Source organism: Sus scrofa, chromosome X (genome assembly GCF_000003025.6).
Source record: "Sus scrofa isolate TJ Tabasco breed Duroc chromosome X, Sscrofa11.1, whole genome shotgun sequence".
In the NCBI taxonomy this organism is placed as follows: domain Eukaryota; kingdom Metazoa; phylum Chordata; class Mammalia; order Artiodactyla; family Suidae; genus Sus; species Sus scrofa.
This window is the reverse complement of record NC_010461.5, coordinates 42,517,931-42,589,559: the sequence shown is the minus strand read 5'-3', so window position 1 is coordinate 42,589,559 and position 71,629 is coordinate 42,517,931. Positions and strand designations below refer to the sequence as shown.

Below are 71,629 nucleotides of genomic sequence, written 5' to 3'. Positions count from 1 at the left end.
CAGAGCTGAGAAGTTGCAACAGAGACCATAGGGCTCACAAAACCTAAGCTATTTATTATCTGGTCCCTTTCAGGAAAAAATTGCTGATCCTGATCTAGCAAAAGAGGAAATGAGATAGTCATTTTTTCTTTTTTTGTCTTTTTGCCTTTTCTAGGGCCGCTCCCGCGGCATATGGAGGTTCCCAGGCTAGGGGTCCAATCCGTGCTGTAGCCGCTGGCCTACACCACAGCCACAGCAATCAATGCAGGAGCCAAGCTGCGTCTGCGACCTACACCACGGCTCACGACAACACCAGATCCTTAACCCACTGAGCGAGGCCAGGGATCGAACCGACAACCTCAGGGTTCCTAGTTGGATTTGTTAACCACTGAGCCACGACGGGAACTCTGAGATAGTCATTTTTGATAAAGAAAATGAATGATGTGAGTGTGACACTGGGAGCGGGGAGGGGGCAGTCAGGGGAACTTCACTGAGGAGAGGACAAGGAGCTGGGTCCTTGATTGGCTAGAAAGAGCAAGTCCCATGGTTATTTCGACAACGTTCCAGGTAGAGGCAGCAGCAAGTGCAGAGGCCCTGAGGTGGGAGCAAGCATGGCAGGTGCAAGGAGGAACCAACCAGCCCTTTTGCTCTCCCGACAGCCAATTACATCACAGCCTTGCCAACGGCTTAAGTTATGAAACAGAAGTGTTCCCTCCTAATGGGTGAAAATTGCATTGCTGTTATAATTCCCGTGTATTTCTTTCCTTTCTATTCTTTTTTTTTTTGGCTCCATCCATGGCACGCAGAAGTTCCTAGGTGAGGGAACAAACCCTTGCCAGAGCAGCAACGATGCAGAATCCTTTGTTGGGCCACCAGGGAACCTGGATCTTTCTTTTTATACTTTCTCATTTTTTTTTTTAGGGCCGCACCTGCAGCATATGGAGGTGCTCAGGCTCTGGGTCAAATCAGAGCTGCAGCTGCTGACCTGCACCACAGCCACAGCAATGCCTGATGTGAGCTGCATCTGCAATCTACACCATAGCTTGCCGGATCCTTACCTCACTGAGTGATGATCAAACCCGCATCCTCATGGATATTACGTTGGGTTCTTAACCCGCTGAGCCACAATGAGAACTCCTCTTTTTTTTTACTTTTTTTTTTTTTTTTTTTTTTTTTTTTTGCTTTTTAGGGCTGCACCCATTGCCTATTGAAGTTCCCAGGCTAGGGGTCGAATCGGAGCTGCAGCTGCCAGCCTATGGCCTAGGCCACAGCCACAGCAACTCGGGATCCGAGCCTCGTCTGCGACTGACGCTACAGCTCATGGCAGCGTGGGATCCCTGATCCACTGATCGAGGCCAGGGATCGAACCCACATCCTTATGGATACTAGTCAATTTGTTTACGCTGCTCTACAACGGGGAACTCTGAGATCATCCTCTTACAGGGTCTCTTGTAGAGTGAAACTTAAACTTTAAGTCTAATTTATCTTTTAAAAAAATGGATCGTGCTTCTGGTGTCATGTTTAAGAACTCTTCACTGCCCAAGTTTAAAATTTTGCATTTAAATCTAGGATCCACTGTAATTAATTTTTGAATTAAGTATGAGGTTTAGGTCAGTGTGCCACTATTTCTGGGTTTTCTACTTTGTTCCATTGATCTATGTGTCTATTTTCTCCCCAATATCCCATTTTTTAAAAAATCACTTATTTATATAACAAGTACTGAAATTTGGTAGAGTGATTGCTCCCACTTTATTCTTTTTAGGTACAAATTCTACACAAAATTGTTTTAGGGACAAATTTTATACATGTTTATTAGATTTATACCTAAGTATTTAACGTTCTTTGCAGCAATTGTAAATGGTATTGTGTGTTTTTTTTCTTTTTTATTTAAAAATTTATTTTTTGTTTTTTATTTTTTGTCTTTTCAGGGCCTCACCTGCGGCATATGGAGGTTCCCAGGCTAGGGGTCTAATCGGAGCTGTAGCCGCCAGCCTACACCACAGCCACAGCAACACAGGATCCGAGCTGCGTCTGCGACCTACACCACAGCTCATGGCAATGCCAGATCCTTCACCCACTGAGCAAGGCCAGGGATCGAACCCACAACCTCATGGTTCCTAGTCAGATTCATTAACCACTGCGCCACGACGGGAACTCCTACTTATTGTGATTTCTAAACAAAATGCAAGTGGGATTTTCTTTGGACATATTGATTCTAAAGTTGGCCAGTGGAAAACCAAGTGGCAGCAGAATAAATATATGAGAATAGCCAATAATTATTTTCAGTTTTATGATTTACTTGAAATTTAGATAATTAGGAAACATTTGCAATTATCCTTTTGAGAAAGTACTCAGATGTACAAGTCTGAATTCTTCTTTAGTTGCTATGTAATTGGCATATAACATTACATTAGTTTCAGGTATACGATGCTTCTTCTTCTTTTTTTTTTTTTTTTTGCTTTTAGGGACCCTACCTGGGACATATGGAAGTTCCCAGGGTAGGAGTGGAATCAGAGCTGCAGCTGCCGGCCTGCACCACAGACACAGCAATGCCAGATCTGAGGCACATCTGTGACCTACACTACAGCTCACAGCAATGCTGGATCCTTAACCCACTGAGCGAGGCCAGGGATCGAACCTACATCCTCATGGTTCCTAGTCAGATTCATTAACCACTGAGCCACGACGGGAACTCCAATTTTATAACTAAGATCTTTTTTTTTTTTTTTTTTCGGCCTTTTCTAGGGCCACACCCACGGCATGTGGAGGTTCCCAGGCTAGGGGTCTAATCAGAGCCATAGCTGCCAGCCTACGCCAGAGCCACAGCAACGTGGGATCTGAGCCACGTCTGCGACCTACACCACAGCTCACGGCAACGCCAGATCCTTAACCTACTGAGCGAGGCCAGGGATCGAACCTGCAACCTCATGGTTCCTAGTCAGATTCGTTATCCACTGAGCCACAATGGGAACTCCCATAACTAAGATCTTTTTGAAAACTAAGGAACAGTGGGATGTTTTTGCCATAACAAATGCTGAGAGGTACTTTAAAATCAGCCAGGGGCCTGGGATACTGTGATAGGCAAAATAAGTGCCTCCACCTGCAATGGTGTCCATAGCCTTATCCCCAGAACCTGTGAAAATGTTTTTATATGTAAAGGGGAATTAAAATTGCATGTGGGGGAGTTCCTACCATGGCACAGCGGGTTAAGAACCTGACTGCAGTGGCTCGGGTCACTGTGGAGACGGGGGTTCAATCCCTAGCTTGGTACAGTGGGTTAAAGGATCTGGCATTGCTGCAGCTGTGGCATAGGTCACAGATGCCACTAGGATTCAAATCCCTGGCCCTGGAACTCCCCTATGCTGCAGTGTGGCCATAAAAAAAATGCAGGTGGGGAGTTCCCTGGTGGCTCAGCAGGTTAAAGATCCAGCATTATCAGTGCTGTGGCTCTGGTTACTGCTGTGGCATGGGTTCGATCCTCGGCCCAAGATGCATGCCTCAGGTGTGGCCAAAAAAATAAGAGAAAATTGCAGATGGATTTAAGGTTGCTAAACTTTGAAATCGATTATCCTCCATTGTCTGGGTGGGTCCAAGGCAATCACAAGGTCCTTTGTAAGTGGAAGATGGAAGCAAGAGTCAGAGAAAGAGATGCGATGACAGGAGCAGGGTTAGAGGGATGTTATCTGTTGGCTTTGAGGAGGAAGGAACATGAGCCATGAGCCAAGGACTGTGGGCAGCTTGTAGAAGCTGGAAAAGGCAAGAAAATGATGTCTCTTCTGGAGCCTCCATAAAGGAACACAGCCCTGGGAAAACCTTGATTATTTTATTTTATTTTATTTTTTTAGGGCTGCACCCACAGCATATGGAGGTTCCCAGGCTAGGGGTCCAATCGTAGCTATAGCCGCCAGCCTACGCCACAGCCATAGCAACTTGGGATCCAGGATCCGAGCCACGTCTGCGACCTACACCACAGCTCAAGGCAATGTGGGATCCTTACCCCACTGAGCGAGGCCAGGGATTGAACCTGCAACCTCATGGTTCCTAGTCAGATTCTTTAACCACTGAGCCATGACAGGAACTCCTATTTTTTTTTTTTTTTAAATCAGAGTTGCAACGTTTATTTCAGGTTCTCTCTCTCTCTTGTATTTTTTTTTCTTTTTTGCCACACAGGCAGTGTGTGGAAGTTTCTGGGCTAGGGATCAAACCTGCACCACACAGCAGCAACCAGAGCCGCAGCAGTGAGAACGCAGGACCCTCAATGGTTAGGCCATCAGAGAACTCATGGATCACCTTGATTTTAACCCAGTGAGACTCGTTTTGGATTTATGACCTACAGAGCTATAGGATAATAAATTTATGTTGTTTTAAGCCACTAAGTATGTGGTAATTTGTTATAACAACAGTAGAAATCTAATACACAGAGAAACAATTAGTAAAACAAAATAGATTAGAAACAAGCGGACCTATATATAAAACTTTGTCAGGCATTTCCAAACAGTGGGCAAAAGATAGATTGTATAGTAAAGGATTGTTTGACAAGCGTCCATCCATTTGGAAAAAATAAAGATTACATTATTACACTAAGGACATAAAATAATAAATTCAAGAAAAATTAGAGGTTTAAATGTGAACATTTGAAGTCATAAAGAGCTAGAAGAAAATTTAGGAATTTTTTTTCGTTTTTTTGGTTGCACCTGTTTATGGAAATTCCCGGGCCAGGAATCAAATCTGAGACGCAATGGTGACCTTTGCCACATCTGTGGCAACACTTGATCCTTAACTCACTGTGCCACAGAGGGAACTCTTAGGAAAATCTTGTAATAAATCTTGAGGTGGCATGGCATTTTTTTGTCATTGTCCCAAGGCTAAGAGTAAGAAAGCTAACATACTTAAGACATAAAAAGTAAAGCATCACCTAAGCCAAAAGACACCATAGATAACCACTTGAAAAGCAAATTTGAGGGGAAATGTTGAAATATATTATATTAGAGGAAAAAAATCATTGCCTTCTGCTATTCTAGTTTCTTAGCTGGGCCCCTGTAACAAAAGACAGATTCATAAGAGAAAAACAAATAGAAATTTATTGGAGTTCCCGTGGTGGCGCAGTGGTTAACGAATCCGACTAGGAACCATGAGGTTGTGGGTTCGGTCCCTGCCCTTGCTCAGTGGGTTAACGATCCGGCGTTGCCGTGAGCTGCGGTGTAGGTTGCAGACGCGGCTCGGATCCCGCGTTGCTGTGGCTTGGGCTACAGCTCCGATTCAACCCCTAGCCTGGGAACCTCCATATGCCGCGGGAGCGGCCCAAGAAATACCAAAAAGGATTAAAAAAAAAAAAAAGAAGAAGTTTATTAATATGTGTAAATCGTATACAGATGGGAGAGACTCAGGGATGAAGAACTCAAAGAGATAGATGGCTGGCGCTTGGGTTCATATAACAATTTGAGCTAAAACGAAGGAAAAAGGGGTTTGGGGCTTCCGGTCGCGGAGGCAAAGTATGGGAAGGTGACCAGGGCAAGTATGGTAAACACAGATAAGCTCTGTTATGCAGATGTAAGCCACTGCTTTCTCTGTTTCCTTCTTTTCTTAGGACGGAGAGGGTGACGTTCTTACAAATGGAGATTTCCTTTGTAAGTGTAAATTTCCCTCACTAAAGAATAACTTCCACTCTCTTTCTAGGACGTCTCCAGGGTCTTGCTGTTTCTCAAAACAATCAGCTTCCAGTAATCTTTATACCAAAGAGGACTATTTTGGGGTGGCACATTCTATTCTCCTACAATATGCAACAAATTAAAAGTAACTATTCTATTTTTTATTTCAAAATTTAATTTAATTTTTTTGGATTTCATTTCTTTCTTTTTTAATCACATCTGTAGTTGTATAATGATCATCACAACCCAATTTCACAGGATTTCCATCCCACAACCCAAGCACATCCCCCCACCTCCCCAAACTGTCTCCTCCGGAGACCATAAGTTTTTCAATGTCTGTGAGTAAAAGTAACTCTTCTTGATATATAGCAAAGCTTTTGCAAATCAACAAGAGAAACTGGAGCAAACCAATGGAAAACTGTGTCAAGGCAATGGCATTACTTCACAGTATAGGACAAAGGGATTAAGAAGTAGAAAGTAAGAAACGGAGTTCCCGTCATGGCGCGCGGAAACGACTCTTACTGGGAACCATGAGGTTGCGCGTTCGATCCCTGGCCTTGCTCAGTGGGTGAAGGAAGGATTCAGTGTCACTGTGAGTTGTGGTGCAGGTCGCAGACACGGCTCGGATCTGGCCTTGCTGTGGCTCTGGCTGTGGCTGGCAGCTACAACTCCGATTAGACCCCTAGCCTGGGAACTTCCATATGCCGTGGGTGCGGCCCTAAAAAGACAAAAAAAAAAAAAAAAAAAAAAAAAAAAAAAAGCACGGTCAGGCTGATTGGTAACTAGCCATCCCCACCCGAGCCCTCCTTCCACCTGCTGGGCTAGGTAATTACCACAAATAACACCCCACCCCTCCACCCCCTCTGCATATCCCCAGACACAATGAAATGTAAGATGGTGAAAGATAAACAAAACTTGTTTTTTTTTAAACTTTCAGAGAGAAAAAGTAGTTTACTTACAAAGAGAGCATAATTAAACTGACATCGGATCTCTCAAACACCACCATGGAGGCCAGGAGACCGTGGTGGGACAACTTCAAGTGTTGAAAGAAAGGAACTTTGATATAGGGTGGAATAAAAACATCTCAGGCACGCAGGGTCTCAGAAGGTTTAAGACAGTGAAGCACAAGCGTTAAAGACAGCACAGCATACAATTAACATGTGATGAAGGAGAATTTTTTGGTGTTTGCTTAAATAAAGCAAGACTCGGCTTTAACCATTCATCAATGGTATGATACATTTTTTTTCCTCCCCAAATGAGTATTATATTAAATTTATTTATTTATTTATTTATGTCTTTTTGCCATTTCTTGGGCTGCTCCCAAGGCATATGGAGGTACCCAGGCTACGGGTCCAATCGGAGCTGTAGCCACCAACCTACTACGCTAGAGCCACAGCAACACGGGATCCAAGCCACGTCTGCGACCTACACCACAGCTCACAGCAACTCCAGATCCTTCACCCACTGAGCAAGGCCAGGGATCGAACCTGCAACCTCATGGTTCCTAGTTGGATTCGTTAACCACTGAGCCACAACGGGAACTCCAAAATTTAAAAATTCGCTCTGTTGTATTTCTGATGATTGCTTTACTTTGCATCTTACTATGGATGTACTGGATATTTAGGCAGCTACAAATGACCCAGAGAAAGACAGAAATGGCAATGGGGATAATCCAAGAGAGGTAGTATAACTATTACAGAATAACCAAAGGAGAGAGTTGTTAGGGTAAGCAAACACAAAATTTAATTTTCCCTGTTGTCAAAAGGGAAAGGCACGTCTCCATTTTTCTCTAAGCATCTCCTTGAGACACCTAGGATTTGCGAATCGTTCATCAGCCCCTTTGATATGCATGTACATATTTTTAAAAGCTAAAGAAGCCTCTTGCCAGCCCCTAGCCCAGGAAAGTCTTTCTTGAGAGCCTTGGAGGCATCTCTTTGAAAAGTGGATGTCTAGGAAGATAAGCGCCGTCTCCCAGTCACCTGAGAGTTTAGCCTAGGCGCCTGGCTCCAGGCTGTAAGCACCTGCTAGTCATACAGATAGGAGTTTAATTTTCCCTCCGGATTAGGGCAATTAGCTAGCAGAGATGGCCACTCCAACAAATGGGTGAATTTAGGACTTGCCTGGGAGTATAGTTCTCATCCTTTTTTTTTTTTTTTTTTGTCTTTTTAGGGCCGCACCCACGGCATACGGAAGTTCCCAGGCTAGGGGTCAATTCTGAGCTGTAGCTGACCGCCTACACCACAACCATAGCAACGCCAGATCCTTAACCCACTGAGCGAGCCTAGGGATTGAACCTGTGTCTTCATGGATACTAGTTGGGTTTGTTACTGCTGAACCACGATGGGAACTGCTTAGTGCTCATCCTTGAATGCCACCATAAAGCCAGGCAAATGAGCTGCACACCTAGACTTTCTGGCTCCTCCCACCACTTTTGGATTGTATGAAACGCTACAGCTCAAAGTGTGGGATCTGGCTTCCCAAACAGCTGCCCAGGGGGGCAGATGATGCAAGTGTGTGTGGGGGGAGTTAATGTCTATGGAGTCCTTTTTTTTTTTTTTTTTCTTTTCTGCTTTTTAGGGCCTCATCTGCGGCATACAAAAGTTCCCTGGCTAGGGGTCGCATGAGAGCTGTAGCTGCCAGCCTACACCACAGCCACAATCATGCAGGATCTGAGCTGTGTCTGCGATCTACACCACAGCTGATAGCAATGCTAGATTCTTAACCCACTGAGCCAGGCCAGGGATCAAACCCGCATCCTCATGGACATGGACTTGGAACTCAGGGTTCATTACCTCTGAGCCACGACAAGAACTCCACATGGGGTACATTTTGATCTATAAGAAAAGATACTGGGAAGTTCCCGTCGTGGCTCAGTGGTTAATGAATCCGACTAGGAACCATGAGGTTGCGGGTTCGATCCATGGCCTCACTCGGTGGGTTAAGGATCCGGCGTTGCCGTGAGCTGTGGTGCAGGTTGCAGACGTGGCTCGGATCCCGCATTGCTGTGGCTCTAGCGTAGGCTGGTGGCTACAGCTCCGATTGGACCCCTAGCCTGGGAACCTCCATATGCCGCGGGTGCGGCCCTAAAATCAAAAGCCAAAAAAAAAAAAAAAAATTTGCCTCAATAGGAAAATGGACATTTTGACGATCAAGGATAGAGGAAAGCAATAGAAGAACCAGTAGTAGAATAGATTAAGGCTAATATTTTTGGACAACGAAGGCAGTTCAGGTGATTTTTGCAGTGAACTGCTTAGCTCTGTAAAATATATACTTCCTTCACTTCTATGAAATCTTCAATAAATTATCCTTTAAATAAATTATCCACAAAGATTGCCTTGGGGAACAACAAAAAAATTTTTTTTGAGAATGAAACAGATTGAGTCCTGCACCAAAATTGGTGCAAGGGAACCTGCAAAGCAGAGCCTAGGGAAGCAGCCAGGTTTCAGAAGCCCGCTACATGAAGAAGCCCAGGCTGGCCTGTTGGAGGATGAGACCTCAAGAAGCAAGGACTCATTCTAGCTGAGGCCTCAACCCACCTGCCAGCTGACTGTAGTTATACCAGTGATCCCAGGCAAGACCAGTAGAAAAATTGCCTGGCTTAGCCTAAATAGGTGGCCCACAGGATCCTGGGCAAATCAAATGTTTCTTGTTATAAGCAGTAATAATAATAATAGTAATAACCATTTAGAAAATGAAATGGAGAAAAATTACGTTCATATAGTAACAAAAATGCACAACCTATCTTAAAAGAGACAATTGGGAGTTTCTGTTAAGGCTCAGCGGTAATGAACCTGACTAGTATCCATGAGGATGTGCCTTCCATCCCTGGCCTCGCTCGGTGGGTTAAGGACCCCATGTTACCTCGAGCTGTGGTGTAGGTCACAGACGCGGTTTGGATCTGGTGTGACTGTGGCTGTGGTGTAGGCCAGCAGCTGCAGCTCTGATTCGACCCCTAACCTGGGAACTTCCATAGGCTGCAGATGCGGCCTTGAAAAATCAATCAGTCAGTCAATCAATCAATCAACAAAAAGAGACCATTGGAGCAAGAGACAAATATAGCGCACATGCCACCTCACATCCCACTGATTCAGGAGGAAAAGTGTTTTTAAAGATAAATTCTTTTTAATATTTTTATTGTGTTTAGAATTCTGGGTTGACAAGTTTGTTTTTTTTCCTCTCAGCATTTTATTTTATTTTGTCCTTTTGCCTTTTCTAGGGCTGTACCTGCGGCATATGGAGGTTCCCAGGCTAGGGGTCGAATGGAGCTTCAGCTGCCAGCCTAGCCACAGCCACAGCCACGCCAGATCCGAGCCATGTCTGCGACCTACACCACAGCTCACGGCAACGCCGGATCCTTAACCCGCTGAGCAAGGCCAAGGATCGAACCCGCAACCTCATGGTTCCCAGTCGGATTCGTTAACCACTGAGCCACGATGGGAACTCCTCTAGGGGCTTCTAATGACCGTGAACTCCCTACCTGCTACCTGAGAGGGGCCCTGAGGATAGGTGTGGGGAATGCTCAGAAAGAACCAAATCAGAGCCTGAGGTTCCTTCAGCCTCCACAGTAATAATGAAAGAGAGAAACACATTTGTAGAGAGGGGACTACTTGTAGCCTGTCATCTGCTCCATGGCCAATCGCGCCACAGTGAGGTTACTCAGATGTCCTACTCACTCGTGGAAGGTCTGAACCAGTAAGACTTTTTAAAAAAATAATAGCACCTATTTATTTATTTTATCCTTTGCCTTTTTAGGGCCACGCCCACGGCATATGGAGGTTCCCAGGCTAGGGGTCGAATACGAGTTGTAGCTACCGGCTTACACCACAGCCACAGCAACACCGGATCCGAGCTGCATCTGCAGCATACATACACCACAGCTCACGGCAACGCTGGATCCTTAACCCACTGAGCAAGGCCAGGGATCGAACCCATGTCCTCATGGATTCTAGTCAGGTTTGTTAACCACTGAGCCACAACGGAAACTCCGAACCAGTAATACCTTGATCCATGCATTTTATGAATACAATATTTAGATAAAACTGTAAAACATGTAAAACGTTGTCCAAAGCATCATTGACCTATGTCACGGACTCAAAAACTCTGTCCCCACAAGCACATGTGTGGCCCTAAGGGAGACTGCATCTTAATAGAGCCAACAGAGTAAAGTGAACTGGACTAAATCTAGGCAATATTATGGAGCCAGTGGTTTTGTCTATACCATATGTAGTTTTTTTTTTTTTTGCCTTTTGAGGGCCGCTTCCCATGGCATATGGAGGTTCCCAGGCTAGGGGTCGAATCGAAGCTGTAGCCGCCGGCCTACACCACAGCCACAGCCACTCGGGATCCAGGCCACGTCTGTGACCTACGCCACAGCTCATGGCAACGCTGGATCCTTAACCCACTGAGCAAGGTCAGGGATCGAACCCGAAACCTCATGGTTCCTAGTCAGATTCATTAGCCACTGATCCACGATGGGAACTCCAAACACTGTATGCAGTTTTGTACGTAGCAACTGTCTCCTAGTCTCCTGTCTGCCTCTGTCCCCCACCCAGTACCCTCCTGATTTCTAAAGTCTAGTGTCCTATCAAAAGTAGATTTTTTTTTTTTTTTTTTTTTTTTTTGCTTTTTGGGCTGTACCCGCAGCATATGGAGGTTCCCAGGCTAGGGTTGAACTGGAGCTGTAGCCACTGGCCTGGACCACAGCCACAACAACTCGAGATCTGAGCCACGTCTGCGACCTACACCCCAGCTCACAGCAACACTGGATCCTTAACCCACTGAGTGGGGCCAGGGATAGAACTTGCATCCTCATGGATCCTAGTCGGGTTTGTTAACTACTGAGCCCCAACGGGAACTCCAAAAGTAGGAATATTATGATGACTGCTTCCCATACAATTTCTTCCACAGTGTGGTTGGTTGGCTGACTTTCAATGCAAATGGCACCCGCCCCCAGCAGTGTACCCCAGCCTTCTGTCTCTAATGGAAAACCACATCTGTCTCCCTTTATTGTTCCTTCAGCTGTGTACCTGAGCATGGGGTCTGGCCACTTCTCTGAGTCTCAGATCACCACTGCTCTCACGGGTCCTCGGGAGAAACAGAGACAGGAGCAACAGATACCTAGAAATAAATCTAACCAAAATGTGCAGGAGTTCCCACTGTGGCTCAGTGGGTTAAGAACCTGACTAGTATCCATGTGGATTCGGGTTCGATCCCATTGTGGCTCAGGGGGTTAAGGATCCAGTGTTGCCATGAGCTGTGGTGTAGGTCACAGATGTGGCTTGGATCCCGAGTGGCTGTGGCTATGGCTGTGGCTGTGGTGTAGGCTGGCAGCTATAGTTCTGATTCACCCCCTAGCCTGGGAACTTCCATATGCCGCAGGTGCAGCCCTAAGAAAAAAAAGACCAGAAAAAGTGCAAATGGTAAATGCAATAAATTATAAAACTTTATAGAAGACATAAGAAAGATCTCATAAATGGAGACATAACCTAAGTTCTTGGATAGGAAGACTCAACAGCATAAAGATATCATTACCCCCAAATTGATTTATGAATTCAATGAAATTCCAGTCCGAATCCCAAAAGGGACTTTAAAAAAAAAATCGTGCAACTTGACCAGCAGATTCTAAAATGCACCTGGATGTGCAAAGGAGCTAAAGAAGGACTTACCTTCATATTGTGGAGCTACGGTCCCTGACATCGTGTGGGGTGGGCACAGGGATCAGCAGACTGAACATGGGACTGAAGAGAAAGCCGAGAAACACACCCAGACACAGGTACCCTTGACATTAAGCTGAGCAGGCCCTTGGAGCCGTGTGAACAAGAGGACACACTCACTGTCAACTTTCTCCCTTGAGATGATGACAGGAACCCTGTCTCTCGCTTTGTCAGCTGTTCCCACAGAGTTCTGTACAGTCAAGTCTTAGTAAGTGCCTTGGGATGAACTGACTCAGAAACTATACCGTTTTCCTACTTGCCTCCCCTCGCTGAGTGCCTCTGTCTAATGGCTGAAATCTCTCCGTGTATTGGTTTGCTTTGTTAATTTATTTTTCTGCTTTGCTTTTCAGGGCTGCACCCGCAGCATTCTGGACATTCCCGGGCTAGGGGTCTGATCGGAGCTACAGCTGCCAGCCTGCACCGCAGCCACAGCCACGTGGGATCCAAGCTGTGTCTGGGACCTACACCACGGCTCACGGCAATGCCGGATCCCCAACCCACTGAGTGAGGCCCAGCATCCAACCTGCATCCTCAGGGATGCTAGTCGGATTTGTTTCTGCTGCGCCACAATGGGAACGCCTGTTTGTTTCATTTTTGGGGGTTTTTTGTTTGTTTCATTATTTTTTGGTTTTTTGTTTGTTTCATTTTTGGCTACCCCACAGGGGCATATGGAGTTCCTGGGCCAGGGATCAGATGAGTGGCAGTTATGACCTATGCTGCAATGCCTCAATGCTGGAACCGGCGATTGAACCTGAGTCCTGGTGCTGCAGAAGGCACAGCCGATCCCATTGTGCCATAGGGGGAAAATTCCTGAAATCGCTCCATTTCAATACCATTTATTTAGCCAGAGGCTTCAGCCTGGGCACTGCTGACATTTGGCGCTGGATGATTCTTTGTTGGGGGGACTCATTGTCCTCTGCATTATAAGATGTTTAGGGGCATCCTCGACCTCTGCCCACAGATGCCTATAATCTTCCCCCGTCAAATTGTGACAACCAAAAAATGTTTCCAGACCTCCTTGGATGTCCCCTGGGAGACAAAATCCACACCCGCCCTCCCCCATTGAGAACCACTGGGATGGGCACTGCCCCGACACCGCATTCTCTTTTATGATGCCACACCCTCCTTGTGACTGACTTTAGAATAGTCACAAATGCCCTAGCTCTTTCTCTTCCCAGAGGACTGTGCTCTCTCACCCCCTCGAAGGTCAGACTTGGCCACTGGATAAGCCAGTTCATGCTTAGCGACATTCTCTTTTCCCTCTGCTGGGCCTCCCGAGTGGTTGCACTGTGTCCCTAGGTCTTAGCATGAGGGTGTGGATAATGCAGAGAAGAGCCCCAGTCCACCTGCGGCGGACAAGCAGCATGAGTGAGAAATAAGCTCTGGTTGTCTGTCATTTCTGTATAACCCCATCTGTTCTGAGCTGCTATCCTGCCCCACCAAAAGGATGAAGCCTGGTGTGAAAAAACAGAAAAAAAATACGTAGATGGGTTTCTGCCTCTGGTTCCTGGCACAGAACTCCTATAACCTGTGCAATTTCCTATGTGATAAGAGCACTAGCAGTGTCTTTTGTTCTAAAGAGGTGGCTCTGGAGGCGGGGCTCCTGCAGGAGGGCTGGTTACCAGAAAGACCAAGCCCTGATTACAAGCTTGAAATTTCCAGTCCCATCCCCCATCCTCCAGCAAGGGGAGAGGGTTGGTAATGGAGTTAATAATTGATCATGCCTATGTGAGGAAGCCTCCATAAAATCCCAATAGCATGGAGTTCTGGGAGCTTCCGGGTTGGTGCACCATCTACACTGGGAGAGTGGGCACGCTAACGCCCCATGGGGACAGAAGCTCTTGTGCCCCGAACACTTCCAGACGTCATGGCAGGTATCTTTTCATCTGGCTGTTCACCTCTGTCCTTTATCACATCCTTTATTGTATGATAAACCAGCACGTGTGTTTCCATGAGTTCTGTGAGCTCTTCTAGCAATTGACTGAAGTCAAGAAGGGGGTCATGGGAACCTCTGATTTACGGCCAGTTGATCAGAAGGACGGTGGCAACCTGGGTCTGCCAGTTGGCATCTGAGATGGAAGGGGCACTCTTGTAGGACTGAGCCCTTACCAGGTGGGGTCTGCGTTCTCCTTAGTGTCAGGATTGAATTGGATGGTAGGATTCCCAGTTGGTGATGCAGAGAAATGCTCTGCTGTGGGGAAAAAACCCTACACATCCTACAAGTGTGGTAGTAGTGTGAGGTAAAGAAGAGACATAGGAGTGTTCTCCCCAGACATCTGGGCTGGCCCACCCCTCCATACACCCCTGCCCTGGTCGGGCCTGGGCCAGGGGAGCAGGAAGCCTCCAGGTGACCATCTTCCAGGGGCCTTGGGCTCAGTGGGGCATCATGGAGCCTTCTTGAATATTCCTGGAAGGACTCTGAGCAGCCAGTCACTTGGTGGATGCACACTGGGACCCTGGAGAAGGACTCTGCAAATGCAGGGTGTGACTCATGTGCCATAGAATATTTTATGGCTCCGGAACAGAATTGCATATCCTTTTTTTTTTTTTTTTCTTTTTGAAGTCTGTCAACATTCACCTTTAAGGCTTCTTGGTTTCATGCCAGGTACAGAGACAACCTTAGCCACCCACTAGATCCTACAATCATTCTCTGCTATGTAATTTTTTTTTTTTTTTTTTTTTTTTTTAGGGCCGCACCCGAGCATATGGAAGTTCCCAGGCTAGGTCAAATTGAAGCTACTCCACAGCCTGCTCCACAGCCATCGCAATGCCAGTTCTACCTACACCACAGCTCACAGCAACGCTGGGTCCTTAACCCACTGAGTGAGGCCAGGGATTGAACCTACATCCTTATGGATACTAGTTGGGTTCGTTTCTGCTGCACCACAATGGAAACTCCTCTGCTATGTAATTTTATATAATTTTATGTTTAGTAATCTATTATATTGACATTGATTTGTGTACCATGAAACGGATGTAATTTTATTTTCTTCTGATTTTATTGTTTTAGTATTTTCTTTTTTATTTTCTATATCTAGGCTATGAACAGATACTACCTTCTGACAAGAGAGTGGCTACCTTCTAGAGTAATTTTGACCATAGTTAATGGTAATAAATACCATCATGGGAACCTGGAGAAGAACTTTCCATATGATGGAAAACACTGGAATATTCAATACATTGTGTTAAGGCTTTGGAATTTTACCCTAGAAAGGGCAAAAAAAATGTAGGAATATTTACCCCGAATTTTTTTTGTCTTGTCTTTTTTTTTGGGGTGGGGGCTGCACCCGCGGCACATGGAGGTTCCCAGGTTAGGGGTCGAATCGGAGCTGTGGCTGCCAGCCTATGTTACAGCCACAGCAATGCAGGATCTGAGCCGCGTCTGCAACCTACACCACAGCCCATGGCAATGCTGGATCCTTAACCCACTGAGTGAGGCCAGGGATCGAACCCGAAACCTCAGGGTTCCTAGTTGGGTTCGTTTCCGCCGAGCCACAACGGGAACTCCTGATTTTTTTCTTTTTAAAAATATACATAATAGGAGTTCCCGTCGTGGCACAGTGGTTAACGAATCCGACTAGGAACCATGAGGTTGCGGGTTCGATCCCTGGCCTTGCTCAGTGGGTTAAAGATCTGGCGTTGCCATGAGCTGTGGTGTAGGTAGCAGACGCAGCTCGGATCCTGCGTTGCTGTGGCTCTGGCGTAGGCTGGTGGCTACAGCTCCGATTAGACCCCTAGCCTGGGAACCTCCATACGCCATGGGAGAGGCCCTAGAAAAGGCAAAAAGACAAATATATATATATATATATATACACACACATAATAAATATATACTTTTTCAGATTACTTTCCCTTATAAGTTATAAAATATTGAGTATAGTATCCTGTGCTATAAATAGGTCTTTGTTAGTTCAGAATTGCATGTTCTAATGAATTAGAATAAAATAACAGTACATCACAGAACGGAATAGAAAATATTGGAGGGTACCATATGTATAAGTGTCAGTATTGTTTTGTGAAGTATTCGTATTTATTTATTTATTGTCTTTTAGGGCCACACCCGTGGCATATGGAGGTTCCCAGGCTAGGGGTCTAATCGGAGTTGTAGCTGCCAGCCACAGCCAGAGCCACAGCAACACCAGATCCGAGCCACGTCTGCAACCTACACCACAGCTCACGGCAACGCCAGGTCCTTGACCCACTGATAGAGGCAACCTCATGGTTCCTAGTAGGATTCGTTTCTGCTGTGCCATGATGAGAACTCCTATTTATTTAGTCTTTTTAGGGTCACACCTGCAGCATATGGAGGTTGCCAGGCTAGGGGTCTAATCGGAGCTATGGCTACCAGCCTACACCACAGCCACAGCAACACCAGATCCGAGCCTCATCTGTGACCTACACCACAGTTCACGGCAAGGCTGGATCCTTAACCCACTGAGTGAGGCCAGGGATTGAACTCACGTCCTCATGGATACTAGTCAGGTTTGTTACCGATGAGCCATGATGGGAACTCCCAGCATTTGTTTTATTTATTTGTTTATTTGATTTTTTAGTTTTTGGCTATGCCCATGGTATATGGATGTTCCTGGGCCAGGGATCAAAGCCATGCCCCTGCAGTGACCAAAGCTGCTGTAGTGACAATGCTGGATCCTTAACCCACTGTGCCAAGAAAGCATTTGATTTAGAGTTATTTGTGAAATGTGTTCTTTACTGTGGGTCTTAGTCAATAAAGCTCAAAACTGTTTTCTTGTGACAGATATACTGTTTTCTCTCACATGTCCTTTCACTTTCCCGTTTCTCTACTAGGAATGGGGATTTGCTTTAGAAATAGTTTTTTTTAATTATTGAAAGAGAAACAAAATAGAAACTGGAAGTTTTTTTTCCATTCTCTTGGGACAGACCATGATGGAAGATAATGTAAGAAAAGGAATGTATATATGTGTTTGACTGGGTCACTTTGCTGTACTGCAGAAATTGGCACAACATTGTAAATTAACTATATGTATATTTAATTGCTGCACCTGTGGCATATGTAAATTCCTAGATAGGGATTGACTCCAAGCTGCAGCTGCAACCTACACCACAGCTGTGGTAATGCCAGATCCTTTAACCCACTGTGCCCAGAGGGGAACTGAATCTAAGCCTCTGCAGTGACCCAAGCTGATACAGTCAGTCTTTTTTTTTGCTTTTTTTTTAGGGCTGCACCTGCAGCATCTGGAGGTTCCCAGGCTAGGGGTCCAATTGGAGCTACAGCTGCTGGCCTACACCACAGCCACAGCAACACCAGATCCGAGCCACATCTGCAACATACACCACCCCTCACGGCAAAGCCGGATTCTTAATCCACTGAGGGAGGCCAGGGATTGAACTCGCAACTTCATGGTTCCTGGTCACATTCATTTCTGCTGCACCACAACGGGAATTTTTGCAGTCAGAGTCTTAATTCTAAATCAACTATACTTTAATTTTTTTAAAAGGTGATTTTGGACCCTCATCAGAAGAGCACATGTCTCCACCTTGGACCCTAGGCTTGATGAGGGGAGGAGGCTGATTGGGGGTGTACTTGGGACCACATAAGGCTGACTTCTGGGGTCAGACCAGACCATAGTTTTCCTGCATCTCAAAGTTTGGATCTGTCACATGGAGAAGGAGGAGGAAGAGGAGGAAGAGGAGAAGGGAAGGAAGGGAGGCAGGGAGGAAGGAAGGAACTCTATCTACCCAAGGAACCTAAGGAAAAATGCTCCGTGTCATGACTCCAGAGGGTTTTCAAGCCACCCTTCCCTGCACCTGTCTCTTGTGCTGGGGAATCCAGCCAGTGGATACCATCTTACTTGGGAGAAAGAAAAATCAAATCCTTCTGTATTTCTTTTGCAGGTTCTCTTCTTTATTTGCATGGAGAATAAACTATGCAATGTCTATTAGCAGAACATTAAATCTGGGTAATGGAGAGCAATATCGGAGTAAAATAGAATTTGTTTCCTCTGTGGCACGGGTAGAGTGACCTCACTGACCTGGGCAGCACCCACCTCTCCATGCAGTGCCAGGCAGGGTGTGCTTACAGTTCTGGGGGACCTCTGCCCCTGGACAGCTGATGCCCTCATACCCTCCTTCCTGGCACCCTCTCCTGCCAATGGCTGTGCCAGCGCACACTTGACCCTGGGTCTCCCTTGCCTGTCAGCCCCTCTTCCACCCCCCTTGTGTATCTCTGTCCTCCCCTGCCCCCACTACCACCAGACCCTGCCTCTCCCTCCCTGCACGCTCCATCTCTGGGATGCCTTGTCTTGGAAAAATGACTCCATATCCTCAACTCTGAGATTTGGGGCAGAACTAAAAGCTCATTCAGGTCTCTCTCCACCCCTCATATACATACCTATCGTCCTCAGCATCTCTGAAGTCACAGTGAGTTCCAAACCCAGCCCTTCTTACACATGCCAGCTGTAGGAACTCTGATAAGAAGCTTGACATCTGCCCGTGTCTCCATCTCTCGGGCATAACATCTCTATCGACATATAACACCTATAATATCATAAGGATGATAGTGTCTGTGCTCAGAGGTTGGTTGTCAAGATAAATGGGAGATGGAGTCCCCATCCTGTTGTAGTACAGCAGTAATGAACCCGACTAGTATCCACGAAGACATGGGTTCAATCCCTGGCCTCGCTCAGTGGGTTAAGGATCCGGCATTGCCGTGAGCTGTGGTATAGGTTGCAGAGGCGGCTCGGATCTGGCATTGCTGTGGCTCTGGTGTAGGCTGCCAGCTGCAGCTCGATTTGCCCCTTAGCCTGGGAACTTCCATATGCCTCAGGTGCGGCCCCAGAAAGACAGAAAAAAAAAAAAAAAAAAAGATAAATGGGAGAATCCTTACCAGGGGCTTAGAATCAGACCAGGCACTTTGCAAACATAAGATGGATATTAATGCACTTTATATGATTGTTATGGAAGGTGGGCTGAAAGGGGGAGACCCCAGTGGACCTGACCTCCCTCATTCCTGCAGACTTGGTTCCTGGCCTGGGGTCCAGACCCCTGGGCCTGGGACCTGTCCCACACAAATGTATGACCTTGAGTGACAAGACATTATTCTCAGAGGAGTAGGTGGGGACCCAGGCAAACTGGGATGTCCTTGCTATGCGGCCTCCAGGAGCTTGCTCTGTGGGGAAGGGCATCCCCATGAAGAAGGCTGTGCCTTGGGGAACATGTTGATCAGAGTTTATGTGGGCGTCCACATCTGTCCATACACCCAGCCATGTCTTCTTCCTCACCTGTCTGTCCTGGCCCATGACAACTCCCAGCTCTAGAGCTCCACAGAGTGGTGCTTCTCTGAGGCTCTTCTCCATCTCTCAGAGCAAGGTCCTCTTGGGCAGGGTCCCCTATCCCTGAGGGCTTTGGGAGACTGAGGCCCAGGGCTGCTGTGTGGACAATGATCTTGCAGTCCTGCACCTGTCAGAGAGTGTTCAGGGGATGGGGTAGACCCACTTTTGGCCCAGAAACCGTGGCTCCAGCCTGGAGTCACTGGGACCAGTTAGAGTCCAAGGAGAGACTTGAATCTCCTTCTCCAAGAGCCAATCATTTGCTGGTTTACGGTTCCTCCCACCTTGGATCCCAATCTTTTGAGATGAGGGGATGGGTCCAGAGGTGGGATGCAGGCAGAGCTAGGGGAGATGGAGGCCCCTGCAGGAGAGTGGAGACCATCCAAGGTTGGACGAGAGCCAGGCGGCCAAGGTAATGGGCAGTGGATGGTCAAAACAGTGCAACACTGCCTCCATCTGGGGCTGCTGTTTGATGTCCCATGCAAGTCACCTTGGATCTCTGTTGGTAGCCTTAAGGTCTCCCGACACACACAGGGGTTTGTTATGAAGTAGACTCCTCTCTTCCCTTTCCCAGAGCTCAGGGGTCCCTCTGGCAGGGGATTGTCCCATTCACAACACTTCCTCCCCACCCCAGCTCCCAGCCCTTGGTTGTAAGATGGGCAATTTCACGCCTTTGTCCAGTGGGCTTTTCTATCTGTTGCTCCCCCGCATCATGACTAAATGGACTCTTCCATTTCTGTCTACCACGGGGCCCCACAGTGGACCTCTCCTTCCTTATTCCTCCACATTCCCATTCCCCAGTTGATGGCTTTATTTGCGAGGCGTGGGGGGTGCTGTGCCTGTGGCATGTGTATATAAGTTCCCAGGCCAGGGACTGAACCCAGGCTGCAGCAGCAACCCTAGCTGCTGCAGTGACAACGCCGGATCCTTAACCCACCGTGCACGAGAGAACTATTCCCTGGTTGACAGTTCCATCTGTCTTTGCCCACGTACTCCTAAATAGACTGTCCTGGCCCCTGACCCTGAAGATCTTACAAAGAGCAAAGGCCAAGGTGTCCAACCACTGGCAGAATCCTGCCCCAGGTCTGGGGTGTAGAGCATCCATCAAAATAAAAACTAGAGGAGTTCCTGCCGTGGCGCAGCAGAAACAAATCCGACTAGGAACCATGAGGTTGAGGGTTCGATTCCTAACTTCACTCAGTGGGTTAAGGATCTGGCGTTACTGTGGCTGCAGTGTAGGGAGTTGTGGTGTAGGTCGCAGACATGGCTTGGATCCTGTGTTGCTGTGGCTGTGGTGTAGGCCGGCAGCTGTAGCTCCGATTGGACCCCTAGCCTAGGAACCTCCATTTGCCATGGGTGCAACCCTAAGAAGCAAAATAAATAAATAAATAAATATAAAAAGAAAATGAAAAGAAAAAAAAATTAAAGGGGAGTCCCCATTGTGGCTCAGCGATAATGAACCCTACTAGTATCCATGAGGATGTGGGTTCAATCCCTGGCCTCACTCAGTGGGTTAAGGATCCCAAATCGCTGTGAGCTGTGGTGTAGGTCACAGATGGGGCTCGGATCTTGCATGGCTGTGGCTGTGGCATAGGCTGGCAGCTGCAGCTCTGATTCGACCCCTAGCCTGGGAACTTCCATATGCCACAGGTGTGGCCCTAAACGAACAAACAAATAAGTAAATAAAAAAAATAAATAAAAACTAGAAACATCCCCCGCTTGACTGTCACTTCCACGTGGGCAGGGACAGTTGTTTATCTTGTTCCCTGATGACCCAGAACAGCGCTCAGTTCATTGTTGGGAGAATGAACCCTTGGACACAGCGATTCCCCTTCTAAGGATCTGAGCTAAATAAACACTCACACATGGGCACGGGGTTGTGGGCACAAGCACAGCAGGAGCAAACAACTAGGAAAAACTTGTAAATGTTTATTCATTGTCAGTATCTGACGCAGGGTAAATTGATAATGGAGCTTTGTAGCATGGGGCACCTGCTGAAGAGGAAAGAGGGTGAGAGAGACTTGTCCAGGACATGCTGCTTGTCCCGGAAAAGCAGGTGAGAGATGCTCATAGTGCTATCTTGTGTGTGTGTAAGTGCAGAGAAAAACATTTGGGATCAAACATCTAGAACTGCCCTTGGTAGTCACATCTGGAGAGGGAGATCAGTGCCGTTCTGTGCAAGGTATACCTGACAATACTTGTTTTTTAAGGTAGATGCATGGATACACAGACAGAAATACATCTTGGGCATATATCTTGCTCATTAACACAACTCTAAAATCTAACAGCACATTTGGCGCATAGTAAAACAAATCATGTTTAACTTTTCACTGTTGTGAACTCTTTCTTTCACTCGCTATACACCTGATGGCCAGGAGTTCACAGCCATGCCCATGTTCATGAAAGGCCACCAGGTTCTGCTTCTTATCATGGGCACTTGTCACATCTCTGAGGCTGAGGCAAGGAAAGAGAAAGAAAATAAGTTGCCGGTGCGCTCCCGTTGACTGATAGATCGCTATTCAGCTCCACATTCTGACCTGCATGACCCTGTGCACTCTGGTGATTCTGCCCTGCCTCAAGGTCTATGTGCACCTCCCACTGCTCATGTGAAGTTCCTGGGCCAGGGATCGAACCCATGCCACAGCAGTGACCCGAGCCGCTGCAGTGACCATGCTAGATCCTTAACTCACTGAGCCACCAGGGAACTCCTCTCGCTGCTCCTTAAGACCACCCTTCAGGCTGCAGCAACTCCCTCACCTGTCCTGTGCATTTCTAGGCTAAAGCAAGGTATGGCCTACACATCAGGGGCCCACCTGGGGTTTAGGAGCCCACAACATCCCGGGTAGGGAGCATCTCTGGATATACAGAGCAGGGAGTAGAAAAAGCACGAGAAACCTCATCGTTTAGCCTCAGAGCTGCCTCTCCAGGGATTTGGAGAAAGGGGTGATTTAGGGAACAAGTGACAAGGTGGGATGTAAGTACCATTAACAGAATGGTGCATTTTGCAGGGATGTGGGGATCGACTGAAGGGTCACTTACAGAGTTAGTCATCTTCCTCGGGATCGCTGATCTCTTCATAGATCACTGGGTACTTTCTTTCCCGCAGTCTGTGGGTCCAGACATTAATCTTGCTTCTCCCGGATCCTGAGGTGGAGACACGTTGGTAAATGGGGGTTGGGTGGGTTGGGGAGTGTTGGGCCCTGTTATGTCAGATAAGGAGATGCCTCCTCCCTTCCAAAAGGCCATGGGCCTTCTGTAGAGTCTGTTTTCCCCACCTTCTCGCTCAGAGAGGTTGAGATGTCAGATACTAAATATACACCAAATGCCAGTTAGAGTTGTAGCTTCTGGCTCCTTCTATTGTCAGGTTATTTATTTATTTAATTAATTCATCTTTTTAGGGCTGCACCTGCAGCATAGGGAGGTTCCCAGGCCAGGGGTCCAATCGGAGCTGTAGCCACCGGCCTACGTCCCAGCCACAGCAACACCAGATCTGAGCCGTGTCTGTGACCTACACCACAGTTCACAGCAACACCGGATCCTTAACCCACTAAGTGAGGCCAGGGATCGAACCTGCATCCTCATGGATGCTGGTCTGATTCGCTTCTGCTGAGCCATGATGGGAACTGCTATTTTATTTATTTTTATTTCTTCTTCTTCTTCTTTTGGTCATGCCCATGGCATGCAGAAGTTCCCAGGCCAGGGATGAACCTGTGCCACAGCAGTGACAAGGCCAGATCCTTAACCCGATGAGCCACCAGGGAACTTCCACTGTCGGGTTTAGACTCCCAACCTCTTTACTTACCAGAACATTCATTCAGACCTTCTTTCATTCAGCGGAGATTTGTTAAGGGCATTCTGTGTGTCAGGCATTGAGCTGAGGGTGGGGGTAAAACTTTAAGACATGCTCCCAGGGTATCACAGACGGAATAATCACCTGAGCACCTTTCATGTTGTCAGGCCTTCTAGATTCATCCGAACACCTTGTGAACAAACTGTGAACTCAGATTCTTCACTTCCCTTTTACAGACCAGGAATCTGGAGCCCAGAGAATTTGGAAGACTCGTCCCCATTTACACGGCTTTCATATCAAGGACAGCTCAAGTCTGTAACTCTGGAAGCCAGTACTAATGTCTCAGCTGGAGCTGGGCCAGTTCCTCTGTCCAGTCTGGCCCCCAGGCCTGTGCAGGATCCATCGCCTGCGCCCGGCACACACTTGAACACGGCCAGGGAAGCCAGAGCCGCTGTTCCCAAAGAGCATCCTCTTACCTGATGTTTCCTTACTCTGCTGAGCAGAGGCACTCGCTTTTCCCAGGAGGCATGGCTCGCTCGGAGCCTTCTCTGAGCCAGATGTTGTTGGTCCTAACTCCAAAAGATTTTTTTCCTTTTCGGGCGTCTTGGGCATCACCTTTTTTAATGCGGAGGTCACACAAAAATGGTATCAATGGCATTTCTAGCGTTCTGTAGAGCTTACAAAGTATCTTCACAACACAGTACCTTAATTAACATGCGCCACAAGACAGGGAGATCATGATATTACCTGTACCTAAATTAACGAGGAACCGGGGAAGTTAGGAGGAAAAGGAATGGCCTAAAGGAAGGGTGTTTCCAGAACTAGAACGCTTGTCTTCACGCTCTTTCCAGACTGACACTCTCGCCAACGGCAGAAGTCTCCATGTGAGCAGGAGTATGGTACACAGAAGATTTGGGGAAGTAGACCATTCTAAGAATCCACGAGGTCTGTGAAAGCCAGGAGGGGCTTCTATAAAATATAATGGATCGAATATAAGCTAGTAGAAGGCTGCCAGGACGGTCAATGTAAAAATGTACAGAGGAGACACAGCGCTGCTGGGCAAATGGTATGGGGAAGATGAGTATTAGGGAAGGGAGAGGAATGGCATGGTTCGTGGAAATTAATGTCGATGGCAAAGAAAGTGGTGCCAGATGTCACACGCTCTCCTACCCCGGCATGAACATTTCGTGTGGAAGTAGGTGACACCCTGTACCAATTCTACTTCTGTCAGGGTGTGTCACTGGCCAACCATCTTAAGCTAGCCTTCATTCGGTGCCTTCGTTTCTGCAACAGTGAACAATAACTGTAAAACTGGCTCCCTTGTTTATGGATCAGTGAACAATAACTTTATTTTTTGGGTTTTTTTTAGGGCTGCACCTGCAGCCTATGGGGGGTCCCAGGCTAGGGGTTGACTCGGAGCTGTAGCCGCTGGCCTACGCTGGAGCCACAGCAACTCCAGAGCCGAGCCACGTCTGTGATCTACACCACAGCTCATGGCAATGCAGGATCCTTAACCCACTGAGCAAGGCCAGGGATCGAACCTGCATCACATGGATGCTAATCAGATTGGTTTCCGCTAAGCCACAACGGGAACTCCGAACAATAACTTTAAAACCAGCTTCACGTCCTACTGTACAGCACAGGGAACTATATCCAATCTCTTGGGATGGAACATGATGGGAGACAATATAAGAAAGGGAATGTGTGTGTGTGTGTGTGTGTGTGTGTGTGTGTGTATGTACATATGACTGGGTCACTCTGCTGTACAGCAGAAATTGGCACAGCATTGTAAATCAACCATAACCAATAAAAATTTAAAAACCCAGCTTGGCAAAAGAACTTTCTGAGCTTATAAAGGCTGTTCAAATGTAGTAGTAATAAAAACGAATACTTCCTTTCATGATCCTTCTTTAAATTCTCTCCTCAACTGTGTCCACACTGGCACCCAACCCCCATATCCCTTTACCCTCTAAACTAGAGTTTACTCTGCATCTGTGGAATAACTTATTCAATAAACCTCTGAGGGTCCCCCTGGGCTGGGACTGAGGCTTTAGAGATGCCTCGGGTGCAGACAAGACCCCGAAGGAGCTCACAGTACGGAGGGGCCGACAGTCCAAGTGATTTCCAAGCAACAGGAAAGGGGCCCTTTCACTGAGCAGAGGGGAGCTGGTACTTCCTGCTGTGAGAGTGGGTGTCTAAACGGAAGCCAAAGTGTCAGCAGCATCTGTGGAGTGTGACCCTAGGGAAAAGCCTGAGCTTCATAAGCATATGAAAAAGTTCATGAATTTGGAAATGGTTTGAGACTTTGGATTAGACAACTAGCACTGCCACGGTGGTCTCAAGCAAATTATTTAACATCTCTGTACCACAATATCCGCATCTTTACTATTATTTAATAATAATAATAATAATATCCTCGTTATTATTGGGGGATAATAATAGTAGCAACATCACAGGGGTTATCCCAAGGACTAAATAAATTAATCCAGGTGAATTGCTTAAAATAATATCTGGCATCACTCTGAAAACAAAAGAAGTATCAGCCATCGCACTTGTTAATTATTATTAAGCTGTTGATACTACATTAGGCATCGTGATAAAGAGATCAGGAAAGGGAGGCAGTCGGGGCCAGGCAATTTTCAATACTTTCCCACTTTTACCCGTATTCACATCCTTGGAGAGATAAAGGGTCTCTGGTCCTTTGGATCTAGGAAGTACTCACCTCCAGGTATTTTCTCCCTCTTAAGTTGGAAGCCTCCTTAGGAGGTTCATCTAAAAGGAGGAGATTTTTCTTTGTTAGTAAATATTCCCAAACTGCAGAGACACTCGTATAGCATCAGAGAATTCTGCAGCAGAGGGTTACGAGTCCACTCATTGTCAAGGAGTTATTTTGAGACCGGCCCCTGAATTATAATGGGTTATGCATTTATTTGCAGCATCAATTCATAATTTTCCTTCTGATGGTTTATGAAACACGACCTAAATCCCATCACTGCCTTGTCCTATTCCATTACATATTTCTTACCTTTTTCTCCAAAGGGTTAGCTTGATTGGCTGGGAATCTGAAGTATAAAGATGGGGGCATCTTCAACTTAAAAATCACTGTCTAGGGAGTTCCCGTCATGGCTCAGTGGTTAACTAACCCGACTAGGCTCGCATGAGGATGTGGGTTCAATCCCTGCCTCATTCAGTAGGTTAAGGATCCTGTATGGTGTGAGCTGTGGTGTAGGTGACAGGTGAGGCTCGGATCCTGCATTGCTGTGGCTATGGTATACGCCGGCGGCTACAGCTCCAATGTGACCCCTAGCCTGGGAACTTCCACATGCCACCAGTGTGGCCCTGAAAAAAAAAAGCAAAAAAATAAAAATAAAAATCAATGTCTACTTAAAATGGTGAATTTTATAGTATGTCAATTACACTTCAATAAAGCTGTTAGGTGTATGATGAAGCATGCATGATTTAGTCCAGCAATTCTGGAATATTTCCAGTATAAAGACACCCCTTTAATGTCAAAAACTTTGTAGATACTCATGCACTAGATTTTAAGCCCTCGTGCAGTAATTTTGGTAGCTTGCGGAATCTGGCCTGTTTAGCTGGGGAGTCATAGGTCTATTGAAGACAGTGAACATTCTGACCCTATCTTCTTACGACTGTGTTGCCAGAGCAAAAGAGCAAGTGAACACATCCCATCACCTTTTAAAGTGAGTACATACTATGCTCAAACGCACAAATATTTCTAGAATTTTGTCATTTTTTAAAACTCTACATTACCTCTGTTCACTGACAAGTAGAGAAGGTCAGTGTATGGAGGAGTGCTCTCTCAAATTCTCTCCCAAGCTCAACACACAGGATCAGGTTTGACTAGGAGTGTGATGACTATTTGGTTTCGGTAAAACACAGGGGAATATGAGTTCCCGCTGTGGCACAGAGGGCTAAGGATCTGGCATTGCCGCAGCTGTAGCTTGGATTCAGTCCCTGGCGTGGGAACTTCCATATGCTGCGGGTGAGGCCAATACACACACACACACACACACACACAGAAATAGCCATATGTCATTACATAACACATGAACCACTTTCTCTTTTAAGGTATTTATACAATACCTACGCACTATTATGAAATCTAGTCCAGAAGTTTTGGGTGGATCAACACTTTAACTTGTTCTTAATCATCCTGTGATTCATTAATGATGTTTAGCAAGAACAATAACTCTTTTTTTTTTTTGGCTTTTTTAGGACCGCATCCTTGGCATGTGGAGGTTCCCAGGCTAAGGGTCGAATCGGAGCTACAGCTGCCGGCCTACGCCACAGCCACAGCCACGCAAGAGCCGAGCCGTATCTGTGACCTACACCACAGCTCATGGCAATGCCGGATCTTTAACCCACTGAGTGAGGCCAGGGATCGAACCTATAACCTCATGGTTTTTAGTAGGATTCATTTCTGCTGCGCCGCAATGGGAACTCCAAGAACAATAACTCAAAAAAAGGGAAAGGTTTCAAACATACAGAAAATTATGGAGAATGATACTGGAAACACGAGTGCATCTACCATTGAGTCTAGTTAGATTTCAACATTACCTCACAACTACTCAGATCATTCTGATCTCTTTATTCAAAATATGACAAAACACTATGAACAAGTCACAGGTGAAGCCGTCTGTGCAGTCCTCACTGATTCCTGCCCTCCTTCCTTCTCTATTTCTTTACTTCAGAATGTGATGATATGATGGGCTTTATTTTCATTCAGGTTTTCATATATTATCCATGATAATATATCCATATATTATCATATATTAACCATGTACTTATTATCCATAATACATATAAAATTTATTTATTTTGCTTTTTAGGGACTCACTTGTGGTATATGGAAGTTCCCAGGCTGGGCAGCAGTCGAATCGTTAGCTGCACCTGCTTGTCTATACCACAGCTACAGCAATACCAGATCCCAGCCACATCTGCAACCTATGCCTCATCTTTTGGCAACACAAGATCCTTAACCCACCGAGCAAGGCCAGGGATCTGGTCTGCAACCTCATAGATACTGGTTGTGTTCTTAACCCACTAAGCCACAACGGGAACTCCAAAAATATACATTCTTGTTTTGTATGTTTTAGGATTTTATATGAATGGCCTCTGACTGTACTTAACCTTCTGCATCCAACTTTTTTCACTCAACCATGATGATTTTGAGGGAATAAACTCCTGAGAACTTTTCCCCATCTGTACCCCAACGTAGGTGGGCTTCAGGAGACCCTTTCCTGCCACTCACCCTGATCTTCAGAATCATGCCCACTGGATTCTATGGTTTGTTTCCTAGGACACATGAAGGTTGGTGGGGTGGCCTTGAGACCTAGAAAGATGCAAAATATTTACTTCTTTGACAGACAACCTGAGAGGAGGGTGGAATGGTGGGACACAGAACCAACAGTAAAGCTCATCAGCTGTGGGGTGGGTGGGTGGGAAAGCAGAATCAGGACCAGGAGGAGAGAAACACACAGGATCCAGGTATGACATTTCTGTGGCCACTCCCAGACCATAGACCTGCACAAGATATAAATGAGCAGAATGCCTAGAAGCTGCCCTGGGATTTCTTCCCACACAAAAGCCAAGTGTGGGAAACGTGCCACAGCCTAAGAGGATGCCATGGCATGGCATATACAAAGGGACGGCCATTTTGTTCCCAGCCTTGTCTGGATCCAGAACTTCCTGTTACCTAGACCAGTCATGGTGTCATAGTTTCTCTTCATATACACATAGGTGATTTTTTCTGAGTATCCCAGCTTTGCCCATTCTTCCTTAGAGAAGTATTTGGAAATATCATTGAAAGCCTAGAAAAGAAAGAAAAATAAATCCTGGCAGTGACTCAGCCAAACATCTCTGACATACAGCTGGGAATTCTTCCCTGGCTGCAGGACCTCCATGTTAGATTTGTAAATTGGAGATAATATTCCCTCCTGGTTGATGTTATGGCCAACTGAGAGAACACGGGTAACATAACCTAGGCTCTTGCCTGACATGCAGTAGGTGCTTAATGCTGGTGGCATGCTCTCCTCTCACCTTCCAGAATGGACTGAGAGTCACCCGGTACAATGCAAGGTCACAGATCTTGTATCCAGGGATGCTAAGCAAGGACAGAGGGAGGGTGGGAAGCTCTGAATCTCCCCCTAACACCTTGCTCTTTGTTCCCAGTGCCTGTGACCTTTCCCCCCTCAGAAATCTAGTCACCCTACACTGTTCCCTGGGCCACTCCTCTGCCCCCTCCAGATTGCCTCACCTTGGATTTCTTCTCCGATTTCTGGGCATCTTCCCTGGCCCTTTGCGCAAAGTAGCTGCCTCTGTTCATGGTGCTAGAAATGGTTTGATCTAGCAGTAACACACTCTGAGTCTCTCCAGTCACAAGGTCAAAGGTTCTGGGAGGGGAGAAAGTGCTTATAGAAGGCCACACTCAAGTTAGTCACTTGTAATTAAGGTTCTACTTTTCTCCATCCTTGGCTTATCTGTCCCTGAATAAAGATATGGGGGGAGGATCAGATGAGATTAGGGAGCTGGAGGTCTCTGGGAGAAGTACTGGTTAGGGATGACATGTTTTCTGTGGGCATGATCAAAGCAGCATTGGGTCTTTGAAGGAGGTTGGTTACTGTTGTTAGTAGTTTGCCTGGAGATTGGCTTATCCTGAAAGAAATATATGAAGATCCTTGTTGGTGAAGCAGTGAAGTGAATGTATAGTTTTATTGAGGGAGGGTGTTTCGAGGTATAGGGGCAAAGGTAAGTTCCAGAGATAATATGTCGTCTCTGAATGATGAATTTCAGTTTACAGGTAGAGGAATGTGGGGTTTTGCTCTGCTGGAAAGAAATGAAGATCGCTAATATGAGTGAATTTAGAGGCTATTACTAGACCCAAATCAATAAAATTAGAAATAAAGGAAAAGTTACAACCAAGACCGCAGAAATACAAAGAATCGTAAGCGATTACTGCAAAAAACTACACACCAATAAAACGGACAGCCTAGAAGAAATGGACAAATTCCTAGAAATGTACAATCTCCTGAGACTGAATCAAGAAGAAATGGAAAATATGAACAGACCAATTCCTATTAATGAAACGGAATCAGTAATTAACAACTCCCAACAAGAAAAAAAAAAACAAAACAAAACACCTCCCAACAAACAAAGTCCAGGAGGAGTTCCCGTTGTGGCTCAGTGGTTAACGAATCCGACTAGGAACCATGAGGTTGCGGGTTCAATCCCTGGCCTTGCTCAGTGGGTTAAGGATCTGACGTTGCGGTGAGCTGTGGTGTAGGTGGCAGACTCGGCTCGGATCCCGCGTTGCTGTGGCTGTGGTGTAGGCTGGCAGCTACAGCTCCGATTAGACCCCTAGCTTGGGAAACTTCATATGCTGTGGGTGCGGCCCTAGAAGAGACAAAAAGACACACACACGCGTGCGGGCACACACACACACACAAACCAAAAAAACCTTCCAAAGTCCAGGACCAGACAGCTTCACAGGTGAATTCTACCAAACATTTAGAGAAGAGTTATCATCTATCCTTCTCAAACTATTCCAAGACATTGCCAAGGAAGGAACATTTCTGAACTCATTCTATGAGGCCAGCATCATCTGATACCAAAACTAGACAAAGATATCACAAAGAAAGAAAATTATAGGCCAATTGTTGCTGCGGTGGCTGTGGCTTAGGTTGGCAACTGTAGCTCCAATTCAACCCCTAGCCTGGAAACCTCCATATGCTGCAGGTTTGGCCCTAAAAAGCAAAAAACAAAAACAAAAACAAAAAAAAACACCAACCAACCAACCAAAAACAGATGAATGGATAAATAAGCTGTGGTGTGTGTGTGTGTGTGTGCGTATGGTATACACATACATGTGGTATACATATATGGTGGTATATATATCTTGTGGTAGGTACACACACACACACACACACACACACACACACTGGAATATTATTCGGCCGTAAAAAATAATGACATTTTGTTATTTGCAACAACATAGATGGACCTGGAGTGTATTATACTTATGTCACACAGAGGAAAACAAATGCTGTATAACATTTCTTATAACAAATGCTGTATAACTTTCTCTTATGTGGAATCTAACAACTATAACAAACTAGTGAATATAACAAAAAATAAACAGACTCACATATATAGAGAACGAACTAGTGGTTACCAGTGGGGAGAGGGAAGGGAGGAGGGGAAAACAGGGGTAGGGCATTAAGAGGTACAAACCACTATGTATAAAATAAATAAGCAATAAAGATATATTGTACAGCACACGGAAATATAGTTATTATTTTGTAATAACTTTAAAGGGAGTAAATCTATAAAAATACTGAATATTGTATACCCAGAATTAATATAATGCTGTAAATCAACTATACCTCAATTTTTAAAAAGGCTATTATTAGGTTACTTGAAAATTATTAGAGTGAAGAGAGCTGGGATCTCTGAGACGATAGGACCACCCATCACTCAGTTTGAGAATGTAGGATGTTTCAATGTAGCAACTATCGCTCCCCGAACTGATGGCATAGGGAGGGGAGGGTCTGAAGCCAAGAATATTGCTTATTCATCCCTAAGGAAGCAATACGAGTCCCTTAGAGGTTATTATCTTTAGCTGAGGAAATATAGGGGTATCTGCCTGATTTGGGGGTTTACAGGGCTGAGGGCAGTTTTGCTTCCCTCATGAAGAGCAATTAGGGAGTCTCACAGACTGAAGATAGTTTTAAGTCTGCCTGACTGGGATTGCCCTCAACGGTTTTAAGTCATTTCTTAGCCCTAACGATCTGGAAGACATTTAGAGATACAGAAAATACCCAACTGCTTGAGTTATTGGCAGAAGCTCCCAGCTTTTCTACTTGCCCCCCTGCATCTGTCTACAGCTGCCCTCAGAGAGAACCTACCTCAGAGGTGAAGCCACCGCCAAGTGCCGCTCCACGGGGCGATGAAATCCCACAATGCAACTGCACAAGAAAAATCAACCAATTAGAACAGTTAATGAACTTGATCTGGCCAATCGGACATCAGGAAAGTGGGCGGGGCAAGTGAGGCAGGAGTGGGGTCTCCTGGTCTAGGTTCCAGGGACAGAAGGGCCGTTTCAAAGTAGGCGGAGACTTCAAGTTTCCCGCTCAAAGCAAGATTGCTTCCCGCCAGAATTGGCCTTTCCAGATTCCGTAGGCACGTCAGTACGCATGTTCAGATGTTGCGCGTGCTTAGATGTTCCATTTCCGTTCAGCCTGCATCTTCCTACCCTCTGCTGTGAATTTGCTGTTTAGTTTTAATAAATGGTATATTGGAGGCAGGCCGCCATCTCAAATCCTTCCCTTCAGTCTCCAGCTTCCTAGGGCCTCTTAGGACCTCTCCAATAACTGAAGAATTTTAAACTAAAAACAAAACCAAAAATCAAACAACTTTCCATGTGTGCTTTTTATGATACGTGCTTTCTCTCGGACACCCAATAACCAGAAACATGCTTTACCCCTTAATACTAATATTTACAACAATAGTATTACAAAGAATATCCATGTATTTAGGGTTTGCTCTGTCCCTGAGGGGGCTCAGAAGTCACTTTTTCTAGGAAGTTTTTCATACCCCCACGTCCAATAGGTCTCCAACACCCCCTGGGCTTTCCATCACAACCCCGATTTAAATTCCTCCTCCTTCTTAAGGCAGGGAGGACAGGGCAATGACCTATGTGCCAAGCACAAAGCCATTTTTTTCCCCAACTGCCTCTTGAGTTAATTACTGTTATCATCCCCACTGTGTAGATGCTGAGACTGAGGCACAGAGTGAACACAATCAATGGGTAGTAGAGCTGGAGTTCACCCCAAATTGGATTGAGTCTGAAGTCTGTGCTTATACTCACTCTTCTATATTGTCTCAAATATTTATTGGTTGGTAGAATGAGGAAATGAGTGAATGAACCTTAAAACTAAAAAGGACTTTTAACATAATTTATATAATCATCCATAAACATCTATCATTTTATGTGGCTGATGTAACAAATTGTCAGAAATTTTATGGCATTGGAGTTCCTGTTGTGGCTCAGTAGGAATGAATCTGACTAGGAACCGTGAGGTTGCAGGTTCCATCCCTTGCCTTGCTCAGTGGGTTAAAGGATCTGGCGTTGTGAAGAGCTGTGGAGTAGATGACAGATGCGGCTCAGATCCTGCATTGCTGTGACTGTAGCATAGGTCAGCAGCTATAGCTCCGATTCAACCCCTAGCCTGGGAACCACCATATGCTGCAGGTGTGGCCCTAAAAAGCAAATAAATAAATAAATTTATTTATTTATTTTGTGGCATAAAACAAAAAAATGTATGTAGATATGTTTTTGGATGTTCCAGTGAAATGTCCTGATCTTTTTTTCTAACAGTTATGGAAGCCAGAAGTCTGAGATTAGTTTCTCTGGGCTGAAATCAAAGTGTCAGCAACACTGTACTCCTCCTAGAGTCTCTAGGAGAGAAGCTTCTCATTGCCTCTTCCAGCTTCTGGTGGATGCTTACATCCCTTGGCTTGTGGCTGCATCATTCTAATCTCTGCCTCTGTGGTTATACTGCCTTCTTTTCTTCTGACTGTGTCAAATCTCCCTTGGCCTCCCTCTGATAAGGACACTTGTGATACATTTAGGGCCCACCCAGATAATCCAGGATAATCTACTTATAGCAAGGATCTGAAAAGTCCTTTTTGTTGAAAGGTAGCCCTCATAGGTTCCAGGAATTAGTGTGGGGCTGTAATCAGTCTGCCCTTTGGTCCTCAAAGATTCACATCCATCACACATGCAACATACATGCACTCCATTCCCAAATCCCCAAATTTCTCAAGTGATTGCCGTATCAACTCAAGTCTGAAATCTCATCTAAATATTATCAGCTCTGGGAGATCCCTGGTGGCTCAGTGGGTTAAGGGTCCAGTGTTGTCATTGCAGTGGCTCTAGTTACTGCTGTGGTGCAGGTTCGATTCCTGGTCCAGGAACTTCTGGAAACTTCCTATGTGCAGATGTGGCAAAAAAAAAAAAGTCAGTTCAAGAGTACCAAATCTCATCATCTACAATAGGTATGGTTGGAACTCTGGGTAGAGCCATCCTGGAGCAAAATTCCTCTTTGGACTTGGACAGTGGAAAACAAGTTACCTGTTCCCAAAATACAGTGGTGGGACAGGCATAGGATAGTAACTGTAGATATTCTCATTTCAAATAGGAGAAAATGGAAGAAAAGGAATGAGTCACTGGTCCTAAGCAATTCTGAAATTTATCAGAGCAAATTCCGTTGGGTTTAAAGTCCTGGGAATAATCTTTCATGGCTTGAGGCTCTTTCTTATAGGCCTATAGCTCTGCCTTCAGAGTCATTCTTCCTTTCTCTTGAAGTATGGTGTATGTTTGCAATTGAGTAGGTTTTTGTTTTGTTTTGTTTTTGGCTGTGCCTGTGGCCAGCCAAAACACTGGCTACACTTTGCAGATGTGATTAAAAATCCTTGCTATATCCTTGCATGTGGAAGTTCCCCAGGCCAAGGATTGAACCTGTGCCATAGGCCACTGCAGTGGCAACACTGGATCCTTATCTGTTGTGCCACAAGGGAATTCCTCAAGTGAGTGGTTTTATCAGCCTTTTTCATGCCTGTAGCATTTTGGAAGTCTGGCAATCTTCCTCCATTTTGCCTTTCCTCTGTTTTGTTTAGTTCAATCTAGTAATATTTCTGATCATGTAACACTCTCAAAAACTGTTTGGGTTTTCCACATATTCACAGAGATTCATGCCATTAGACAAGATGGTCCTCCACATATCCTTCCTAGATTATCCTATCTCTATTCTTGGGTATGGCTGAGATGACTGAAGAGATTCATGAGTAATAGTCTAATTTCTTCAGTACTAGCAAACACAGTCACACACTTGACCTCTTCTCCAGAGTACATTTTCCTGAGATAAATCTCCCTCTCTCTTTTTTAGTTGTCTTTTTGGGGCCACACCCATGGTATATGGAGGTTCCCAGGCTAGGGGTTGAATCAGAGCTGTAGCTGCCAACCTACCCCACAGCCACAGCAATGTGGGATCTGAGCCACATCTGCTACCTACATCACAGCTCACAGCAACGCTGGATCCTTAACCCACTGGGTGAGGCCAGGGATCAAACCCGAATCCTTACAGATACTAGTGGGGTTCGTTAACCGCTGAGCCATGATGGGAACTCCGAGAGTAAATCTCTTAAGTTAACGTCTTTTGCAATCTTTTTTTTTGTCTTTTGTCCTTTTGTTGTTGTTGTTGTTGTTGTTGTTGCTATTTCTTGGGCCGCTCCCGCGGCATATGGAGGTTCCCAGGCTAGGGGTTGAATCGGAGCTGTAGCCACCGGCCTACGCCAGAGCCACAGCAACGTGGGATCCGAGCCGAGTCTGCAACTTACACCACAGCTCACGGCAATGCTGGATCGTTAACCCACTGAGCAAGGGCAGGGACCGAACCCGCAACCTCATGGTTCCTAGTCGGATTCGTTAACCACTGCGCCACGACGGGAACTCCGTCTTTTGCAATCTTGATAGACTGAGAATTCTCCAAATTATCAAGTCCTGGATCCCTCTTGCTTAACAGTTTTTCCCTTTTTTTTTTTTTTGTCTTTTTGCCATTTCTAGGGCCGCTCCTGCGGCATATGGAGGTTCCCAGGCTAGGGGTCCAGTCGGAGCTGTAGCCACTGGCCTACACCACAGCCACAGCAATGTGGGATCTGAGCCGCATCTGCAACCTACACCACAGCTCACGGCAACACTGGATCCTTAACCCACTGAGCTTGGCCAGGGATCGAACTCACAACCTCATGGTTCCTAGTCAGATTCGTTAACCACTGAGCCATGACAGGAACTCCAGTTTTTCCCTCAATTTATCTCCTTCCTTTGACATTTTACTATATGCAGCAAGAATCAATCAGACTACACCTTCAACACTTTGCTTGGAAATCTCTTCAGCTAAATATCCAAGTTCATTGCTTACAAGCCCTGCTTTCCACACAACTATGGAACACAATTCAGCTAAATTTTTCTGCCAGTATGTAATAAGAATTGTGTTTCCTCAAGTTTCCATGAGCATGTTTCTCATTTCCTTCTGATCCTTTATCAATAGCACCTTTAATGTTCACATTTCTACCATTTTGCTTATGACAATATATGTATTCTCTAAGATGATATAGGTTTTCTCTTCCATCTCTCTCTCTTCCAAGATCTCATCAGAATCACCTTCAGTGTTTTTATTCCTACTGACAGTCTTTTCAATTCAATCTAGGATTTTTCTATCAAGTTTCTCAGCAGGAGTTCCCATCGTGGCTCAGTGGTTAACTAATCCGACTAGGAACCATGACGTTGCAGGTTCGATCCCTGGCCTTGCCCAGTGGGTTAAGGATCCGACATTGCCGTGAGCTCTGGTGTAGGTTGGCGGCTACAGCTCTGATTAGACCCTCTAGACTGGGAACCTCCATATGCTGTGGGTGTGGCCCTAGAAAAGACAAAAAGACCAAAAAAAAGTTTCTCAGCATTCTTTCAGCTTCTACCTATTATCCAATTTCAAAGTCACTTTCATCTTTTTAGATATATATATATACACATATATTTTGTCTTTTTGCTATTTCTTCGGGCCGCTCCCATGGCATATGGAGGTTCCCAGGCTAGGGGTCGAATCGGAGCTGTAGCCGCCAGCCCACGCCAGAGCCACAGCAACGCAGGATCCGAGCCGCGTCTGCAACCCACACCACAGCTCACAGCAACGCCGGATCGTCAACCCACTGAGTGAGGCCAGGGATCGAACCTGCAACCTCATGGTTCCTAGTCGGATTCGTTAACCACTGCGCCACGACGGGAACTCCCTTTTTAGATATTTGTTAATGGCAACATTCCACTTTTTAGCTACTAAAATTTGTATTAGTTTCTTGTGGCTGCTATAACAAATTACTAAAAACTCTGTCACATGAAACAACAGAAATTAATTTTCTCATGATTCTGGAGGCCATGAATCTGAAATCAGCATCGCTGGCTAAAATCAAGGTGTCAGCAGGGCTATGCTCTATCCATAGACTCTAGGGAGAATTCATTCTTTGCCTCTTCCAGCTTCTGATTGCTGTTGTTATTCCTTGGTTTCAGGTGGCATTACTCCAGTCTTTTTTTTTTTTTTTTTTTTTTTTTTTAGGCTGCACCTGCAGCATATGGAAGTTCCAAGGCTAGGGGTTGAATCAGAGCCACAGCCACCGGCCTACACCACCGTTACAGCAACACGGGATCCGAGCTGCATCTTCGACCTATGCCACACCTTAGGGCAAGGCCAGATCCTTAACCCACTGAGCGAAGCTAGGGATTGAACCAGCATCCTCATGGGTACTAATGGGGTTCTTAATCCACTGAGCCACAGTGGGAACTCCTGATTACTCCAGTCTTGAAGGCCAGCATCCTCAGGTCTCCTTCTGTTCCATCTTTTTATTCATTATTATTATTATTATTATTATTTGCTTTTTAGGGCTGCACCTGTGGCATACAGAAGTTCCTAGGCTAGGGATCCAATCAGAGCTGCAGCTGCTGGCCTATGCCACAGCCACAGCAACACCAGATCCAAGCTGCATCTGTGAACTATGCCGCACCTTGTGGCAACACCAGATCCTAAACCTGCTGAGTGAGGCCAGGGATTGAAACACACCCTCCTGGACACTATGTTGGGTTCGTTACCACTGAGCCGAAATGGGAACTCCCTCTCTGTTCCACCTTCTCATGGCCTTCTCCTTTGAGTATCTCTTCAAATCTCTCTCTGCCTCTCCCTCCCTCCTTTCCTTCCTTCCTTCCCTCCTTTCATGAAAATGCGGTCTTTATTTTCTCTAGAAATTGAGGTAAAGGAACTCTTTAGAAAAAGAAATCATCTGCATGATTGAAAATGAGAAGGTCCTAACGATGTAATTATGTCAATTATATCTCAATAAAGCTGGAAAAAGTTTTTTTTTTTTTGTCTTTTTGCCATTTCCCAGGCTGCTCCCACGGCATATGGAGGATCCCAGGCTAGGGGTCAAATCAGAGCTGTAGCTGCTGGCCTACACCACAGCCACAGCAACTCGGGATCCGAGCCGCATCTGCAACCTACACCACAGCTCACGGCAACGCCAGATCCTTAACCCACTGAGCAAGGCCAGGGATCGAATCCGCAACCTCATCGTTCCTAGTCGGATTCGTTAACCACTGAGCCACGACGGGAACTCCTGGAAAAAGTTTTTTTAATCTTAAAAAATAAGAACTGGAAAAAGAAAATGTGACGGTCCAGCCCTGTACAGTGGCTCCAGGATGCTCAGAGGAGGAACTAAAGTTAGCCGAGGTTAGCCAAGGTTTTCCTGAGTTGTTCAGACTCCAGAGTGTGACTAGTATTCCAAAGAGAAAAGAGATCAGTCAAAAGTTTGAGTCCTAGAGTTCCCGTTGAGGCGCAGCAGAAATGAATCTGACTAGGAACCATGAGGTTGCGGGTTTGATCCTTGGCCTTGCTCAGTGGGTTAAAGATCTGGCGTTGCCGTGAGCTGCAGGGTAGGCCAGCAGCTGTAGCTCTGATTCGACCCCTAGCCTGGGAACCTCCATATGCCTCAGGTGCAGCCTTAAAAAGAAAAAAAAAATAGATTGAGTCCTACAGTCTCTGGAAATATGTAATCCTGATGCTTCTGTCATCTCAGCTGAACATGTTGGCTGGCATTTCTGATTATTGGTGAGGAAATTGCCCTCAGTTTCCAAGGATCCTCTGCATTCCCTGTGACCTAAGATCTGCCCAATTCTTCTGCTCCAAGAGGGCAGCTTACTCATGAAAGTCTTGGAGAAGAATGCTCAGCAGGCATGAGGATCTCCATGCTATGAGCCAGTTTCACAAGAGGGCTGGGTATACAGAAGTTATTTATTTATTTATTTATTTATTTATTTATTTATTTATTTATGCCCTTTGTCTTTTTAGGGCTGCACCTGCGGCATATGGAGGTTCCCAGGCTAGGGGTCTAATCGGAGCTCTAGCCACCAGCCTATACCAGAGCCACAGCAAGGCGGGATCTGAGCCGCATCTGCAACCTACACCACAGCTCATGGCAATGCCAGATCCTTAACCCACTGAGCAAGGCCAGGGATGGAACCCGAAACCCCAAGGTTCCTAATAGGATCCGTTTCTTCTGTGCCACGATGGGAACTCCTATGCAAAGATTTCTTAAAGGGTCAGGAGAACCAGAGCAGAGCAGGGTGGTCCTTCTCCTTGGTCCCCTTTCATTATGGCATAGACTGGGCTTGATAAGGCTGTGTCTCTGCCACCAGCTCTACTCCCACTGGATTCCTAGAAGCTCACAGCTGACATTCCACAGGCTCTCAGACATTTGTGACTTCAGGCCCTTGGAGATACCCCAGTCCTCTTGCAGTCATTGAAACCCTTGGCACTCAGGGGCTCCAGGCTCTCAGCCAGGATGCAGTGCAGTCTGGTCCGTGTCCCCTCTCACACTGACTTGACAAAGGTGGCAAAGAGCTGCCAGAGCAGGCCCAGCAGGAATGAGTGCTGGACCAGCTCAGAGTGAACTATGCCTGGGTGCTCTGCCTAAGGGATACCCCCCCCCATCCCTTGGAGCCTCTTGGCCAGCTCCCAAGTCAAAAGTACATTGTCCAGGAGTTCCTGTTGTGGCTCAATGGGCTAAGAACCTGACTAGTATCCATGAGGATGAGGGTTCGATACCTGGCCTTGCTCACTGGGTTAAGGATCTGGCGTTGCCACAAGCTGTGGCATAGGTTGCAGAGGCGGCTCAGATCCCGTCTTGCTGTGGCTGTGGTGTAGGCCAGTGGCTGCAGCTCTGATTTGACCCCTAGCCTGGGAACTTCCATATGCTGCAGGTGTGGCCCTAAAAGCCAAAAAAAAAAAAAAAAAAAAAAGAAAAAAAAAAGGACATTGGCCAGTTTGCTGCGGTATTACGCAAAACCCTGGCTGCGGTGCTTCTTGCTTCGAAGGTTGTTGAAATCAGATCTTGCCAGCATGGTGAGCTACTGATGACAGGCTCACCACCCGTGCAGAAGCAAGTGAGAAGGAAGTGGCCCAGGCAGTTGATTCCCAGGTGGGTTTCAAAGCCATCGGCTGTCTTGGAATATGAACACATCATCACTCCTGTGTTGCTGATCAGAATACGGAGCTGCTTTTTGCACTGCCAGAAAGCTCTCAGCAAAAGCTCAGATGGATTTGGTATTGGATAGGTCCAATTTCCACACCAGCACCTGGGAGTTCTTTGTATCAGCTCAGATTTCATGGGCAGCCAACTTCCACTTCAATACATCTTGGCAGGCAATGAATACTCCTCTGCTAGCGAGCTTGCTGGCCGTCTCCGTGCTGATGCATGTTGGCTCTGGAGATCACCGCTACCTCCTGGGAAGATTCGCATTTGTTCTCCAATCCCACCATCAAAGAATTTCCTAAGGGACAGAGCTATCATGTAGAGGAAAGAAAGGAAGGATGTGAGCCGTCCTAAGATATCCAGCATCTTTTCAACTTCTTTAGTTGCTACTGCTTTAGCAAAACACTGGCTTTGGCTCCAACTCTGGCTCTGGCTCCTGGTCTGGCTCCAATTCTTGGCTGCTTCTCTCTGCTTCTGCCTCCCACTCCTTGAAGCTCTTTTCTCTCCTGGGCTCTCAGCAACAGCTTGGCCTGCATCTCTTATAAGGATACATGTGGTTGCACTTAGGGCCCACTCAGATAATCCAGGATAATCTCCCCATCTCAACAGCCTTAACTTAATCAGATTTGCAAAGAACCATTTTCCAAATAAGGTAACATTGACAGTATCCAGGGATTATGACCTAATATCTTTAGGGGCCATTATTCTGCCTATTGCAAGGCGTAAGTCAGACACCTTCTTCTGAAGTTCTGGAGTCACCGGGTTTGGGAAGGAGGGACTTGAGCTCTCTGAGGCCAAATGGGGTAGAAGGCAGTACAGCCTATGTGGGAGGGATGTGGGCTCTGTAATTAGACAGACCTGGGTTCATTTCCCAGTCCCAACACCTGATGACTGAGTGACCTTGGGCTAGTACTTCCACTTCCTTGACTTCCATTTCTTCTTCTGTGAAATGAAGTAATAACTGCATCCCCCTCACAGGGATGTTGTAACTTGTGCTGGTAAAGCACTTAGCATAGGGCGAGGCGCATTGCGAGTGATCAACAGACAGAAGCTGTTGTTATTATTACCTGATGAACATGGCGATAATAATACTGTGCATTTATTCTGTGCTCACTCTGTTTTGGGTTCACAAGGAATCTTAAGAGATGCTCTCAGCAGCAGGTGATGTAGATGTCACAGATGTGGATTCAAGAGGTCAGGATTTGTCAGACAGTCAACAAATAATAGAGGAAGAAATGAAGACAGGGTCTGGTTAATCCTTCACCACCATGTTAGTCTCCACACCACAACGCTAGGACGGGATTGGAAACCCCAGCACTGGTAGAGAGCACGTATAAATGATGGTCACATCTACAGGCAAGAAAGTCTATGGCCAATGGCATGGAGGGACTTGGCAACTTTCAGGGCTACAGACTGTGATGTAGGAAACCAGGATGGTGGAGGTCTCTGTGCTTAACACCTTTCCACCAAGGGAACCAGAGAGACTGCACTAGTGATGGTGACAGACCCCTGTGGGAGAGCAATGCCTGCACAAGGACCTAGGATGCTGTGGACTTATTTTTTTTTTTTTTTTTGTCTTTTTAGGGCTGCACCCGTGACATATGGAAGTTCCCAGCTAGGGGTTGAATCAGAGCTTCAGCTGCAGCCCCTACACCACAGCCACAGCAATTCGGGATCCAAGCTGCATCTGTGACCTACGCAGCTCATGGCAACGTTGGATCCTTAACCCATTGAATGATGCTGGGGTTTCAACCCCAGTCCTCATGGATACTATTGGGGTTCATTACCACTGAGCCACGATGGGAACTCCAGCTATGGATCTTCTGACTCCTGGATGAATGACTGAAAAGGCTAGCACTATGTGGCTGTGCTATCACTTTCCAATGATTCCCTAGAACATTGTTCAGTGAGCCGGAGATTCTTTTGCTCTATGGTGTATTTCCAGGCCAGGGATTGAACCTGTGCCATAGGAGAGACCTTTCCAGCAGTGAAAACACTGGATCCTTAACCCACTGAGCCACCAGGGAATTCCACCACTTTTTTTTAAAAAAGTAAACTTTATATTGAAATATAACATACAGGTGGAATTTTGCACAAATCATAAGTCTATCACTGGAGAGAGGTAGGGGAACTCAGGATTTGAGAGTTGGTGTTATTTTCAAGATAAATCATTGCTACTGAGTATGAGATCAGAAAAATATATCTGCAAGTTTTATATTTCAACACCTTAGACTTTCTTTTTCCCTTCCTTCCTTCCTTCTTTCCTTCCTTCCTTCCTTCCTTCCTTCCTTCCTTCCTTTCCTTCTTTTTTTTATGGCTGCACCTGCAGCATATGGAAGTTCCTGAGGCAGGGACTGACTCTGAGCCGCAGCTGTGGAAATGCCAGATACTTTAACCCACTGTGCCACAGCAGAAACTCCTAGACTTACTCGTATGTATTTCTCGCATGACTAACCATACAGATTGTTGCTATATATGACATTTAAAATAACATCTTTAGGGAGTTCCCGTCGTGGCTCAGTGGAAACGAATCCGACTAGAAGCCATGAGGTTGTGGGTTTGATCCTTGACCTTGCTCAGTGGGTTAAGGATCTGGCATTGCCGTGAGCATGGTGTAAGTCACAGACAAGGCTCGGATCTGGTGTCATTGTGGCTGTGTGGTGTAGGCCAGCAGCTGTAGGTCCGATTGGACCCCTAGCCTGGGAGCCTCCAGATGCAGCGGGTACGGCCCTAAAAGACAAAAAGACCAAAAAAACCGCAAAAAACAAAACAGGTTTATTGACATATAATTGCCATACAATAAATTGTACATATTAAAAGTAGATGATTTGATAAACTTATATTATATATAAATATATTCACCATAATTGAGTTAGTAAACACATTCATTCCCTTCATCTCCATTAGCCCACACTTAAGCAACTACTGATTTACTCAGTCACTAAAGATTAATTTGCATTTTATAAAGTTTTATATAAATAGAAACATATCCTATTTGTAGGGCCGCCTTCACTAGGTGTAATTATTTTGAGATTTATCTATGTTGTGTTGTATAGAATAGTCCAATTTGTTTATTCATTTGTTCATGTTGATGGACATTACATTATTTTCAATTTTTGATTATTATAAATAAGATTTCCATGCAAATCTCATACAAGTCTTCATCTTCATAGGGACATATAGTTTCTGTCCTCCTGGGTGAAAATCCAGAAGTGGAAATTAAACCCTCCAACTTTGTTTTTATGGTAGGTTTGTCGTTAGATTTTTTTTTTTTTTTTTTTTTTTTAGCTGCCCCACGTTATGGAGTCCCCAGGCCAGGGGTCAGATGGGCCAGGGATCAGATCTGAGCTGCGGTTGTGACCTATGCCGCAGCTGTGGCAACACTGGGTCCTTAACCCACTGTGCCAGGCCAGGCAAAGAACCTGCCACCCAGTGCTGCTGAGATGCTGCCAATCCCGTTGCAGGTGGGAACTCCGTGTTGTTGGACGTTTTTCTTTTTGGTCTTTTTAGGGTCACACCCGTGGCATATGGAAGTTCCCAGGCTAGGGGTTGAATTGGAGCTTCAGCAGCCGGCCTACAACACAGCCACAGTAACACAGGATCCAAGCTGCATCTTCAACCTACACCACAGCTCATGGCAACGCTGGATACTTAACCCACTGAGTGAGGTCAGGGATTGAACCCGCAACCTTGTGCATCCTTAGGCTCATTACTGCTGAGCCACAATGGGAACTCCTACATTGTTAGATTGTTAAAGAAACTACTAACCTGTTATTCAAATTGGTTGTACCATTTTATGTTCCCATTAGCAGTGTATGGGAGTTCTGGTTCTTCCATATCTATGCCAATACCTGCTATGGTCATTTTAATTTTAGTGATTCTAATAAGTGTGTAGTGGTATGTCTTTATGTTTTAAATTTATATTCCCCTAATGACAGTGGTTCTGAGCACCTTTTCATGTATTTATTTGTCATCCGTATATCTTCTCAAATCTTTTGCCCATTTTTTATTGGACTATTTTCACATTGTTGAGTTTTGTGAGTATTTTTAAAATTCGGATACATGTTTTTCAAAGACTTCTAGTCTGTGGATTGTTTTTTAATGATCTTAACTGTGTCATTTAAAGAATGGATTTTTCAGGAGTTCACGTCGTGGCTCAATGGTTAACGAACCTGACTAGTATCCATGAGGATGAGGGTTTGATCCCTGGCTTCGCTCAGTGGGTTAAGGATCTGGCGTTATAATAGAATGGATTTTCCAGCTTTGATGAAATCTAATTCATCAATTTGTTCTCTTATGAATTGTGCTTTTGTTGTCAAAACAAAGAAATATTTGCCAGAGTTCCCATTGTGGCTCAGCAGCAAGGTATGGATCCAGGTACATTCTTTGCATATGGATAGCCAATTGCTCCAGAGCCATTTGTTGAAAAAGCTATCCTTTCTCCACTACAATGCCTTTGTACCTTATAAAATCAGTTGTCGGAGTTCCCATTGTGGTTCAGTGGTAGTGAACTCGACTAGCATCCATGAGGATGTGAGTTTGATCCCTGGCCCCACTCAGCAGGGTAAGGATCGTGCATTGTCGTGAGCTGTGGTGTAGGTCGAAGATGTAGCTTGGATCTGGCATTGCTGTGGCTGTGGTGTAGGCTGACAGCTGCAGCTCTGATTCGACCCCTAGCCTGGGAACTTCCATATGCAGCGGGTGCAGTTCTAAAAAAAAAAAAAAAAAAAAAGAGCAAAGAAAGAAAATCAGCTGTCTCAGTTGTCTATGCATGTGTAGGGTTATGTCTGAGTGTCTACTATGCTGTGGTCTGAGCATCCTGCCACCCAACAGCAAGACTGATGTGTTAATGGGGCTGTGGCACCTTGGTCCCTACAACAGCCTCCCAAGCCAGCTTGATAACCAAGCACAGCACTCGAAGGGTGGTGGCACTGCCCAGGCTCAGCACCCATTCTAGCTGGATGTTGTGACTCATACTGCCTCTGGGTAGCAAAATCCAGATGCTGGTCATCGAATCCTGAATAATTCATCAGGTCCAGAATAATTCTGGCCCAGAAGTTCCTGTGGCCTTACCAGACCCTGGACCCTTATTCCCTTCAATCTGCAGAGCTGCAAAGCAAAGCAGCTTAGGCCATCTGCCAAGAAACCTGGGACACAGAATTCTCCCCTGAGGCTTTTGAAGAAAAATTTCACTTCATTTTTTATTAGAGTATAGTTGATTTGCAGTGTTGTGTCAGTTTCTGCAGTATGGCAAAGTGACCCAGTCATATATATATTCTTTTTCTCATGCTATCTTCCATCATGTTCTATCCCAAGAGATTGGATGTAGTTCCGTGTGGTGTCCAGTAGGACCTCAGTGCTTATCTATTCTATTATTATTATTATTATTTGGCCTTTTTGCTATTTCCTGGGCCGTTCCCGTGGCATATGGAGGTTCCCAGGCTAGGGGTCCAATCGGAGCTGTAGCCACCGGCCTACACCAGAGCCACAGCAACGCAGGATCGTTAACCCACTGAGCAAGGGCAGGGACCGAACCCGCAACCTCATGGTTCCTAGTCGGATTCGTTAACCACTGCGCCACGACGGGAACTCCTGCTTATCTATTCTAAATGTAATAGCTTGTATCTAACTCCAGACTCTCCATCCATCCCACGTCCTCCCTCCTCCTCCTTGGCAACCACAAGTCTGTTCTCTATAGTGTGTCCTGGTGTCTTGCTACCTGGAGGCAAAGGGTCTGAATAACGACCTGCTGGGGTATGGACAGCACAGAGAGGGGACACTTTCTTTCTTTCTTTTTTTTGTTTTGTCTTTTTGCCTTTTCTAGGGGTGCTCCCGTGGCACATGAAGGTTCCCAGGCTAGGGGTTGAAGCAGAGCTGTAGCCGTTGGATTACACCACAGCCACAGCAACAGGGGATCTGAGCCGCATCTGCGACCTACACCACAGCTCACGGCAACGTCGGATCCTTAACCCACTGAGAGAGGCCAGGGATTGAACCTGCAACCTCATGGTTCCTAGTCGGATTTGTAAACCACTGAGCCACAAAGGGAACTCCAAACTTTTTTTTTTTTGTCTTTTTAGGGCCGCACCGGCGACATGTGGAGGTTCCCAGGCTAGGGGTTGAACTGGAGCTACAGCTGCCAGCCTGCGCCACAGCCACAGCAATGCCAGATCTGAGCCGAGTCTGTGACCTACACCACAGCTCACGGCAATGTCGGATCCTCAACCTACTGAGCAAGGCCAGGGATTGAACCTGCAACCTCATGGTTCCTAGTCAGATTTGTTTCCACTGTGCTACGATGGAAACTCCGAGGGGACACTTTCTTTAGCTCATTCCCTAGGGGATCAAACGTGTGTCCCTCACTCCTGCCCTGAGGATACCTCGACTGTTCCTGGGCAGAAAGGCAGTGTCTCTGCTTCCCTTAGTCCCTCCCGACTCCCTCCCCAGGGCTGTCCATTTGGGGGCAAGGCATCAGCCCACATTCTGGCTTTTTTATCCCCCTTGGGAGTGTTCTGCACAGGTTTCACAGGACATGTGAATTTATTCTGAAGGGTCAACAGTAGGGACGCAGTGGGACAGATGATAGTGCAAGGGCTCCTTCAGAGAGGCTGGGACAATCTGACAGATTCTCCATGATCCCTCTCCAGTTTTGCCTGTGAGTTGAGTGGCATTCCTTGGCCAGGAGACTCTCCGCCCTTGCCTTATTAAGTTGCCTGCTCTCCTTTATCTGCTTTTCTCTTTCTGACACTTTGTCTTCATCTCTTTCTTTCCCTTCTTCCTCTTTCAACCTCTCAGACTCCTCCCTCCCTCCCTCCCACTCTCCCTCTTCTGTCTCTCTCCCTTTCACCTCGTGTCTAAAGCTGCAGCATTTGTAGCCAATGTCCAAATCCTAATACAATCACAAACAGGGCCAGTGACATTACCTTTAAATGCCTGTTGTTGTCACATCTTGAGACCCCAGCAGGACCTGGACACCCTGCTGAAGTCACCAATGTATCATTTACTTCCTGCCTGGAATGAAACAGCTCACGGCAAACCACCCCTGGAGATGTGGCATCAATCACATAGGAGGGAGCAAGAGATGAGGAACTCTCAGCATCATCTTTCCACTTTGGACCAGGCTCCTGAACTGGAAAGGGCCCATCTGCTCAGCCCTCCTCACTCCCCATTCTGCAGGCTTTTGTAATGAGGTTTTTTTTTTTTTTTCTTTACTAATACTTATAAGCTTTCTGCTTTTGCAAAACAAATATTTCCCTTTTCTTTTCTTCCTTTTGGCTTTTTAGGGCCACACCTGCTGCATATGGAAATTCCTAAGCTAGGGGTCTAATTGTAGCTGTAGTCGCAAGCCACAGCCACAGCCATGTGGAATCCAAGCCGTGTCTGTGACCTACACCACAGCTCACCGCAACAACAGATCCTTAACCCACTGAGTGAGACCAGGGATTGAACCTGCATCCTCAATGGATACTAGTCAGATTCGTTCCCACTGAGCCACAACAGGAACTCCCAACATTTCCATTTTCAAAGCCTCTCTGGATTGACTTTGGAACTGGGCCACGATTCCACCATCAGAGCCCTCCTGGTTTGACCTTGAAGTGAACTTTTTGATAAGTTTTCTCCATCCATAAACCCTGGTGGGGGTCTTGAACCCTAGGATATTCTTAAATACTGCACCATCAGGGATCCTCTATCTTGTAGATATAGAACTTATGCATTTGTTAACTATTCAATTCTGTTCTGGGCTGACTTCAATCTAGCGCTTTGTTAGGTTTTCTAAAATCGATGCCCCTTAGGTTTTACCTTGAACCTCTGACTCTATTAACTCAGTTTTTGTTTTTTTTTTAAACGGTAGCACCTGCGGGCTAGGGCTCCAATCCGAGCTGCAGCTGAGGGCTACGTCACAGCCAGGGCAACACCGGATCCCAGCCGCATCTGCGACCTAAGCCGCAATTTGCGGCAACGTCGGATCCTTAACCCACTAAAGGAGGCCAGGGATCCAACCCGCATCCTCGCAGAGACAACTGTCTGGTTGGGTCCTTAACCAACTGGGCCACAACGGGAACTCCAACTCTTTCAGATTTCCAATGGGGTGCAAAAGGCCGCCCGCTTTAAAGGACGTGGGCAGAAAGCCTAGGCTGTGATTGACAGGAGGGGGCGGGCCCTTCTGTGTTCGAAGGAGCCAATGGAAGACCAGGGACGCAGAGAAGTCAGGGCCCTGACTGAAAGGAGGGGGCGGGCCTTGACCTGAGGAAAGAGCAATAGGAGGGCAGGAGGGCGGTGATAGGCTCCGTGTGGCGCGCACGGAGCGTGTTCTGAGTTCCCCAAGCGAATACAAACTTTATGTTAAAGTATTCTTCCTTTTTTCCAGATGCTTTGGAAGTGAGGTTCCTCAGAGCAGCCTCTGAGGCAGTGCTTCCACTATCTGGCCTTAGCACGCCCCCTCTCCCCCCACCGGGTTCCCACCGAAGGCCGCAGCAGGTCGCATCGCCACGCCTTCGCTCAGGAGGTGCCTCTGCTGACGGCCGAGAACGCCCATTCTCCCGCCCGGGACAGTCGCGGCGCTCCCGAGCCGCACACTGCTTTCGAAGCACCGGTTCCGAATATTCTGCCTCGGAAATATCACGGGCTCCAAAACGCCTATTTCCCCTGGCTGGAATGACAGCCTCCAGAAGCAATGTGAGGCACTAGCCACTTCCCGGCCGGTACCCGCGTTGCTGGCGCAGAGCGAATGACGTCATTTTGTTACTGGCAGAGCTGGGCTCGGCGGATGGTTCTGAGCGGGCAAAAGCTAAGCGAATGCGCCATCCAGACCCACCGAAGAGGGCTGGAAGGGGAAGGGATTTTCGGGGGATGTTGAGCCCATTTGTGCAAGCTGGGAGCCCGGCCTGGCTTGAGAAGGAGCTTTTGGGTCCTGAGAGCAGAGTCAGGGTGAGGGGCCCGGCTGAGTGATGGGGGGCTGTGTGGTCAGTGACGGGGTCTTGTGGAAGGACGAATGAGGGGGTCCTTTGGACTGAATGATGTGAACATCAGTGATGGGGAGTCTGTAGGATCAGGGATAACGGTGTGCGGGATATGCGATGGAGACTTTATGGGGGGGGCGTGAAAGAGGATCTGTGAGGTGAGCAATGCTGTCTGTAGGGGGAAAGATGGGATTTCAAGGGGACGAATAAAGGGGGCCTATTGGGTGAGTGAAAAGGGCTCTGGAGTGAGTGAATCTGTCGAGTGAGCAATAGGAGGTCTGTTGGGTGAGTGATGAGGGTCCATGGGTACAGGAATGGAAGTGTGTAGGGTCACGTTGGGATCCTTTGGGGTGGTTCTTTGAGATCAGTAATACATCCGTGAATAAACAAAAGTCCCAGCCCTTGTGGTTTCGATATTGTAATGGAGGAGTCGGTCAGTGAGGATTTGATTTATGTTTCCCTAGTGGCTACCTTTTCATATATGTATTGATCTCTTCTTGGAGATCCTGTTTTGCGAGGTGCCTGTTCAGACCTTTTGCTCATTTTTATATTGCATTGTCTGCCTTTTCCTTATTGATTTGTAGGAATCGTTTTCATATATTCAGATTCCACTCTTTTATTGGTGATACGTGTTTTGCAACTATCTCATTTTTTGGTTTCTCTTTTTCATCTTGTGGCTTTGAATATTAAGACTTTAAGGAGTTCCCATCGTGGCTCAGCGATACTGAACCTGACTAGTATCCATGAGGATGTGGGTTTGATCCCTGGCCTTACTCAGTGGGTTAAGGATCCCGCATTGCTGTGAGCTGTGGTGTAGGTCACAGATGTGGCTTGGATTCCTTGTTGCTGTGGCTGTGGTGTAGGCGGGCAGCTACAGCTCCAATTCGATCACTAGCCTGGGAACTTCCATATGCCCCGGGGTGTGGCCCTAAAAAGACAAAAAAAAAAAAAAAAAAAAAAAGATTTTAAGTTAATTTTAAACTGTAAAGCACGATGTAATTTTAACGTTTTCTTATTCTTGAGTTAAAAAACAATGTCATCTGTAACTTAGAAGGAGAATTAATTTTGTAGAGCATCCAGAAGCATACTGAGGGTTGCATCTCTGAAAACCGTGGTGTCACAACAGCTAGGGAGTTGTTCTCTGCTTTTTGTTTTGTTTTCTCTCTCTCTCTCTCTCTCTCTTTCTTTCTTTCTTCTTTTTAGGACCAAACCCACGGTATAGGGAGGTTCCCAGGCTAGGCATCCAATCAGAGCTGCAGCTGCCAGACACAGCCACAGCAACACCAGATCCCAGCCGCACCTGCAACCTACGCCACAGCTCACAGCAATGCAGGATCCTTAAGCCACTGAGAGAGGCCAGAATCAAACCACAACCACATGGTTACTAGTTGGATTTGTTTCTGCTGCGGGACCACAACGGGAACTCCTGCTTTTTGTTTTCTTACCACCTTGCCCTCTAATCACTGGCTGTGTGCTCTTAGACAAGTTACTTTCCCTGTCTAGGCCTCAGCATCCTCTCTAGGAAATGAGGATGATGGCAAGGCCTCTCCTGTGAGGCTTGGGGTGATAATTAAGTGAGTTAATACCTGATTATTACCTATTCACTATTTTGTAGCACTGATCTTGTATATATTTAATGGATCTTCCATGAACTCAAGGTTAGAGCTGTTCCTATGATACCCAAGAAAATCCAATGAAAGAAATTAAACACCAAGTAATAAGATTGTGTCAGGTAGAGTTGAGCCTTGGAAGGCCCCAAGCCATGCTAATATCTTGGGGGATGGAAGTTTGTTTGTTATTAGACAGTTGGAGGCATGACCTTGTGGCCTGACTCTTCCTCATTTTGTGGCTATTTTTCCAAGCCATTATCTTTATTTCCATAGTACTACATAGTTTATGGAAATTTTTAAACATTCCCAAAAATTGAGGGAACTGTATAATGAACCCCCCTTATGCACATCATGCAGCCTCATCAATCATCAACTTATGGCCGATCTGTTTCATTTAGACCAGCGGATGGAAAACTGCAAGCAGTGGGCCAAATCTGGCTCATTGCTGTTTTTATACAGCCATAAACTAGGAATGGTTTGCACTTTTTTTTTTTTTTCTTTTTAGGACTGCAGGTGTGGCATGTGGAAGTTCCCAGGCCAGGGGTCGAATTGGAGCTACAGCTGCTGGCCTACACCACAGCCACAGCATCGAGGAATCTGAGCCACATCTGTAACCTACACTGCAGTTTGCAGCAACACCAGATCCTTAACCCACTGAGCAAGGCCAGGGATTGAACCTGTGTCTTCATGGATACTAGTCAGGTTCTTAACCTGCTGAGCCACAACGGGAACTCCGGTTTGCACATTTCTTAATGGTTGGAAAAAAGTCAAAAAAAGGATGATATTTTGTTGTATATGAAAATGATGCAAAATTCAAATTATAGTACCCACAAATGAAATTTTATTGGAACCCAGCCAGTGAGCTTAATTGCTTTGTGCGTTGTCTATGGCTGCTCTCAACCCGTAACAGCAAATCTGAGTAGTTGCTGCAGAAGCCATAGGCTTCACCATTCTGAAGTATTTGTTATTTGGCTCTTTACAGAAAAAGTTTGCCAACCCCTAACCTAGACCACCCATTCATTTCTTCCTCCAAGATTTTTTCCTTTCTTTTTAATTGAGGTATAACATAAAATGCACAAATATTAAGTATACAGCTCATTAAATTTTACATATATATTCCTTATTATTTCGAAACAAATCCCAGACATATTGTTTTATCCATAAATACTCCATTATGTATCTGTAAAAGATCAGGACTTCAAGGTCTGTATCATTATTCAAGGTAAGATAATTATTAACAATAATATCTTCAGAGCATCAGTAGTTAAATTCCTTAATAGCAAATATCTACCCAGGGCTCAAATTTTAATGATTATCACAATGATTTTTTTTTTTATCTGTTCAAATTAAGCTTCCAGACAAGGTTCATACTTCATATTTGGGTGCTGTTATTTCTTTCTTTCTTTTCTTTTTTTTTGGTCTTTTTGCCTTTTCTAGGGCTGCTCCCTCGGCATATGGAGGTTCCCAGGCTAGGGGTCGAATCGGAGCGGTAGCCACCGGCCTACGCCACAGCCACAGCAATCTGAGCTCTGATCTGAGCTCGCGATCTGAGCTCTGAGCGGCGTCTGTGACCTACACCACAGCTCCTGGCAACGCCAGATCCTTAACCCACTGAGCAAGGCCAGGGATCAAACCCACAACCTCATGGTTCCTAGTCGGATTCATTAACCACTGCGCCATGATGGGAACTCCGGGTGCTGTATTTCTTGAGCCTCTTAATTGTCTATAGTGTTACTTTTAGTGATTACCTGCCTTTCCATCCTTTTGAGGACATTTTCTCAGTCCTCAGTGCCTAGGCATTTAGGTTATTTTCAACATTAGGGCATTAAAGACAAAGCTGTGATGAAGGTTCCTGCAGTTAAATCTCTGCACACATCTATGATTATTACCTGAGGACAAAGTTCTAGAAATGGAATTACTGGTCAGATGAGAACCACGAGTTTTCAATGAATGAACAAGCAACATACTTCACATCCAGCTACTGAAGTGTGGATAACCCAGCTTGGTCTCTGAAGACTCTTCTATATCTGCCCAACCCAGATTGCTTTCTAAAGAGGAAAAGAAAATGATTGAGTCCCAGATAAGTTGTTTATTTGTTTCCCACTTGGTTTTCTCAGGATAAAATGGGAAAGGGCAATTAGGTGAACATAAGAATTAGATAAATTTAGAGGGAATAGAAGATCAAGATGCAGCTAAAATTGCTGTGAAGGTATACAGATCATCTTTTCTTACTACATATAAAGTGAGCTAAACACTCTCTGTGAGCTTCCTGGAAGCCACAGTGAAAAGGGCAAACAATCAGGTGATTTGCATTCGCCATCAGGAGAAATCTGTTCATCACTCATATCCTCAGTAAGTCAAGATTTCTGGGCCTTGAGCCTAAGAAATTTTATTGTTAAGTTTTCTTAAAGGGCAGTGGTTTTCAGCTCACTGTGCTATCTTGTTCCAAAGAAGCTGTTTTTAGTTAAAAATTTCTGGCAGAGTCTAGGAATGTGCGTGGTTTTCTGGTTCTCTGTGGCTCCTCTGCTGTCATCTCAGTGTTTGTGGGGTCACGCTCTAATTCAAGGGCATCTCCTTTGCTCTTCCAGTTGAGTTTCTATTATTTTTTTCTCCTTGCAAGGGTAATGTGTATGTGGGACAAAGAATGTAAACCATATAGCAAAGTAAAAAAATCAGGAAGTGAAATATCTCCGCAGTCTAACTTCTGCCTTCTTCCCTGGCATAAACGGTATTATGTAGTTTGGGGATGATCCTTCCAAACTCTATTATTTACACATTTAACCTACTCTATATGTGTAGGTGCGTATGTATAAATATGTGTGAGAGAGCATATTATTTTCATGTATTTTCCTTAACCACACCAAAAACACACCATATTTTCTGTTATGCAACTTTTTTTTTAACCTCTTGGTGAAATATATCCAATAAATGTAGCTTGAATACATTTTATTGTAGAAATTTCAATTTTGAACATGTACAAAAATAGATTTTTTGTTTTGTTTTGTTTTGGGCTGGGTACATGGCATGCAGAAGTTCCTAGACCAGGGACTGAACCTGCAACATAGCAACCCAGCTACAGCAGTGACAATGCTGGATTCTTCTTTTTTTTTTTTTTAATATTACTTTTGCTTTTTTCTAATCTGGTGAAGTTTATTTAATTTATTTATTTATTTATTTATTTATTTATTTATTTATTTATTTATGTCTTTTTGCCTTTTGAGGGCCGCTTCCCACGGCATATGGAGGTTCCCAGGCTAGGGGTCGAATCGGAGCTGTAGCCACCGCCCCACACCAGAGCCACAGCAACACGGGATCCGAGCCGCGTCTGCAACCTACACCACAGCTCACAGCAACGCCGGATCCTTAACCCACTGAGTGAGGCCAGGGATCGAACCCACAACCTCATGGTTCCTAGTCGGATTCGTTAACCACTGAGCCACGACGGGAACTCCAATGCTGGATTCTTTTTTTTTTTTAACCATTAAATATTTTATATAGCATAATAAAAAGAATAACTTAACTGGTAAGAATAACAAAAATAATATACCCTCTGAAAATAAGTAAAATATAAAATGCATAAATTGGTTAATAAACAGTGTAACTATATAAATATGTCCTCACGATTGTTACTTCTTATTGATTCTTCAGTATAGGCATTACACCATTCTAGGTGATGTGATAAACAAAACATTATAGACCTTACATTGTACCATGGAGAGAAATGGTTATTAATAATACGATTGTAGAATTGTATTATTTAATTGTACAGTTGCATTATTTAATTATAATTATCATAAATTCTTTGATGGAGAGGAAATCAGAATCAGATATAAGAAGACTTCAGCATTTGAAGAATGATGTCAAATGATTCCCTTCATGGTGGATTATGCACTTATTTACTCTGAGATATATTTCTTCTCCAGAGATTCCTTGTTTGTGTATCAATTGCAGATTTTTTGTTTGCAGTTATTCTGAAGTTTTAATATAAGCGTCTATATGTATATGAGATTGTTTTAAGTTGTCGTTCTCTTAACTGCAAGTTCATCTCCAGTGTCCTGCATTTGTACCCACCTCTTCTCATGATTCCTGATTTTGGTGGTATAATTGTGCATGGATGATTTCGTATCTTTACTGAATATATACCTTCACTGGTGAGCCTTGTCATTTGTGGAATTTTTGTTTCCTGTTGCTGTAGAGAAGTTCCTTTAGTATTTGTTGTAAGGCTGGTTTAGTGTTGCTGAATTCTCTCAGCTTTTGCTTATCTGTGAAGGTTTTGATTTCTCCTTCAAATCTAAATGAGAGCCTTGTTGGATAGATTAATCTTGATTGGAGGTTTTCTTCCTTTCATCACATTATCATGCCACTCCCGTCTAGCCTGCAGAGTTTCTGCTGAAAAATCTGCTGATAACATTATTGAGGTTCCCTTGTATGTTACTTGTTTCTTTTCCCTAGCTGCTTTCAAGATTTTCTCTTTGTCTTTAATTTTGGTCAGTTTGATTAATATGTGTCTCAGTGTATTCCTCCTTGGGTTTATTTTATATGGTACTCGTTGTGCTTCCTGGATTTGAGTGAGTGGTTCCTTTCCCATGTGAGGGAAGTTTTCGGCTATTATCTCTTGGAATATTTTTTCTGTCCCCTTCTCTCTCTCTTCTCCTTCTGGTACCCCTATAATACAGATGTTGGTGCATTTCATGTTGTCTCACAGTTCTCTGAGACTCTTCATTTGTTTTCAGTCTTTTTTCTCTTTTCTGTTCTGCATCTGCAATTTCCACTAATCTGTCCTCCACCTCACTTATTCGTTCTTCTGCCGCCTGTATTCTGCTGTTAACTGCCTCTAGTGAATTTTTTATTTCAGTTATTGTATTTTGCATCTCTTCTTGTTTAAGTTTTATATCTTGTATCTCTTTGGTCAGTGTTTCCTGTACGTTATCCATCTTTGCCTCCAGTTTATTTCCAATGTCTTGCATCATCTTCAGCATCAACAATCTAAAGTCTTTTTCCTGGAGGCTGAGAATCTCCTCATCACTTAGCTGCTTTTCTGGGGTTTTTCCTTTCTCCCTCATCTGAGTTATAGTTCTCTGTCTCTTCATTTTTATAGGTTTTTGGTGTGGTGACCTTTTTACAGATAATAGGGTTGTAGCCTCTCTTACTTCTGGTGTCTGCCCTCCTTGTGGCTGAAGTCATTATGGGGGCTTGGTGTAGGCTTCCTGATGGGAGGGGCTGATGCCTGCCCACTCACTGGTAGGTGGAGCTGATTCTAATCCCTCTGGTGGGTGGGGCTTAGTCTCTGGATGGGATTAGAGGCATCTGTGTGCCTGAGGGGTCTTTAGGGAGCCTGTTTACTGAGGGGTGGGGCTGTGATCCCACCTGGATTATTGTTTGCCCTGGGGCTTCTCAGCACTGACTGACAGGTGGGGCCAGATTTTCCCAAGGTGGCCACCTCCAGAGAAAGGCACAGCTGCTGAATATTCCCAAGAGCTTTGCTTCCAATGTTCTTCCCTCACAGCAAGCCACATTCACCCATGTTTTCCCAGGATGACCTCCAAGAACTGCAGTCAGGTTTGACCCAGATTCCTATGGAGACCTCGCTCTGCCCTGGGACCCAGTGCACGTGAAAGTCCGTGTGTGCATTTTAAGAACGGGGTCTCCGTTTCCCCCAGTCCTGTGGAGCTCCTGTGCACAAGCCCCACTGGCCTTCAATGCCAGATGCTCTAGGGGCTCTTACTCCCAGTGCCGGATCCCCGCACGTGAGGGTTTGATGTGGGGCTCAGAACTCTCACTCCTGTAGGTGAGTCTCTGTGAACCAGTTAGTTTTCACCAATGCTGGATTCTTAACCCACTCCCCCAACATAGATGTTAGGGAAGTCCTTTGTACTTCTCAGCCAGCTACAAATTTTATCATCAGGTGGCCGGACTTGCTTTATCTAACATGTGTCTCCACATACCCCTATCATCATTGCTATCATCATCACCATTGTAACCATCATCATCACCTAGCCAGTCCCTTATTAATATTTTGCTTAGGATTTTTACTACTATGCTCATGAGACATGCTGGCTTCCCATTTTCCTTTCTTGTATTATTCTCATCATGTTCTGGCATCACAGTTATATTGGCCCCATATAACAATTTGGGAAGTATTATCTGGAAGAGTTTGGGAAGGTTAGTATTTTTGTTTTCTTACATGTTTGGAAGAATTCTCCAGTGAAGTTATTAGGGTGTGGAGTTTTCTTCATAGGTAGGTTTTATTTTTTTAGTTTTTTAATATTTTTTTTGGTCTTTTTAGGGTCGCACCCATGGCACATGGAGGTTCCCAGGCTAGGGGTTTAATCAGAGCTGCTGCCTCTGGCCTATACCACAGCCACAGCAATGCCAGATCCATGCCACATCTGTGAACTACACCACAGCTCATGGCAACACCGGATCCTTAACCCACTGAGTGAGGCCAGGGATTGAACCTGCAACCTTATGGTTCCTAGTTGGATTTGTTTCTGCTGCACCACAACGGCAACTCCATAGGTAGGTTTTAAATTATGAATTCAATGTATTTAAAAGATATAGTACCATTCAAATTACCTTTTTCTTTTTATGTTGGATTTGGTAAATTGTGATTTTCAAGTAATTTGTCCAGTTTGTCTAAGTTAGGGGTCAGTATAAACTTTTTCTCCCCCCCCCTTTTGAAAGTGTTTAAAAATCTAATGAAGAGGGTAAGATAAATACACAAATTGGAGTTCCCACTATGGCACAGTGGGTTAATGATCTGGTTGTCGCTGTGGTGTTGCCAGTTTGATCTCTGGCTTAGTGCAGTGGGTTAAGGATCCAGCATTGCTGCAGCTGTGCCCTAGGTTGCAGCTGCAGCTCAGATTCACTTCCTGGCCTGGGAACTTCCATATGCTGGAGGGGCGCCCAAAAAAGAAAAAAACCCCCACATATTAATAAACACAGGATGTGGTAATAAATATGTTATGAGAGAGATACAAGCAAAACATTGACCAAGGTTAAAAAAGGCAAAAACCTAACAACAGTGAGTAAAGTGTTAACTTCTCTATATTCCACTAGACTAGACCACTCTTAGCATGTCCAGTTCCCAATACAAAATAGGCATTTGATAAATGTCTTTTTGAGTGAACAAAGTGACCATGTCTCTTCCCAGGCCTCAACAAGCTGCTAATGACCTAGTCTACAATTCTTTCTTTCTTTCTTTCTTTCTTTCTTTCTTTCTTTCTTTCTTTCTTTCTTTCTTTCTTTCTTTCTTTCTTTCCTTCCTTCCTTCCTTCCTTCCTTCCTTCCTTCCTTCCTTCCTTCCTTCCTTCCTTCTTTTTTTTTTTTTGTCTTTCTGCTATTTCTTGGGCCGCTCCCGCGGCACATGGAGGTTCCCAGGCTAGGGGTCGAATCGGAGCTGTAGCCACCAGCCTACGCCAGAGCCACAGCAACGCGGGATCTGAGCTGCGTCTGCAACCTACACCACAGCTCACGGCAACGCCGGATCGTTAACCCACTGATCAAGGGCAGGGACTGAACCCGCAACCTCATGGTTCCTAGTCAGATTCGTTAACCACTGCGCCACGACGGGAACTCCTATTCTTTCTTTTTTAAAATTGAATTTTATTATCATTATTATTATTTTTTAGGGCTACACCTGCAACACATGGAAGTTCCTGGGCTAGGGGTCAAATTGGAGCTGCAGCTGCCAGCCTATGCCACAACCTTTTTTTTTTTTTTGGTAAACTTTTTCTGTAGATGACCAGATGGAAATATTTTTGGCCCTGTGGGCCATATGGTCTCTGTTACAGTCACTCAGATCTGATATTGTAGGTTGAAAGCAGCTATAGATAATATGTAAATCAATGAGCATGGCTTCGATGCAATAATATTTTATTTATGGACACTTTAAAGTTGAATTTCATATAATTTTCACATATTACAAAATATTCTTTTTACCTTTTTTTCCAACCATTAAGAGTGTAAAAACCACTCTTAGCTTGTGGGCCAGATTTGGCCTGTGGACCATACTTTACTGTCCTCTGATCTGCATTCTCAAATTTCTTGTCATAAAATAGGTCATAGTATCCTTTTGCTATTCTTTTAATGTTTTTAGGATACCAGCCTCTTGTTAATGGTCCTTTTTTATTGTTTCTAGTTTTTTTCTTTGATTAGTAATAGTAAGAATAATAAAAATGATTACAGCCACTGTCTTCTGAAGGCTTACTGTGTGCCAGGCACCATTATAATAAATTTTAATGGAATTAACTCATCTAATTTACCCAGGAATGCTTTGTGCTAGGTACTATTATTAATAATCCCTATTTTTTTCAGATGAAGAAATTGAGGCATGGCTATATAGTTCTGGCTAGTATATAGTCTAGCCAGAACTATAAAGTGTTGAAGTCATAAATAAGGAAACAACCTTATAAATACATCTTTGTGTATTTGTCAAGCACTTATGGAGGCCAAATTCTTAGACATGAGTGTGCTAGGTCAGAGAGCAAGCATGTGTAAAATTTAAAGAGTATTTCTCAAATTCTATTTTTATTTTGAGTGTTCAGTTTCTACATGTGGCTATAAATAATTTACTAGGAGGTCTATTTCCCAATATTTCCCCACTACCAGATAGCATTAGTGCTTTTCATTCTTGCTATTTTTATGGTTGAGCATTATATCTTATTTTCATTTGCTTTTCTTTAATGATTAAATGGGCATCAGCATATTTTCACACATCATTTGCCATTTTGTGTTTCTCTGCAAATCTCCCCTTCTTTACTTTTGCTTATTGCTTCCTAACACCTTTTTTGTATAAGTAATATGAATTTTGGAGTACATACTAAAATTTTTTTTGGCTGGGCGGTGATTTGTCTCTCAACCTTGTTGCCTGTCCTCGAGGGAAGGTGTTTTGGCCATGTTTCTTTCCTGCTGTATCCCTAGTGCTTATAACAGTGTCTGGTATTCAGCACGTGCTTACTGAGTGGATGAATAGTTTTTTCACTTAACAGTATATCTTTTTTAATAATACTTTTTATTTTTTCCATTAGAGCTGGTTTACAGTGTTCTGTCAATTTTCTACTGTACAGCAAGGTGACCCAGTCACACATACATGTGTACATATTTTTTTCTCACATTATCATGCTCCATCATAAGTGACTAGGAATAGTTCCCAGTGCTATACAGCAGGATCTCATTGCTTATCCATTCCAAAGGCAGTAGTTTGCATCTATTAACCCCTCATTCCCAGTGCATCCCCACCCCGGCAACCACAAATCTGTTCTCAATGTCCATGATTTTCTTTTCACTTAACAGTATATCTTAGAGATTGTTGCATATCTTTCTATGTAGAGTTTCCTTATTGCTTTTTATGGTTCCATATGGTATTTCCTTGTGGGGATTGAAGCTTAATTGATTCATCCAATCCCCCATGAGGCTGTTTCCTTTTTTATGCTATTATAAACAGTACTATAGTGCAGTACCTTCAAATGTGCTCTTTTGGTCACATACATGAAACTTTATATAGAATAATTTCTAGAAATGGAATTGCTACTCAGGGGATATGTACATTTAAAATTTTGATGGGGGAGTTCCCGTCGTGGCTCAGTGGTTAGTGAATCCGACTAGGAACCATGAGGTTGTGGGTTTGATCCCTGGCCTTGCTCAGTGGGTTAAGGATCCGGTGTTGCCATGAGCTGTGGTGTAGGTCACAGACGCTGCTCGGATCTGGCGCTGCTGTGGCTCTGGCATAGGCTGGCGGCTACAGCTCCGGTTAGATCCCTAGCCTGGAGACCTCCATCTGCTGAGGGTGCGACACTAGAAAAGACAAAAAAAAAAATTGAAAAAATTAAAAATTTTTGATGCATATCGCCAAATTAATTGCCCTTAAAATCTATTGTACCAGCATATACCCACAATCTGTGTGCTTAACATCTTCACCAACTCAGTAACTTATCAAACTCTAATCTTCAATAATATATAAAGGAAACATAATGTCTTGTTTTAATTTGCATTTCTCTTCATGTGAATGAAATTGAGCACCATTTTCCATGTTTAGAATTCTCATTTGCATTTCCCCTTCTGTGAACTGAAGGTCATGTCCTTTGACTGTTTTTTAAAAATGTTAAGTTGTTGGTCTTTTTCTTCTTGCTTTATAGGAGCTCTCTCTCTATATTGAGGACATTAGCTCTTTGTCCATCCTCTGGGTTGTGCATATATCTTCTCCCTAGTTCATTGCTTGTGCTTTGTTTATGATGTATTTTGCCATGCAATTCATAAAGTAGTCAAACTGATTAGTTCCCCTTTGTGGCATCTGTGTTTTATAGCATACTTTGTTAGAAGAGTCTTCTCCATTCTACAATTCTTTTTTTCTTTTTCTTTTTCTTTTTTTTTAATTTTAGTTTTCTTCAGGGCCGCACCTGCGGCATATGGAGGTTCTCAGGCTAGGGGTCTAATCGGAGCTATAGCTGTCGGCCTATGCCACAGCCACAGCAACACCAGATCCGAGCCACGTCTGTGACCTATACTACAGCTTGTGGCAACACCACATCTTTAACTGAGCGAGGCCAGGGATCAAACCTGCAACCTCACGGATCCTAGTCGGATTCGTTTCTGCTGTGCCACGGCAGGAACTCCTACAATTATTTTTTGAAAAACAAATCTAGCTCTCCTGTCTTTATTTTATGGCTTCTTTTTCTTTGCATAAATTTTTGCTAGATCTAAATTTTATTTTTGTGAATAGTATGAAATAGTGTATCCAACTTTTGATTTCTTTTAATAACTACCCAATTTTTTTATTTCCCCAATACATTATTTTTTTTCTACTGTACAGCATGGTGACCCACTTACACATATATTTTTTCCCCACATTATCATACTCCATCATAAGTGACTAGATAGAGTTCCCAGTGCTATACAGCAGGATCTCATTGTTAATCCACTCCAAAGGCAATAGTCTACACCTATTAACTCCAACCTCCCAGTCCAACCCACTCCCTCCCCCTCCCCCTTGACAACCACAAGTCTGTTCTCCAAGTCCATGATTTTCTTTTCTGTGGAAAGGTTCATTTGTGCCTTATATTAGATTCCAGATATAAGCGATATCATATGGTATTTGTCTTTCTCTTTCCGACTTACTTCACTCAGGATGAGAATCTCTAGTTCCATCTATGTTGCTGCAAATGGCATTATTTTATTCTTTTTTATGGCTGAGTAGCATTCCATTTTGTATATATACCACATCTTCCTAATCCATTCATCTGTCAATGGACATTTAGGTTGTTTCCATGTCTTGGCTGTTGTGAATAGTGCTGCAATGAACATGTGGGTTCATGTGTCTTTTTAAAGGAAAGTTTTGTCTGGATATATGCCCAAGAGTGGGATTGCTGGGTCATATGGTAGTTCTATGTTTAGTTTTCTAAGCTACCTTCATGCTGTTCTCCATAGTGGTTGTACCAGCATACATTCCCACCAACAGTGCAGAGGGTTCCCTTTTCTCCACACCCCCTCCAGCATTTGTTATCTGTGGGCTTATTAATAATGGCCATTCTGACTGGTGTGAGGTGGTATCTTGTGGTAGTTTTGATTTGCATTTCTCTAATAATCAGGGATGTTGAGCATTTTTTCATGTGCTTGTTGGCCATCTGTATATCTTCCTTGGAGAAATGTCTATTCAGGTCTTTTGCCCATTTTTCCATTGGGTTGTTGTCTTTTTTGCAGTTGAGTTGTATAAGTTGTTTGTATATTTTAGGGATTAAGCCCTTGTCAGTGGCATCATTTGAAACTATTTTCTCCCATTCTGGAAGTTTTCTTTTTATTTTCTTTTTGGTTTCCTTTGCTGTGCAAAAGCTTGTCAATTTGATTAGGTTCCATTGGTTTATTTTTGCTTTTATTTCTGTTGCTTTGGGAGACTGACCTGAGAAAACATTTGTCAGGGTGATGTCAGAGAATGTTTTGCCTGTGTTCTCTTCTAGGAGTTTGATGGTGTCTTGTCTTATATTTAAGTCTTCCAGCCATTTTGAGTTTATTTTCGTGCATGGTGTGAGGGTGTGTTCTAGTTTCATTGATTTGCATGCAGCTGTCCAGTTTTCCCAGCAATACTTGCTGAACAGACTGTCTTTTTCCCATTTTATGTTCTTGCCTCCTTTGTCAAAGATTAATTGACCATAGGTGTCTGGGTTTATTTCTGGGTTCTCTCTTCTGTTCCATTGGTCTGTCTGTCTGTTTTGGTACCAGGACCACACTGTTTTGATGACTGTGGCTTTGTAATATTGCCTGAAGTCTGGGAGAGTTATGCCTCCTGCTTGGTTTTTGTTCCTCAGGATTGCTTTGGCAATTCTGTGTCTTTTATGGTTCCATATAAATTTTTGGATTGTTTGTTCTAGTTCTGCGAAAAATTTCATGGGTACTTTGTTAGGGATTGTATTGAATCTGAATATTGCTTTGGGTAGTATGGCCATTTTTACCATATTAATTTTTCCAATCCAGGAACATGGAATATCTTTCCATTTCTTTACATCTTCTTTAATTTCTTTGATTAATATTTTATAGTTCTCAGCATATAAGTCTTTTATCTCCTTGTTCAGGTGTATTCCCAGGTATTTGATTTTTGGGGGGGCAATTTTAAAAGGTATTGTTTTTATATTCCTTTTCTAATATTTCATTGTTCGTATACAGAAATGTGACTGATTTTTGAATGTTAATCTTATGTCCTCCTACTTTGCTGAATTTGTTGATCAGTTCAAGTAGTTTTTGTGTGGAGTCCTTAGGGTTTTCTATATATAGTAGCATGTCATCTGCATACAGTGAGAATTTTACCTCTTCTCTTCCAATTTGGATTCCTTTTATTTGTCTGATTGCTGTGGCTAGGACTTCTAATACTATGTTAAATAAAAGTGATGAGAGTGGGCATCCTTGTCTTATTCCAGATTTTAGCTGGAAGGCTTTCAGCTTTTCTCCATTGAGTATTATATTTGCTGTGGGTTTGTCATAAATGGTTTTTATTATGTTAAGGTATGTTCCCTCTATACCCACTTAGGTAAGAGTTTTTAATGGCTGTTGGACTTTGTCAAATGCTTTTTCTGCATCTATTGAAATGATTATGTGGTTTTTGACTTTTCTTTTGTAAATGTGGTGTGTGACATTGACTGATTTGCATATGTTGAACCATCCTTGTGAACCTGGGATGAATCCCACCTGGTTGTGTTGTACGATCTTTTTGATAATGTTGTTGGATTCGGTTGCTAAAATTTTGTTGAGAATTTTTGTATCTATATCCATCAAAGATATTGGCCTATAGTTTTCTTTTTTGGTGGTATCTTTGCGTGGTTTTGGAATTAGGGTGATGGTGGCGTCATAGAATGTCTTTGGGAGTGTTCCGTCTTCTTTAACCTTTTGAAAAAGTTTAAGGAGGATGGGTATAAGTTCTTCTTTGTATGTTTGGTAGAATTCGCCTGTGAAGCCATCTGGTCCTGGACCTATATTTGTAGGGAGTGTTTTTATAATATATTCAATTTCATTTCTAGTGATTGGTCTCTTCAGTTGATCTATTTCTCCTTCATTCAGTTTTGGCAGTCTGCTAGTCTCTAGAAAGTTGTCCATTTCTTCTAGGTTGTCAAATTTGTTAGCATATAATTGTTCATAGTATTCTCTCATGGTTTTTTTGTATTTCTGTAGTATCCATTGTGACTTCTCCATTTTCATTTCTTATTTTGTTTATTTGGGTTTTTTCTCTCCTCATCTTGGTGAGTCTAGCCAGAGGTTTGTCAATTTTGTTTACCTTTTCAAAGAACCAGTTCTTGGTTTTACTGATTTTTTCTGTTGTTTTTTAATCTCTATTTCATTGATTTCCTCTCTGGTCATTGTGATTTCCTTTCTTCTGCTGATTTAGATTTTGTTTGTTCTTCTTTTTCTAATTCATTTAGGTGGTGGGTTAAGTTGTCGATTTGAGATTTTTCTTCTTTTTTGAGGAAGGCCTGTATTGCTATGAATTTCCCTCTGAGCACTGCTTTTGTGGCCTCCCATAGATTTTGAGTGGTTGTTTCTTCATTATCATTTGTCTCAAGGTATTTTTTTTATTTCTTTCTTGATTTCCTCATTGACCCATTGGTTTTTTAGTAGCATGTTGTTTGGTCTCCATGTAAGCAGTTTTTTCTCATTTCTTTTCCTATGGTTGATTTCTACTTTCATGACATTGTGGTCAGAGAAGATACTTGAAATAATTTCTGTACTCTTAAATTTGTTGAGGTTAGCTTTGTGCCCCAGTAAGTGATCAATTCTTGAGAATGTTCCATGTGCCCTTGAGAAGAATGTATATTCTGATTTTTTTGGATGTAATGTCCTGAAAATGTCGATTAAGTCTAACTTTTCTGTTGTGTCCTTTAGGATCTCTGTTGCCTTATTGATTTTCTGTCTAGAGGATCTGTCCAGTGATGTGAATGGGGTGTTAAAGTCTCCTACTATGATTGTATTCCCATCAATTTCTCCTTTTCTGTCTGTTAGTATTTGTTGTAGGTACCTGGGTACTCCTATATTTGGGGCGTATATATTGATGATTGTAATATCCTCTTCTTGAATGGATCCTTTAACCATTAGTGTCCTTCTTTGTCTTTCTTTATGGGCTTCGTTTTAAAGTCTATTTTGTCTGATATGAGTATCACAACTCCTGCTTTCCTGTCTTGTCCATTGGCATAAAAAATATTTACCCATCCACTCACTTTTAATCTATATGTGTCCTTTGCCCCTGAGTTTCTTGCAGACAGCAGATTGAAGGTTTTTGCTTTTTCATCCAATCTGCTACTCTGTGTCTTTTGATTGGAGCATTCAGTCCATTGACATTTAAGGTGATTATTGATAGATATGTATTTATTGCCATTTTAAACTTTGTTTTCCAGTTGATTCTATGTTTCTCTTTTCTTTTTTCAGTTGGATGGTTTCCATTTATTTTATGCTTGAGTACTTTTCTTTTCAGTTTTTGTGAATGTAATGTTGAGTTTTGATTTGTGGTTGTCCTGTTTTTTTTTAAGTATGTAATGCCTTCCTATGTCTGTTTCCTTAGCTTGATAGTCATATAGGATCAAATGCATCATTAAAATAAAAAAATGACCTACATTTTCTTACTTTCCTTCCCCACACTGTATGATTTTGATGTCTTTTTTTTTTTTTTTAATTTTTTTTTTTTTTTGGTTGATGTCTTTTTTTTTTTTTTAACATCTTCATGTTTAGTTCTGTATGTTGGCTTATTTAAGTGACTTCTTTCCAGCTGTGGTTTCCTCCATCCTAATTCTTCTTCTTTTTTAATTTAGAGAAGCCCTTTCAGTATTTCTTTTAGAATGGGTTTAGTATTGCTGTACTCTTTTAGCTTTTATTTGTTGGAGAAATTATTTATTTCCCCTTCTATTTTAAATGATATTCTTGCTGGATAGAGTATTCTAGGTTGCAAATTTTTTTCCTTTCAGCACTTTACATATATCTTGCCACTCCCTTCTGGCCTCTAGTATTTCTGTAGAGAAATCAGCTGATAGCCTTATGGGGGTTCCCTTACAATTAATGCTTTGCTTTTCTCTTGTTGCCTTTAGAATACTCTCTTTATCTTTAACTTTTGCCATTTTTATTATAATATGTGTTGGTGTGGGCCTGTTTGAGTTCAACTTGTTTGGGACCCTCTGTGCTTCCTGTATCTTGATATCAGTATCCTTTAGATTTGGAAAGTTTTCAGCCATAATTTCTTCAAATATATTTTCAATCCCCTTTTCTTTTTCTTCTCCTTCTGGAATTCCTATTATGCATAGATTGGCCTGCTTTATATTATCCCACTGGTCTCTTATATTGCTTTCTTGTCTGCTGTCCTGATTGGGTGATTTCCATTATTCTATCTTTCACATCACTAATTCATTCCTCTGCATTATTCATTCTGCTCTTTATTGCCTTTAACTCAATTTGTGTCTCTGAAAATGAATTTTCTAGTTTTTCTTGGCTCCTCCTTATATTTTCTAGTTCCTTTCTAAAGGAATCTGCATTATTGTTCATATCCTCTTAATTCCTTCAGTATTTTCACTTCCTCACTTTTGAACTCAAAGTCTGTCAGACTGCAGAGGTCTGTTTCATTGTTGACTGATTTAGGTGAATTCTCCTGTTGCTATAACTGGGAATAGTTTCTGAGCTTCTTCATCTTGCTTGGGTTTTTCTTTTTTTGTGAGTTTGGGGAAGCCAAACTGTAGTCTTGTAAGGCTACTTCTGTGCAAGAATAACCCTTTGTATTTTTTGGGGGGTTACTATTTATTTTTGGTGTGGGAGTTTGAATATTTGCTGTCTCTTTCTTTGGTGTAAGCAGGCTGTTATCCCCAGGATGCTCATTGTGTTTTCAGGGAGAAGGAGACAATGGGTAGGACCATTAGTCAATGCCTGGTCATTGGGCTCTCAATAGCAGCAAGGACCTGCAGGGATGTGGTGCAGGCTACTGCTAGTTGCAGGGCCCCAGGAAGTGGTAATGAGCTCTAGGCAGATCTACAAGGTGACCAGAGCATTTGACAGTAGCAGCAGCAGGGTGCGTGAGTTCCCAGGGGAGTGAGAGCAACAACAGCTTGTGTTCAATTGCAATGCCCTGCTCTGAGGTGATTGGAATCACAGGTGGTGCCTGTTCAGGGGCCCCTAGTGGGAGTGGGCCATAACCATCTCTAGAGTCAGTGATAACTGTGGTGGTTTGCCCCTGCTACCTGTAGACCATGCATGAAACAACCCATCTCACTTAGCTCACATAGGAGATGCTATACAGGCTGCTCCTAGTTGCAGGATCCTGGGAAGTGACAGAGATCAGGCATGTGGGTACTGCTTGGAGCGTTTGGCTGTGGCAGCAGCAGGGCGGGTGTGTTCCCAGGGGTGTGAGAGCACCAACAGGTAGTGTTCAGTCACAGTGCCCTCCTTCGTGGTGTCTTTGAGGTGAATGGGGCTACAAGTTGTGTCTGTTCATGGACCCCTAGTGGTGGTGAGACACTCCCACCTTTGGAGCCAGACATAATTGCGGTGGTTTGCCTCCACCTCCTGTAGACCATGCCAGAAGCACCTCATCCTGCTTAGCCCTCACAGGAGGTGCTGCACAAGCTGCTCCTAGTTGTAGGTTCCTGAGAAGGGACAGTGATCAAGTGTTGGGCACTGCCCAGAGTGTTTGGCAGTGGCAGCAGCAGGGTGACTACCCATTTTTGTATAATCTATCTTTTCCACATTTATTTGAAATGCCACCTTTATTATATATTAAATTTCCCACTTTATTTGCCTTGATTTTTTGACTCTCTATTCTGTTCCACTAATTGTTCTTGCTAATTGCAGGATTTTACATTGTTTTTCTCATTAAGTATGTTACACAAAGTGCAAAGTAGGGCTCCTACAGATGTTGCAGTGGTAAAGGTAATTGGAATGAGCAGATTGTACAGGAATATGCTGTTATAGGAACCCCTGACATTTGAGGATGTGGCTGTGAACTTTACTCAAGAAGAGTGGCAGCAGCTGGACCCTGCTCAGAAGACGCTACACAGGGATGTGATGCTGGAGATCTATAGCCATCTGGTCTCTGTGGGTGAGGGCAAATTCTCTGTGTAACAAAGAATCAAATCCTCTTTATCTCTGAGAGCTGTCAAGATCATGACCTTTATGATTTTCCATTAACAGAATGTTTTATAGTTTCAGTTTTTATGTTTACATTTTTCTTATATCTGGTATTGATTTTTGTGAGTTAAAGATCTGTCTTTGCTGGGAGGTCCCTGAAACTGTTTCTTATCCTCATGAGTTTCATAGCTGCCAAGGCCATTGTCATTTTCCCTTAACAGGGTGTTCAGGTATAAAACCAGACATAATCTCCAAGTTGGAACATGGAGAGGACCCATGGATCAGAGAGAGTGAGTTGCCAAGGTGGACCTACTCAGGTAAGTGAGATTTGGAGAGATGGCTAAGAGGACGTTTTCTTCTTCCCTGATATGAACAGCCTCTTTTTTTCCTTCAAATTCATCAGGTCTCCTTTTAAACATCCACTTTACATCAGTCACCCTCTTAGAACTTCTGTTCATTTCTGTTTCTTTATGGTGATTTTACCTTTTTCTTCTTTCAGACAGAGAGAAAAGCCCTGACTCTTTCCAGCAGATCATTTCTGGAGAATTTTCATTTCAAAGGGAAATATTGGAAAGAACCCCAAGGGATAATTCATTGTACTCTATCTTTAAAGTCTGGCATATTGATGGTCAGATATATAGATATCAAGGAAACCAAGGTAGAGCTTTGAGACAAATCACAATCTTCAGCCATGAGACAATGACCAAGAATAGAGGCCCTAAATTTAATACATTTGGAAAAATATTCAGTGGGTGCATAGACCTTGATCCTTCAAGTAAAACACTCCATCACTTTGATTCATGTGAAAAGAGCTTGAAATCTAATTTAGACTCACTGACTTGTAATAGGAGCTGTATAAGAAAGAACCCCATTGAGAGATTTGGATGTGGGAGACTACCTAGCTATAGTTCTTCCTGTTATATGCCTGAGAAAATTCACATCAGAATGAAATCCCATGGACCTAGTCAATGTGAAAACGTTCTCAGTCAAAAACAAGCCCATATTCAGTATAAGAAAGTTCAAGCTGTGGAGAAACCCAATGTTTGTAGCGTGTGTGAGAAGGGCTTTATTAAGAAGTCACAGCTTATTATACATCAAAGAATTCATACTGGAGAGAAGCCATATATATGCGGGGATTGTGGGAAAGCTTTCAGTGAGAAATCACACCTCGTTGTGCATCAGAGGATTCATACTGGGGAGAAACCCTATGAATGTACTGAGTGTGGGAGGGCCTTCTCCCAGAAGTCACCCTTTATTGTTCATCAGAGAGTCCACACGGGAGAGAAACCTTATGAATGTTTTGAGTGTCAAAAAGCCTTCTCTCAGAAGTCACACCTCATTATACATCAGCGAGTTCATACCAGAGAGAAGCACTTTAAATGCCATGAATGTGGGAAGGCCTTCTGTGAGAAGTCCCACCTTATACACCAGATAACTCATACTGGAGAGAAACCCTTCGAATGTACCGAATGTGGGAAGACCTTCCCTCGGAAAACGCAGCTTGTCATCCATCAGAGAACGCACACTGGAGAAAAACCCTATAAGTGTAGTGAATGTGGGAAAACCTTTTGCCAGCAATCCCACCTCATAGGACATCAAAGAATTCATACAGGAGAGAAACCTTATATATGTACTGACTGTGGGAAGGCCTTTTCCCAGAAGTCACACCTCACTGGCCATCACAGGCTTCATACTGGAGAGAAACCTTATATATGTACACAATGTGGAAGAGCCTTCTCTCAGAAATCACCTCTTATTATACACCAGAGAATTCATACAGGGGAGAAACCATATGAGTGTAGTGAATGTGGCAAAACTTTCTCCCAGAAATCACCCCTCATCATTCATCAGAGAATTCATACAGGGGAGAAGCCCTATGAGTGTACTGAGTGTGGAAGTGCCTTTTCCCTGAAGTCACATCTCATTATACATCAGAGAGCTCATACTGGAGAGAAACCATATGAGTGCAGTGAATGTGGAAAGACCTTCTGTGAGAAGTCTCTGCTAGTTGTTCATCAGAGAATCCACACTAGGGAGAAAGCTTCTGAATCTACTGACTATGGGATAACCTTTTCCTGGAAATCACAGATGATCACATACCAGAGAGTGCCCATGAGGGAGAAACCCTCCAAATGCAGTGACTGTGGAAAGGTCTTCTGTCACCAGAGACACTGCACTGGACATCAGAATCCACGTAAGAGAGAAACCTTATATACTTACTGATTGCGGGAAGATTTTTTCCCAGAAGTCAGACTCAGTGTGCATGGGGAAACTCACATTGAACAGAAATCTTCCGGGTACGTTGGACATGAAAAAAAATGTGACCAACATGGGAAAAGAATCTGAAAGCCAATGGATATGTGTATATATAACTGAGTCACTTTGTCATACAGCAGAAATGATCACAACCTTGTAAATCAACTATACTTCAATAAGATTAAAAATTGTGGCACCTCCTTAACTGCAGAAGACTCAAATATTCCTAAATATGTTTGATTATCCTTCTACAGAATGATTATGTTCAGGCCTTTAGAGTGTTTTCAGTACTGTAAATATGGGATGGATTTGCTCACCCTTAAAGTATTTCAACTCCCTTAGCAGAATAAACATGTCTGGAACAATTAACATTGCTTTCGTGTTTGATCTTTAAAAGTATAGAATTCTCCTATGAATATATTTGGATATGATGCATTATTTTGAAAACTATCTCTTTGTCATCTTTATTTCTTCATCTTTTCTCTGTTTAGATTATATATGTATTTATATTGATATATCTATCCATATATAGACACATGCAGTCTTTCTAATTTCCATAAAAATCACCCATTTCCTCAAGGCTGTTAATATATTTGTGAAATTTTGAGTAACATAGTCTCTTATGATTCACTTAGTTTTCT

General features: G+C 44.1%; 2 protein-coding genes and 1 pseudogene across 4 annotated transcripts; 1 reads left to right on the top strand and 2 right to left on the bottom strand.

Moving 5' to 3' along the window:
• LOC100627608 (protein SSX1-like) lies at positions 21,581–29,846 on the bottom strand. The gene is made up of 7 exons (XM_021080554.1): positions 29,715–29,846; positions 29,154–29,268; positions 28,710–28,790; positions 26,160–26,209; positions 23,914–24,052; positions 22,687–22,791; positions 21,581–22,101 (listed from the first exon to the last, which is right to left on the bottom strand). The coding sequence occupies exons 1-6, from the start codon at positions 29,781–29,783 to the stop codon at positions 22,691–22,693; spliced, it is 555 nt and encodes a 184-aa protein (XP_020936213.1). The 5' UTR covers positions 29,784–29,846; the 3' UTR covers positions 21,581–22,101; positions 22,687–22,690.
• Positions 39,752–40,951, bottom strand: LOC100627709 (annotated as a pseudogene).
• Positions 48,883–71,357, top strand: ZNF630 (zinc finger protein 630). 3 transcript variants are annotated; one of them, XM_013990881.2, is made up of 4 exons: positions 48,883–49,261; positions 68,577–68,703; positions 68,954–69,049; positions 69,232–71,357. In XM_013990881.2, exons 1-4 carry the CDS (start codon positions 48,926–48,928, stop codon positions 70,953–70,955), a joined length of 2,283 nt encoding a protein of 760 aa, XP_013846335.2. In that variant the 5' UTR covers positions 48,883–48,925; the 3' UTR covers positions 70,956–71,357. The 3 variants fall into 3 exon arrangements, with proteins under 3 accessions (XP_013846335.2, XP_013846334.1, XP_020936045.1); XM_013990880.2 differs by having other exon boundaries at positions 48,883–49,513; positions 69,232–71,348; XM_021080386.1 differs by lacking the exon at positions 68,577–68,703 and having other exon boundaries at positions 48,885–49,513.

Excerpts from the sequence above, each read along its gene's own strand:
- LOC100627608 (XM_021080554.1), bottom strand. The coding sequence starts at position 29,783 with ATGAACAGAGGCAGCTACTTTGCGCAAAGGGCCAGGGAAGATGCCCAG. Across the intron at positions 28,791-29,153 it reads TGACACCATGACTGGTCTAG|GTCTCAAGGCCACCCCACCA; the intron begins GTAACAGGAAGT and ends GCATCTTTCTAG. Across the intron at positions 24,053-26,159 it reads GAGGGAGAAAATACCTGGAG|GTGATGCCCAAGACGCCCGA; the intron begins GTGAGTACTTCC and ends GCATTAAAAAAG.
- ZNF630 (XM_013990881.2), top strand. The coding sequence starts at position 48,926 with ATGTTAAAGTATTCTTCCTTTTTTCCAGATGCTTTGGAAGTGAGGTTC. Across the intron at positions 49,262-68,576 it reads TGACAGCCTCCAGAAGCAAT|GAACCCCTGACATTTGAGGA; the intron begins GTGAGGCACTAG and ends ATGCTGTTATAG. Across the intron at positions 69,050-69,231 it reads GCCAAGGTGGACCTACTCAG|ACAGAGAGAAAAGCCCTGAC; the intron begins GTAAGTGAGATT and ends TTCTTCTTTCAG.